Raw genomic sequence first — 72,089 nt, 5'->3', positions numbered from 1 at the left:
CTTTCTGAAAACCACTTTTTAAACAAGATAAGGCCAGTTTGAGTAGTTGTTGCATCCCTAACCTAGTTCCCCTTGTCATATAGGCCATCACTAATTTTAAGCCTAGGGTTTAAGGAAATTAACTTTTTAACTTGTGCAGGCTGTACAATAGATTCTGGGAGTAATTCTAATAAATCATCGTGGACATTCCTATCCATATAATTAATTTTCCCAGAGAATGGTTTCTTAGGAGGCATTTCAACAGTATTGAGAGAATTGGAATGCCACAGAGGTTATAATATGATTACTTACTTGACTTGCTAAACTTGTTCTTCTCTGAACTTCTAAAATTTCTCTCAAACGACAAAAGAATAGTTTCATGTCTTTACCGGACTTAACACAACACAATCAATCAGGCTCTTGTGCTCAAAAAATTTGCAATCTCTGTTTGCATGGGACTGGAATTAATGAAAATCTCTGTGTTATTCTCTGTTTCTCCCACACACAAAGATTTCACTTATCATAAATGTGCTGAACAGAAAAACAAAGTGGCATCGCACTTTCTTTTTTAAACTTGTGTCATTGATCCTTGAAAAATCCTACGATCTGAGAATTACAACTAAGCTGACTCAGCTTTCTTCTTAACACATTGGTAGTCAAGCTAATAAAACACCTCCACCTCTATCTTTCCTTCAAGGCTGGTGCTTCAAACTGGGCCCATGCATGACTATGCACACATGTCATCAACTTGTTAACTCGTTACACATAATTCTCGAGCACCTTTCCACAATGAGGTAGCGATGATCACTGATCTTACTTTAATCGTGTGGTAGACAATTGAAACAACATTTAAGAACATGATGGTGGGTCTATTGCTCGTTAACTTGGTATACCTAATTTTTGCACATCTCTTTATAGCGAGTCAACGAGCGTCATCGATCCAGACTTGATCTTGTGGACAGTAATTTTACTTCAACAGTAGTGGGCCACACTCGCTAACTCACTATACTTAACTTTCGAGCACTTCTTCATAGAGAGTCAACGTCACCCTTTGATCCCAGCTCAATCTCACGGTCAGAAATATTCGTACCTAGTACATGGGAAGTGGGTTCATGATATGGGCCCTACAGATTTCTACCAAGCATTGGTCGAAAGTTCGACCAATGAATGGCAGAAAATGCACTAACAACGCCAACATTTTTTGACCACCATATTCATCAAAGTTTCGACTAACCTACTGGATGGTCCAATTTTTGACCAAAATTTTTCAACCAATGCCATTTAGTTTTCCACCATGCATTGGTCAAAATTTTGACCAATGCCCTACAGATTTCTACCAAGCATTGGTCGAAAGTTCGACCAATGAATGGCAGAAAATGGCATAACCTAGACATTTTTTTACCAATGTATTGGTTGAAATTTTGACCATCTAGTATGTTCGTCAAATTTTTGACCGAAAAATTATCAACCAATTCGTTGGTCGAATTTGGTCGAAGATTGGTCGAAAATTGGGTCAAAATTTTGACCAATAACGGTCAAAAAATGAGCCCAAATGTACTAGTGAACTAGAAATTGACCAGCTTGTTGATGTGTTGCATATAGTTTCACTTATGGTGCATAATTCAAAAAGAAAATACTAATGTTAGGAAATGTGTTATTATAAAACTGAAATGTGATGAATGTGTGTAGATGTGAAAACTGTGAGTGAGGTTGTTATTGTGTAATTTTTGGGTGATTGAATACAAGATTTATATTTCTCCAGGATTTATATTTTTTTGCCACTGTTGATAATCAATTTGTTAAACATTGATAGGACTAGAAATACAACTACTAACAATAGCTAGTTTATGGAGCCTGGTAATTATAATTTATAATTTAAATTGTAATTAATGTATCATAACTATTCTTCCTTTAGGTGGTGAGGCTTAATTTTGTTTGAGACAGTAAACTCCTATTTTCCTTACTTGGAATATGTGTGACAGTGAACAATACCAATATGTGTGGCAGGGAATGACAATTTGTAATGTTGCCTGCTAGCAGGCAGCATAACAATAAAAAGACAAAGTATAAATTACTTTATATGTTACATAAATAACTGTTATATAATGCTTATTTCATTATAAACATATATCATATATCTACATATTAAATCATTCTTATAATTGAATATTAGATCATTAAGAAATATAGGATAGGATATCCAGATATATAAATTAAAACATTCAGATATATAATTCAAATATATAATATATAGACACACACAAGACTAAATAGTAAGTAATTCTTAGTCCCACTAGGAGTAAGATATAGCATTTGGTAAATCGGCATTACTCATAGATATGCTACAGAAGTAATTTATTGTTAGACAATGCTTACCAGCATTGTAAATACTTTCTTTCCTTACTTATCTCTTTGTGTACTCTTCTTCCCATTGATCAGAGTACCAATTCTATTAATATATGTAGTCATTTGATTAGTACAGTATATATGTAACTGATATTCTATGGTCTTTTATTGATTGCCTGATATATGTGCTCTGACTTCTGATCCTTTGGTAAGTACTCAAAAATATTTTCTAATCCCTAGTTCTTCCAAATATGTATCTTATATTCCCCTATTCTTCCATCGAATGCCCATATTCCTCCCTTCTTATTCCTATTGTCTATCTTTATTATTATTGATATCTTTGATGAGCCATATGCTTTCAAATGACCTTTTCTTTGAAAATACGTGTCTGTCCATTTAGTAATTGCAGCCTTCATTCAAAATAATTGTTAGTATTCACTTAGTGAAAAATGTCCCTCTATTCAAAAATTCATTTCCTGTAAAGAGTGAATAGAGAAAGGAATAGTGGGTGACTGATGAACAAACTAATAGGAAGATATATATTTCACATCCCTCCTATATATCTTTATAGGATTACAAGAATATTATATTAATTAATCAATTTACTGATTTATATATAAATTTGTTATATGACATGATTTTGGGTTGCACATATTACAGACATGTCATTGGTTGTCCAATGGGGAGTGTAGATTATCCAAAACATTGAATGCTATCGTTGTTAACTCCATGACAAATTCCTTTGCTTCGAGTCTATCCTACCAAACTCTAGCCCACTTGAAGCATTCAAACATGGTTGTTAAGCCTTGGAGAACCTTCCATAAAATTTTAAATGATGGGCACCTGGAATTTTTTTATTTACAACATTTTGAGCTCCTAGACCTACAACATTTTCTCCTTCACACTCTCCATGCTTTCTTTTCTGCAGATGCAAAAAAATTTGTACTGGTCTTGCAACAACACCACCAAATAAATCTCAAATGCTTCAAATGTATGAGGATCACATGGATGCAATGAGTGCTAAGTGGACTATTTGTAATCACAAGAGATGAGATCTTGTAAACCACTACTCTTGCAATTATTTTAAGATCGGTACTAATTATACATCACATAATTTGACATGACAAAAAATACCACTTAGTTGTTAATGAAGGAACTGAGCAGATCTATGATCAATGGTTCATAAGGCACATAACTTGTTGAAGGTTTTGCAAATGGCATGGCAAGCTAAGAAGGCTTAATCTTGGGAAAAACTTTATGGTCAAGGAAAGTTGGATCATCACGGAATTGAGTAGGCTGACTTTCTAGGAAGTTGCAATACTTCAACCTTGTAAGTGTCACCTTAGTGCAATGAGTACTAAATAAACAATTTAAGTTGATGAGAAATGGTTTCTATGAATTCAAATTGTAAGAATCACCTCAATGCATTGGGTATTAAACAAACAATTCAAGCTGATGAGTATGGGTTTTTATGAACCACAACTCATGAAATATGCATTAAGTCCATACCTGCTATTTACAATGAGTATGGGTTTTTTTTTAAGAACATACCTATTGTTTACAATCAATAAGTTTCTATATCCTCTAAGAAATTTGAAGCAATGAGCCAAAGTCACATGGCTGAAGATGATCATTGTCCCCTCAAAGCACCACCATTTGATAAATTGTTGCATTGAAATATGATCTAGAAAGGGCCTTTTCACATAGTATGTTGGCACTATTTGACAATCATCGATCATGTGGTTATTGCAAAGAGGCTAAGGACCAAACATGGAATCATGGAGATAGTGCATAGATGTAAAAAGAAAATGCAAGAAACATCAAAGAGATTGTTAACCGTTCAATGCCCTTAGTAAAGACAAAGCTTGGCACTTGAAATGCATAGTGCAATGGGATTAGTAAGATATCAATTTTTTTGATAGAATGCCCAAAAAAAAGTTTGGAATGCTGATTGATGGACATGCATATGGGAAAGCATGATATGTAACATTTTATGTCAAAAATGGCTTTGACTCTATTGGCTCAGTGCATGAGATACACCTACAACTTCTCTACACAATCAACTTGCTATGAAATTTTTTAATCTAGATGGTCAAAACATGTACAAAGAACATGAATTGTTTGACTGAAGGCATTCATGACATTGGTGCCAATGGGTCTCTATGAAAGGAAAAGAAATGATACCAATTTATTTAACAAAGTCCTAAGTATCATCATCGTTTCACATTGGATGGACTAGCCTGATCATACGGGCTTGACTAATCCAAACACATGAATTGCTAAGAAATTTATATTCTATTTGTCTATGAGCTTTTGAGACATTGCATTTTTATAGAAAGTCCATAGAGCACCAGATTTAGAATGCACTTGAATGACCTAGGAAACAAACTTGGCCTCGGACAGCAACAACATTGAAAAAAGCTGATTCGAATAAACATGCCCTGCTCCATTTATTGCTTCTATAGTTTGCAAACCTAAAAGCCTGGGCCTGATTAACTTGTCCAAACTCATTGTAAATAGGCGTGAATGCTTTGCCACAAAGTCTACAGAGAGTTTCATGTGATTGAGCATAAATTCCATTTTTTTCTTAATGCTTTCCTCTGGAATTGTGAGAATCAAATGAAAAATGAGAGGCTGCAAAGTTGAAAATTGTCTATCCTAGCCTGTAACACTTTAATAGGAGTTATGGTCACCATGCTCACAACATATTTGTACATTTTTCCTTCCTTGCGAATGCCAATATTTCAAATGAGATCAAGTTACTCTGGGGTTAGAGAACTGCGCCTCAAAACACGAGGATCTATAAACAAAAACATGGTGAGCTCTATTCCATGAAGCCAAAACCCTCCCAAAGTTTTCCACAAGCATTTTCCATAAAGAAAGTATTAGTTCCTAGTTGCTCTAATCAACAAATTATCTCTTAGAAATATAGTCTTGAGAAGCTCAATGTTGGAGCAGAGGACTTCTAGCTTTGCTATTAAGATCCGAGGTAGCCCAAATACAATTTTTCTTAGATCTTCCCTCCAAATGCCAAAATCTCTTAGTAGTTGAATCTTTGGCTCCAACACTTTTTCTGCACTTGTGACCAAAAGTGCAGGCTGAGATTTGATTATGTTTATAATTTGCTCGTCATTGCATGAGTATGGACTAAACGTTGGTCAAAATTTCAACCAACATGGGCAGGAATTTTTTTTTAATAAAAATTTTCCTTCCATATTCCGACCAATCTAAAACATTTTAATAGATGGTCAAAAATTTTGGTCTAAAAATGGGGTCAAATGTACTAGTGGCCTGGTCATGATTTAAGACATACATTTGGTCCTATCCAATACTAAAATTGAGAAATAAGAAATCTATTCTATGGGGACTATGATCCATAATCTGTATGTTGCTTCTAGATTTGTTTGCATGAGTGTTTTGAAGCAACATAGCACTGAAGTAGCATAACACTCATGCAATCAAATCTAGAAGCAGCATACAAAGTATCTCATAGATTGTGGAAATCTACTCACACTAACTCTGAGTATAACCTAGCATTTAGCAAATTCTCAGTGTAGAAAACTAAGGAATATGAGAGCTCATGGGATGGGATTTCTTGTTGCTGTAGAGAATCAAATCAAATGACAGCCAAAAGCGTCAAAACAGCATCCCCAAAACTTTCTTCAGACAAATTAAAAATCAGTAATCACCTTACACTAACAAGCAGGTTCATGATTACAATCAAACTAGGCCAGTAAAAATGCCAAAAGAAACTAATAGTAATAAATGGGATTTTTAAAATTAAATTTTCCCAACTAGAGGAAGATAAACATAAAATTTATTTTAGAGTGCAAAATATATCTAGAAGCAACACATAGTAATCTTAACACCAGGTCTTACAATATAATCATAAATGAAAGTTGGCCACAAATAAAACAACAGAATCAATGCCTTCATTTAGCAAATACCAATAGAATTGTTTTAGAATGAAATAATACACAACATAAAATATCCAACAAGGAAAAACAAACCATGGCAGAGCTTGCTGGTAAAATATTACATAACCCTAACAAAGAAGAATGTGTTTTAAAATGTAATGAACCAAAACCAATCTCTCTCTATAGATGTTTCTTAAATATATTCACAGTAATAATATAGTAGATCTAAAAATCCCACTACAATTGTTCTATTAGGCATGTATGCACGCCTTAATCTAGTAGATAAAAACATAGTTGATTTCAAATGAAATAAAATAATTAAATACATCCTAAAATGATTAGTCTGTTTACATTTTTTTTCAAAGTCAATTAAAGATGGCAAGTGATTTACATCAAGATTTGGCATAACTTGTGTATGTAGTTAAACAATGCCAATGAGAGAATAGACAAATCCAGAACTAATTTTATTATTTAAAATGGAATGAACATGTAATGAGAGGATATGGGCAAAAGAAATTTTTTTTTTTGGATAAACTAAAGCAAATATCTCTGCAGCTCCTGCTTCAATCTATTCACAATGAACATAAAGTAGATCTAAAAAACCTCTGCAACTATGATGTTGGGCATACATGCAAAATGTGGTTGTACATGAACTACCATATAGAATGTCATCTACCCACTAGAATCTCCCAGCTCATTCCAAAGGCACCTTTAAGCTCATTTAAATATTTTAGTGTCAACTATTTTGCCACTAGTCTCCAAAAAAAATTATCATATATACAGTTATGATATATAGCTCATAATGAATATACAGTCTCCAAAACTATTTTTCCACTAGAAACTTAAGATATATAGTTCATAATGAATGTTTCTTTTGTCTTTTTGCAATTTTATTAATTTAGAATCATTAAGCTTCAACTATCATATTTCAGCAAAGAATAAATTTCAGTAAGAATGTCAAAACAGATAACTAAAAACATTACCTAAGGAAGGGACTAATAAGTTGCAGTAGAAGAATATTTTGTGTTGATACCATGCTTAGATATGTGTTGATTATTAAGAATATCTATATGTAGGATCTATACAGTCCTTTGGTTTGGCTTCATTTTCCTTTTTATCAACTATCAACTCAATTTCTACTCAATTACCTAATAAGGATTTGAACATTGACATATTGTTGTTTCAGTTATAAACAATGTATATTGAATAAGAGTATTCTAGAAGATTGTATTTTTAGTCCTTGGTTCTTTTATGAATGTTGCTAGGACTAATTATTGGGTATCTATTCATCTATTAATTGAGCACTTGTAAATGTGTGCTCTTGTAAAGAATTAATTCACAAGCAAGTCTTCAAAAAGTATTAATTATTATATATAATTAGCATTGACCAAGTTACTCTGTTCAATCATAGAATGGGAAGGAAAAATGCTTTGAGAGAACTTTTGTCAGCTAAGGGGTAAATTGATTACAATAGTTTCTTTTCAATATGTTCTTCGAGATTTTGGTGAGTTGGAGAGACCATCTATTAAAGACACCACACGGAAGGGAGATAATACCCTGAAGTGCATTCGAATTTGAATTGTGTAAGTTCAAACAATCTTTGGAAAGGGGATTGTCATGTCTCCTTTTCCCCCAAAATTTGGGATCAATCCCTAAGCCAACTTTTTATTTCTTGCAGGCTTAGTGAATGTACCATTAGCAACTATAAGTGTTTAAATTGGATGCTCAAATTATGGGGATCGTGGGTGGAATTTGGTGAGTTGGAAGCACCATCTATTAAAGACACCACATGGAAAGGAGAGTTCAAACAATCTTTGGAAAGGGGGATTGTCATGTCTCCTTTTCCCCCAAAATTCAAGATCAATCCCTAAGCCATCTTTTTATTTCTTGTGAGCTTAGTGAACGTACCATTAGGAGCTGTAAGTGTTTAAATTGGATGCTCAAATTATGGGAATCATGGGTGTTATGTAACAAACTAGTCACATTAAAAAGTATAGTAATGACAAAGAAGTGTGTGCAAGTGTATTTTGGAGAGAAGGAAGAACTTGAACACTAGAATTTATTCATAAAATTAATTAAAAAAACATTCATTATGTAATCAAGAAATGGATTGAAAGAAGAGATTTTATTTGTCCGTTATTTTACTTGAATAGATTGGAGGCACTATTTGTCTATTACTATGGGTTGGAATATGGAAACCCCTTGATTTCTATAGCTGGTTAGTGGATGAAAGTCCTTGAACTAGTCATGAGAAATTCCACATAGGTATTGGAATTGAGCTTCACAGATTTATGGTTTGGGTGACTCTTACAGCACTTCATTGTCACTCAAAGGTATTTCTTTTAGTGCCTAAGGTTTGTAATTCTAAGGCGACCTTCTATAGCACCATTTTATGTAGATCCATCTTAATATTGCTGGTACTATTCCCCAAAAATTTAATAGTTCATTTTGCTAGAATTTATAAATTAACAAAATTAATTAAGATAGAACACAATAATGATGACAAATTTCTCACCTAATGAAACATTATAAACAACTGATATCTAACAACAAAAGTACTTAAACAATTAACTAAATAATGCAACTACATATGAAGTAACTACAACTATATCCACTAATAACTACAACTATATCCCATTGAGTTCAAAGTTCTGCAGTCCATAGACCAAGAGGCAAAGAAAGAGCTCACACCATTGAAACTAAGAAAGAAAGAAGGAAATTTGATATCAACAAGAAAGTGGTTGAGACAAGACTATATAAGCTTCTAGCCAGGTATTGGGACAAGGAGGTCATCAGAGATCTCACACATCATGTTCTAACATTCCATGCTCTATAAATAATATATCCCTTTACTCTAAATGCTAGATAATATTTCTCTATAGGAGTAAACACCTGGGACCATTGCTAGTATCAAACCTAGCAATATAAGCCATAGATAGGTGGTGTTATGGACAATCCCATAAAGGAATTAGAAGAGTTTGAAACTAAAGAGGAATAGACAACAAAAGGTGGTCTGACTCGTGACTTGGCACACCTATGGGAGGCACCTATATACTCACATTTGAAAGGAGGCTCTCTAGTGAGAGGTCACCAAGAGCATAATCTGAGACAGGTCAATAGTGAATGAGGAAGTTGATAAGGTTACTCACACATAACTTCATCAATCTTTGTGACCTTCCAGAGAAAAAGGGCCATGAGCAACAAAGGCAACAAACATTGGAGTGATATGAAGAACAAAATCAGGAGGAAGAACATGACATTACAAGAAGAAGCACCTCTAGGAATTAATGATACTGCTACTAAACAAGGACAAAATATGTATACCAACAGGTTAAGAAGTCACAATAGGCTCAATAAAAGTATCTCTTTTGTTAAAGAGAACAAAGTGAGCAATTCTAATGACTAGAAGAATTACCAAGTGGAAAACCCAAGTCTGTTGAGGAGTGTAAGTCAAAGTGTTAGTCATAGTCATAGCCGAATGAGAGGACTCTCATTGATAATGAAGGTGAACAAATAAAAAGTGAATGTGTAGAACTTACCAGACATCTATCACTCTTAAACAAAGTGTATGGAGATCTCAACGACTAAGTAGGTAGCCCAGTGGTACAATCCATATCAAACAAAGAGAACCTAGTTTGAGATGATGGTTGAAAGCAACATATGCAGAATGAACAGTAATTTGTATTTGAGAAACTGATGATTAGGGGCACTGTGCCAAAGAATACAAGGAGGAGATATTCTAGGAATGGAGAGGAAGGTATCTAAGGTGTGAGGGGCATTGAGGGTGGAGGTGTGGACCCAAACATGGAAATAAATGCTAGTGAAGCATTGGGATATTAGAGGCTGAATAGCCCCACTAGGTTGAGAATACATATCTCCACGAGGAGACACATTAATTTGTGGAGGTGTCTCCACTTATAAACTTAATGCCTTCATAGTATAGTTGTGACCTTCCACTAATTTGAACAATCAACTTTGAATATTTTTATTGTATCATATTTGCAATTTGGTCAGTTTAGTTAGTATTAATTATTATTATTATTATTATTATTATATGTATATCTAATTTCTAGTATTATTATTAATATTAACTTTTTCAATACTATATATATATATATATATAATAAAGAAATATTCTTTATCATAGCTCATACATATCTACATATTATATTTGTCTGATGAAGCTACAAATCACCAACAAAAAGAGATGGAAATGCTCTCTTTCAGCATGCTTGGATATCATATGAAATTTGAGAAGCTATGGAGATTATTTTCAAGGCTTTGAGGATGCAAACCCTCTATGCTATCATTCTTGGTGCCATTGAAAGATATGGTTTTGAGATCTGTTCTTAAGCTTCAAGGTAAAATCTGAAGATCATGTGAGTTCATTATTTTAATTTCTATTTCTAGTTGCTAGACAAATTGGGTTTGGAGTGAAAGGGGCTATGACTAAAGAAATCATTTGGATAGATTAATCTATTGTTAGAACAGTTGATAGTCAATAAAAAATGCTGAAGATTGCTTTAGTTTAAATCTAAGTTGCTGGTTTGGATTCTGGTATGGACGTGGGTTCATAATTTGGGTTTGAAATTTGTCCAAATATTTGTTAGGCTAGGTTTGGATTCATCCATACCAAAACATATTTTTTTTGAAAATATATATGTGTATGTATGCAACAACAAATAAGTCCATACACCACTTTGCTAATAGTAAAGCAACCTAGGAAAAAACACCACCATATCTATGTTTCAATATAATAAGATATTAATTACATCGTCTAGCCATACATGCAACATCATACACTTGCATGGGACATATTTCAATATCAAGGGACAGTTTCAGAATGAAAGGAATCATCAAAAGATAAGTGCAATTACCTGAAATTTTTTTATAGAGGATTTCTAAGCAAGCTAGATCAAAAGTCGAGAGTCAGATTTTAAGCCCTGGATTCAAAGAATATATCATAGTTTTTTAAAGAAATTTCTCAATTTTTTCAATTTGGACTTCACCAATTGTCAATTTGGATTTCTTCTATAACCAAGTTTTCATATTCACTCACAAATGCATAAGTGACATATAAACTGTAGTTTTTGGCCTTTTTAGTGATCACTTTTAGGGTTTGGAGGATCGAATAAACCAAATTAGGCAAAAAAACACTTTAAAAGGGTAAAAATAAATTGTTTGGAGACCAAATTCAGCTCAGGTTCAACTGCTGGGTAGAAAATTCTTCAACATTCGCTCTAAATTCTTCCCAGATTCCTCTGACAGAATTTGCAATCAATCTGTGGCTTTCTAGGAGAATTTGGGAGAATTTGACAAGGACCAGACTTTGGAAAAAATTGAACCAAACTTTGAGTGTTGCTAGGAAGAATCTGGTAACTTAGCTTTAAATACTTAGAAATTGTTGGAGGCTTTAATATTGAGGGCTTTGAGGGCATTTCTCCTCCTGGCTAACATGTTTTTCGTTGTTGTATCTATACAGTCAAGAAGATTTAGAAGGAAGTCTGATATTTATGTGATAGAGTTCATTTTCACCTTTATCTATAATACTGGTTTATGCTATTGGCTTCAATTCCTATATGATGTTGCTTAAGCAAGAAGAAGCTCAATTTGCATTGAAGATTGTCTTGTGTTGAGTGACCATTCATTAACCAGCTGGACATTTGAAGACTTGCAAGGAAAGAACTTTCAGGTGGATGCCAAAAATCTGTAGATTCCAAAACATGGATGACGTACAGGTCTGTACATTATTTCAGTAAAAAGAGAGACATCCAGTTAGGAAGGAGAGAGCTGGAGTTCCAAGTTAAGATGCCATAGTCAAGGGAGCTATTTGGGTTGAAAACGTGGATTCCTGAACACCTCCAAGCCTACCTACAACTCACTTTGCTTCCTGCATTTATTCCAATACTCTTGGTATGCGAACTGTAATTACCAATCTAAAAATTGTGTTCTTCCAACCTCTACCAGGTCTGCAAATGACATTGTTAGTATTGTTACATGACTACTAAGAATTTAAAATATTTGATCTTTATGAGTTGTATTGTTCAGTGGAGGCAACCTTGGCCTGTGTGCCTGTGTGCTTAAATTGAAACTATTTATTGAAATTTTCAACATTGAAAATTGGACCACCATTGTTATGTTCTTTGAGAAGAAAAAAAGATTCAGTAAGCCTTTGCAAGGGGTTTGAATACATCAGAGTGAGGGCTGCGAGAAAACTGATTGTGAAATGTCTCATGAGTTCGAGGCTAATAATAATAATAATACTATAGGGTAGATTCAAGCAGGTGTATCTTGCCATCCTGAAGGGATAATCCAAAAAATGAAGTCTTCTGAAGAATTACTAGAAGATCTTCATTACTTAGATGAGCATCTTGGTTGTTGTGGATCCATCTTTAAAAATAAATCTGAAACATATGAAAAAGCCTTCAATGGTGACCAAATCATGAAAGCTAGCTAGAATGAAGAAAGGAGAAAAGACACGATGATAGATGTACTTGGGAAAAAAGGTGCCTATTCTAGGAGAAAAGTTGGGACACTTCTCTATCAAAAGATGATCTTCTTAGCTTATTGGAAGAAGTGGCAGTGTTTGCAATAGGTGAAATAGTCCACCTCTCAGTGGATACAAGTAGCACTTTCTCCTATAGTGAACTCTTTGGTGGAACATAGATTGTAGAGACACCCAGGTAAGGTGGGAAGACTACTTGTTTCGAATTGCTTGAGCAAAATTATAATAATTACATTGTATTGGTTGAAAGCATGACAATGACAAGTAAAGCCGAGGACTCGTCCTCATCTTTTTCACTACCTTGAGGACATAACTAGAAATGAATTTGATGAAGATAAGGAGGGCTTTCGAGGAGGGTTTTGTATCCATGACCAATGGAAGGTGCAATGGAGAAAATGGAGACAGAGATCTCATTCACCACCATGAGCGTCGCTACGGATGTAGGAAAACCCATGTTGTTTGAACTCCTTGCAGTGAGATTACACATCAGTAAAAAAAAATAATAAACCCTCAATTTAAAACTACTAATAAACACATGAACCCACATATTGACTTTGCAAGTATGGATCGAAACTCACAATTTTTTCTATAACAAGTTGTTTAGATCGGATAAGCCCGCACTTACCTAGATAGTAGAAAACACATCTGTAGCAACAATCTCCATTCCCTCAATGCCCGCTGCGACCAAAACCAACAAAATGCAAATGAACCTGTGCACACTCAAATGTTTTTGTTTTTTCATCTAAGCCACATGTTGGTCAAAATTTCAACCAACACGGGGCTTAGATGTAAAAAGAAAGAAATTTTTTCCTTCTACATTCTGACCAATCTAAAAAAATTTAGTTGATGGTCGAAATTTTTGATAGAAAAATGAGGTCAAATATAGTAGTGCCTATAATAGCCTCTCTCACTTTTTGGAGATCTTACTCTATTTTGATTTTGTGATGCCAACTCAGGTGATGCTAAAACTTGTAGTCTTGGCCAGTACAAAGTTTCCAACTACCAAATCTCGCTCACATTTCGTTGTGGGATCAAACTATCTATTATGTTAACTCCAGGTGGCCAAGTAAACCCTATCCCCAAGCTCATTCCATCCCATTGAGTGCTTGAACATTCTCAGGCATGCCAAACTAAAATGTCCCTAAGGGTCACTAAATGCCATAGGGCAATGATCTTTGATGAAGCATAACTCAGACCTCATGTGAGCTATGGATGTGATTCTAGTTCTTATAGGACTGTGTTGTGGAGACCTACAATAACCTCTTTCACTTTTTGGAAATCTTACTTCATTTTGATTTTGCGATGTCATCTTGGGTGATGCTAAAACTTGTAGTCTTGGCGAGTATAAAGTTGCCAAATACCAAATCTTGCTCACCTTTTTTCATGGGATTGAACTATCTATTCCATTAGCTCTAGTTGGTTAGGTAAACCCTTTCCCCAACATTGTCCCATCCTATTGACTGCTTGAACATTTTTGAGCATGCTGAACTGAAACGTCCCAAAGGGTCACTAAATGCCATAGGGCAGTGATCTTTGATGTGGGATGTCTCGAAGTTCGTGTGAGGTATAGATGTAATTCTAGTTCCTATATGACCGTGTTGTGGATACCTACAATAAATTCTCTCACTTTTTGGAGATCTTACTCCATTTTGATTTTACAACACCATCTTGAGTGATGCTAAAACTTGTAGTGTTGGCCAGTACAAAGTTGCCAACTGCCAAATCTCGACCACCTTTCGTCATGGGATCAAACTATCTATTCTATTAACTCTGGATGGCTAGGTAAACCCTATCCCCAACCTTGCCCCATCTCGTTGAGTGCTTGAACATTCTCGGGCATGTCAAACCAAAATGTCCCTAAGGGTCACTAAATGTCATAGGGTAGAGATTTTTGATGGGGCATATCTTGGAGCTCGTGCGAGTAATGGATGCAATTCTAGTTCCTATAGGACCACGTAGTGGAGACCTACAATAACCTTTCTTTCTTTTTGGAGATCTTACTCTGTTTTAATTTTTTGACACCATCTCAAGTGATGCTGAAACTTGTAGTGTTGGCTAGTACAAAGTTGCCAATTGCCAAATCTCACTCACCTTTTGTCATGAGATCAAACTATCTATTTTGTTAGCTTTGGGTGGCTAGGTAAACCCTATCCCCAACCTCGTCCTATCTTGTTGAGCACTTGAATATTCTTGGGCATGCCGAATTGAAATGTCCCTAAGGGTCACTAAATGCCATAGGGTAGTGATCTTTGATGGGGCATTTCTCAAAGCTCGTGTGAGGTATGGATGGGATTCTAGTTCTTATAGGACTGTGTTTTAAAGACCTATAATAACCTCTCTCTCTTTTTGGAGATCTTACTCTATTTTGATTTTGCGACGCCATCTTGGGTGATGTTGAAACTTGTAGTGTTGGCTAGTACAAAGTTGCCAACTACCAAATTTCACTCACCTTTCTTCATGGGATGAAACTGTCTATTCTGTTAGCTCAGGGTGGCTGGGTAAACCCTATCCCCAACCTTGTCCCATCTCATTAAGCACTCAAACATTCTCGGGCACGCCAAAATGAAACGTCCCTAAGGGTCACTAAATGCCATAGGGAAGCGATCTTTGATGGGGCATATCTTCGAGCTCGTGTGAGGTATGGATGCAATTCTAGTTCCTATATGACTGTGTTGTGGAGACCTACAATAACCTCTCTCACTATTTGGAGATCTTACTCCATTTTGATTTTGTAATGCCATCTCAAGTGATGTTGAAACTTGTAGCGTTTGCCAGTACAAAGTTACCAACTACCAAATCTCTCTCACCTTTTATCATGGGATTGAACTATTTGTTCTATTAGCTATGGGTTGCTAGGTAAACACTAGCCCCAACCTCGTCCCATCCTATTGAGCACTCGAACATTCTTGAGTATGCCAAACCGAAATGTCCCTAAGAAAGACTATGGAAAGTGTTACATTCCAAGTAATGATTGGTTGGTATGTACATCATAGACTAAGGGAGATGATATTAATAAAGGGTTTCAGATAAAAGGCTACTATAATTGTCAAAACAATGTTAATGATAATCAATGTAAAAGGTAAAGGCATTACAAAGGAATGAGATTAAAGGAAAATATTCAAGGCAACAATAGTGAGTGTGATGAACAACTGTTTTAACCTTTGTAGTATTGTAACTATCAATATCTCTAAAAAAACTCTTAAATCTTTATGAAAATGCTAATTTCCATTTAAACTATGACATGGTGTTAAACTTAATAATCATGTTCATTTCTAGGGCTTTGTGGTAGGGTTAAATAAAGTGGAATAATTTCCTATGTAAATGGAATAAGTAAAATAATGTCAAGTGGCAAAGTATGATCATGACAATCTTTAAAATCATTCTGAATTTTCTTTCAACTAAGCAGAACAATAGTGCTTGATCCAAACAAGTGAAAAAGTACATGTGAGAAGCATATGTAGTAGTTATGCGCAAATGGAATAGAGGTGTCCAATTGAGATCAATGATTGATTAAAGTATAATGAAAAACCTCTTAAAAGCTAGTTTACTACTATATCACATAGATTATAGTCATATGGTAAAAAGCATGGAGAACCTTTATGGTAGAGGTATATAAGAACTAATTTAATGGATCATATGATAGTGAATTTAAAAAATAATAAGACATAGTGAGACAACAATCTTAATAAATCTAGTAATCATTTGTAATAAAATAGAAGAAATTTAGTACTATTTATAGTAGGAGTAATAAATTAAAATGTTTCAAGATCTTTTAACAAAACACCTAGTTTTGTACACGCAAGATGACTCACAATCAAATACTACAATGAGTTGTAAAGTTGTGAGTTAGTTCATAAAGGGATAACGACGAAGGAAAAATTATAGTTATAAAGCTATGAAGAGGAGCTCCAAATGCCATTTAGGTGGTGGTAGGTTGGTAGTTTGAGGAAACTTATTATCTACTCCTATATTTTCAATGTTGAACTCTATTAGAATAAATTTACAAGTTTCACCTAGCATGAACTGAGAATTCAACAAAGGCTTTCAAATATTTTTGCATACATGTCAGTGCACTAGTGATATATGGTGATTTTGAGGCTACACTATATCAATATATTTATTATATTGTTATGATGAATGGTGATCTAATTAATAAGAACCTAACAAATCGAGAGGTCCAAAGTTGTGCCATTTTCATAGCATTAAGGAGAAGACATTGAAATAGTGGGGTTTTCCCTTTGGAGAATGTGACAGTTATAACATTATGGAAATAGTAGTGTTAAAGAAGATGAAAATAGGCACTCCAAAATTCATAGCCTAAATGAGCAAAAGGATTCCAAAATATTTCAAAACAATGAAGTTCATGGTTGTCTTGTCGGTGATGTGAAACCTGATTTGTGTAGTACACAAAGTGTCAAATTGAAGAAGTTAAAGAACAAAAAGGTTTAGGAAAGTAGTTTTGGTGCAGAGCACCTAACTCTTTTTCATTTATATGTTGTAATTAGGTCTAGGGGTAGATCTAATGATCTCCCTATGACCCATCCATCTTGTAGAGGACACAAGACCCCTTGGTATGACTATAAACCTTGGGCATCATTTGGTCCTAATGGCTGATTTTTCTTTCATTTTATGTTTTTGGGGTGTTTCTAGAGGTTTGGGAACCTAATAAGGTTCTATAAGTCAATTAAATCCAATTTACAACACTTTCTTGCAAGTTTTTCAATATTTCTTGCTATAGCGCAAAAATTGCAAAAAGTTGTTAAGTAACTTTTGTAATTTTGCTAAGAAACTTTTTGTTTGAGCAACCCAATGGTAAAAACTATCAAGTTGTTGGAAAAATTAGTTGAAAATGGCCTATATATGCTCAAGACATTTGAAGATGGATCAGTGGAGAAGATCCAATTGTTATATTGCTTTCAAATCAACAAAAACTGTTGTGTTTCAGTACATTTTCCTGATTTTGCAAGTACAGTACAAAACCTAAGGCCTGGAAGATGAACTTTATGTACCAAAAAGTTGATACTATCTATCTTGGCAATTTTTGCTTTGGTTTGAAGTCTTTACCTATTCTCTTGCAAAAGTTATTGAATTTATTAGTCTGTTGGTCTGAGAAACCCTTGATTTCAGGGTTTGGGCACTTAAATGACCCTAACTTGTTAATCCACTAGTTGAATTGCTTCTCCATTGGCATGGAGCAAGTTAAGGGTGAATACTATAGGATTTTTTCAGCTTTGGAATAGGAGTTGAAGTTTTTGATTTTTGGGAGCGAGCCCTAGGTCAAATATCCTCATGTATTTAACCCAATTTTGAAGAAATTAGACTAATCAGAGTGATGGAGAGAGTTTGAAGACTTGATGATCAAATAGGGTGCCCTTTTTTAAGGTAGTAGAACATCCTAGGAGTGGAGATTTGATCCTATGCACCCATTCTTAACCACTTTCCTTGAAAACCAAGCCTAAACTAGTTAATTAGTTCTATGTACTTGGTTATGGTTATGATATGCTAGAGTAGAATTGATCTCTACAACTTTGGAGTCTATGAGAACTTGGAAAAGGGTACTTGAAACTATAATTTTTTCCCTAGGTATTTTGGAGAGTTTTAAAGTTATTGGAAAATATCAGTGTTTGGAGACCTAATAAAATTCTAGGTCTATTCTTGCAAATTGGATTGTGGGTTGTTGGGAGTGCAACTAGTGGTTGATTTGGCTTAATTGGGTTGAAACTAAGTGCATCCAAGCCTTTTTTGGAATTTGTAAGGTCTATAACCGTAAAATCCCCATTTTTCCCTATTTAAGGGAGTTTGTCCTTATTGCTCAATTTTGGTTCAAGTTGATTTGTGTCTTACTTGTGGGTGGTAAGATTTAAAACCTTTCTTAGTGATTCCTAGGAGGGGTAGATACTTATAAAGAAGAACAAGCCATAAGTTCAAACCTTGAAACATTTTTTATGTGTTGATTGGGGATTGGCCTTGTATTGTGCTTCCATTGTTGTGCACTCTACATCAAATTTTTCATAGATGAACATGGGACATGCATCCCATTATCTTAAAACACTGGCATAATACACTTTTAAGGATATTAATGCCATCAAAGTAGAGCCTTAAGCCAAGAGACATGGATTGAATAAGGTCAAGCAATAAATATATGAAAGTTCTATGAAATAACTAAAAAACATTAGATACTTTTAACCTCTATATTCACCATGCATTAGTTATAGTTTGTGACCAAGTTTTGAAAGGTTTTGTAAATTTCTTCAAAGATACCTTTCTACTACCAGTTTTGGAGTTGTTTATCATGAAAGGGTTGTAAGTCTTGTCTCCACCGTGTAAATTCCATGGTCTTCTAGATTTCAAGGCTACAGATCATAATGTATTATATTATGCAAGAAAGGGCCCTAAAAGTGAGTGCAAATAATTCTTTGACGAACCCCTAGGCAAGCTAGGCAATGCCTGGCTAGGGATTGTCAGCAAAGAAAGAGCTCTCAAGAGAAAATCTTGAAGAATGAATACTTTCCCTTCTGAGGGATTGAAGAGGGGTATGAGGAGGTTCTAACTTATGGAGGAGGAGTCTCGATGAAGTGTGAAAGGTGTCTTAAAAGTGCGGACAACAGGCAACCAAGAAAACCCTACCAAGCCCTCAATTTTTGCTATTTTTGTTGTACGGCCTATATGCATCCTAAGCCCCTAAAAATCCTTGAGCATGGGTCCTATGTATCAATTTTTATTAAGGCTAGAGGTGTTGAAACTCTAAGAAAAAGGAGCTATTGGCCATAGAAATCTAGGTGGAGGCCTAATTAGGGGTTCTCCTTGTAGCCTTTTTATGAAGAAATCTTGAAATCAAATACAAACCCATTGTTGTTATCCATTCAAGCTCAATACAAGTGTTCCAATAACACTTTAGGACATCATGGAAAAAAAAATTGGACTGGAGAGTGCTATGGTACCCTAGTAGACCTATAAAACCTTTGGAGGGATATTGTTCCTAGAAGAGTATGGGAGTGATGTTGCAAGTTTGGATTAGTTAACCTGGTGAGGAGGTTGGGCAAGGTCAAGGGATGTTCTAAGTAGCAAGAGATCCTATAGACCAAATATAATATACAAGGTTTCATAGGGATAGGGGTACTTGGGGTACTTAAGGTACAAGTATGGGTATGGGTACAGGTACAACTATTTCTTATAATAGGGGACATGGGTACTTGGGTATATCTAACATTATTTTTTATTATACTTTTATATTTATATAAAACCTGAATTTATGAGTCATGACAATAATTTTTCAAATAAAAAATAGTGATAAAGTTTGCAAATGTAATGTATTGTTTTCAGTTTCATATTTGTTATATGTTTGTAATAATAATTTATGATAAATGTTTAGATGCATAACATAGAAGGTAGGTTTAAACATGAACAAGAAGATCATAAATCATATGACAATGACATATTGCAAATGATAAATTTCTAGCTTTAATACTGATAAAGTTTATTGTTGATCAATATTGATCAATGTTTCAAACTAATTAAGTATTGAATTAAGCTTGATAAACAAATAAAAAAGAAGGAAAACTTTAAACATGAACAAGATCATAAATCATATGATGATGACATATTGGGAATGATAAACTTATGCTCAAAAAGTGATAAATTTTATTGCTAATCAATATCTTATCAAAGTTTCGAATTGATTAGGTATTGAATTAAGCTTGATAAACAATGAGCTAATACACAAACAAAAAACCAAAAAAAAAAAATCTGAAATCTCAATCAAGGTTGTTAGCTATGATGCTCTCCACTGAGTACCTAATACTTGGGATGTACGTGTACCTAGTACTTGGGTACATGGGTACGAGTACCAGGGGTGTCATACATGAAGGAACATATAATATATTATGATAACCAATAATTTCATACATGAACAAACATATAATATAAAATGATAACCAATAATTCATACATTAACAAACACATAATATATTATGATAGCCAATAATCTCATACATGAACAAACATATCATCTATTAACCAATAATGTCATAAGTCTAATAATGTCATGCATCAAATAAATATCATACATCAAATATAAAATGTCATATATACATCAAATGTATATCAAATATGTCCACTGACATAAAATCCAACATATATGTCTGTTGATGCCTATACATGTATGTCTATCAACTATATCTTCTCCTTCCCATGAGGGGAAGGAAACAAATCTCCAGAGGTCTTTAGTCGTCATGTGGAGGGAGATGATGGTGATGATGGGGTCTTCCTCACACCCTCACTTGTCCTCTTGTTGAGGCTCTTCTCTAACTCAAGCTGATACAAACAAAGTAGATATGAATCAATAATTATTATACATTGAAATCAAATACATGTACATACAAAATTAATTATTTTCTTACCGCCATCATATAGTTTCTCTACAAGTCCACTTCGAAGGCTTGTGAATGATCGAGTGTGACAAGACCCCACAACAATTCAATCAATATAATCACTTATAAATAACATTAGAAATTTTGATACTAACTATTATAAAAAACAACTAAAACAAAGAAAATTCTTTCATACCTTAGTCAATGGTTGTGAACTATCCATAGCTATAGCCACTCCACGATCGATGAACTACCGAAGATTAGGAGGAGTCTCAGATGTCAAGAGCTACATGTCATACAATACACATTACATGTAACATGAAATGTGAAAAAAATATAATCAAATGAATTAAATTAACATGAAACAAATGTACCTCTACGAAGCTCATATCATGTCTAGGCTCAGACTCTGTAGTGAATATCGATGGTCTTGTAGAGAACTAATGCACATGCATAAATTTTTTTATCAATCCTTCATATGATTACTTAATAAATATATATATTAATTTAAATGATTAAATTGATACATACCTCTATACTCATCAATCAGACGAAAAATTGGGTCTAGGGATTGCTACTAGGGCCGCCAACACTCTAACCCTGAATTTTGAACAATGTTAATACATGCTAATTAATTATTCATTCACTATACATATGAAATGTGATCAAATTAGTTTATTATAATTATAATTTACATGTGTGTCAATTCCAAATGTCTCATTCAGGAACTAATCAATCATTAGCCTATCATCTGCACCATCTTCAGCATGACTACCAAATGTGCATAAGGATCTGCATGATGTGCACATGTGACCACAACATGTAGAAGGCTCCTTCTCAACTAATGGACTCATGAAATGAATGAGGATCTATTTCAAAGCACTAATAGTCCCTAGAGTGATGGCCTCTACATGTTCCTTCACAATTGAAGGAATAGTTACATGCTCACCCTATGGCTTGACCTCAGGTGCCCTACCTACATTAGGATCATGGCGTGCCCCCGACCTCTCAAATGATGACCACCCACCTCTACCCTGAGAGTCTAATTTATCAAAATAATTAAGGATCTCCCCAAGGACAAACTCACAATACAGTTTCCTTAAGAAATACATTGGGACCTCATGATTATTGCAAGGAGGGGCATCAAAAACCATCCACCATCTATCCCAAGAATTATTTCTAATACCATCATGTATGCACCAATGCATGGGGAACTATTTAGTTGTATCTCTAATAGTATCTTATTCACCAAGATTTCTAAATAATGCACAAATCCTCCCTTTTGGTATATCTTTTTTTTAAACATATTGATATGATAATTTATTTGCATAATATTTTTTTTATGCATCCCTCTTAACCTGCCAAATATCTAACTAACCACTAATAGAAGTTATGTGGGTCTTAATGGACTTGAGGGAGGATGCCAATTGAGCTCTCATTAGATTGGTTTTTCCACAAGCTTTCAACCTACCAATGAATGCTTCTAATTCAATTTTTCCTCTTTCTAATTAATTTATTGGGTTTTCTTGTGTGCCAGAAGGAGGTCTTCCAATTGGTGTAGGTTGCAGAATTTGTTGTTCTTGTTGTGGAGGGTTTTGGTCTGGATCTTGTTGAAGGTTTTGGTTTTGATCTTCTTGGAGATTTGCCAGTTCATTATTCACATTTCCTAGTAAGAAATCAATTGAAATCTAAATAAATAAACAAATGTAAAGAAAAATTGAAAAAAAAACCCTACAAAAAATACAAAAAACATATAAAACAATGCAAAAAGATGGTCAAACAACATATGGCGTGCTCATGATCTCAAACTTCAATGGTGAGGAAGCATATTGACAAGGCAGGTGGTGAAAACCTTCAATTTGTTGAAATCATGTATGCGTTATGAGAAGGGGAAGTTGGAAAATGAAGTTAAAATGAATGGGCTACGAATTTGCATCCCATTTATAATAATTGGGATTTTTTAAAAGTGCATACATGGTATGGCTTAGAATACCCAAGCCATAGTGTGTGCATGCTATAGTGGGTACACACTATTGAAAGTTAGAAAAAAAAAAAATGGTGTCACCTTTTTGGCACCACAACTTGGTGGACTTACCCCTAAAGCTTATTTCCCCTATTCCTACTATGAGATGCTTCATAGTGAACTTTGTTCATTTATTTTCATTGATTTTTTAAGAGACATTTTAGTTTTTTTTGTTTATATGTGTGTGTATTTAGTTCCTTCTCTTTCTGGTTAAAAGCATATTGATCTTCTATTTATTGCATATCTTACACAAGGAAGCTTTACCTCTAAAATCTAGAGATGGGTTTGGTGTAATTGTGCCTCCCATTTGATTATTGTTCCACAAGAATTTTTGTTAAATTTTGTTTGGACTTTTAGGGTCATTTCAATATTTGAAATTAAGGTAACAAAACATTCACCAACATGACTACAATTTCCCACATGTTAACAATAAGGGAATTTAGAAAAGTCTCCATCATAACTTTCTAGAAAACATTAATAGTTCCATCAAAAGACGAGCTCTTGTAAGAGAATCACCTTCTACTTGAGCCATGGGCCATCACTTTCAAACTCTCATAAACAATTCCTTCTTGATAATCCTATATGGGAACCTATCTCTATTACCACTTGTTCAAAGTGGATTTACTTTAGGAGGTAGCAGGAAGGGGGGTAGTGAATTAGAGTAAATAAGAAATTTAAATTTGAAACTCAAAACAAAATTTAATTATAATGAGATGAGTGAGACAAACTAACAGATCAATTTTTTTATCAAACACATAATGATTTCAAATACTTTGATTAGAAATCATAGATAATGACAAGATGAAACAAGTATAAGAACTATAAATGTGTCAAAATACACTAGATAAAAAAGATTTTGTAAAGGAAAAGTGAACATCAATTTGGAAAGTTGTAATAATGAAGAGATTTAAGATAGACAAATGTCACATGATACATGTGTTTTCTAAGTGGGAAACCTTCAAAACCAAACTAGTTTTTTCATAGGGAGAAAATCCACTCCAAACATATTCTATCTTTATCTATTCTCAAGAGTATCAACTCATTACAATAACTTTAGCAACACCAACTACAAGGAGAACCAACTCCTATCTCATATAGGAAGTGAACAATGTGAATTATTGATAACTTTACAACCACATATAGTAATAACAATCATAAGATGAATAAGCCTTTGTAATAGAGAGATATTCAATGACTTCAATACAAATGTAACTTCTTATATAGATACATAGACACACACAACTTGCATTTCCTCACACGCCTATATCCCTATATAAGAAGATATTCAACTCAAAGATTTGATCCTTCAAAATTGTTTATACAAGTTTTTTTTCCATTTTGTCATCATTCATTTTTTTAATTGCTCACATTTATTTTCCAACTATTTGTCAAACTGCATGTATGTATCTTCACCATTTACCATCAAGTAGGATAAATAAACCAAACTTAGGGTTTTCACTTGTTGAAGAAGTTTTGAATCCTTCTTTTCCTTTTTAAACAAATATGATTATTCTATTATAGATGGAAGTTGTGTTGGGGTTTAGAAAAGAAGCATGCATACTTTAAACTAAATACTTATTTATCCACATTTTAACAAATGTAATCTCATTAACAATAACTTTTCTTTTAGATCCACATTTCAAATTTTGATAGAAAATTGTAACTAATTTCAAAAACTCTATTTTAATATTTCTTTTAATGATAGAAAATGAAATGGTATTTCATATTCCTATGACCAAAAGTAAACTTCTTGGAGTACATAAAATGGTTACCAAATCAAATAGATCTCCCAGCATAATCTACATTCTCACTAAAGTCATATGGGTGTATTCAAAACTTAGACCAACCCAAACAAAGAAGCTACATAGACCATAAAAGAACATGTTCGTGGAAAAAGTTCAATCCTTAGGGTTTGAGAAACAACACAATGTCTCTATCCATTGGTTTTTTCCCTTTCTTTCATTTTCATAAACAACATTACAACTTACTTTGAAGGTTTCCAAAGGAAAGAAAAACCATGTAGAGACATGAAGATCAAGTAACTATGTACTATTCTGTGACAATTTAACATTTATAATAATATACACATGAGAGAAATTACAAAAATACCATAAAACTTTTTTCAAAAATTGGAATAAATTGAGTTGTGTGCCTTCTAGAAATGGGTATGATTACACTTTCCTTCCTCCTCCTTTTATGAGTGTTTTATTCCTTTAATATGAAATTTTTAACCCTTGAAGGTTGACCTATAGCAGTTTCATGGTTACCATTTTCATAATGGTGAAAAATCAATGTGGCATTTTTTCTTTTCTCCTCCCTGGGTTAGGCTACAGTTATGATTCCAACTTTTTGACCAACTTTGACACTAAAATGCATATTTTTAAAATAAATTTCATTTTTTAGATGTGTTTTACTAAAAACCCATAAATTTAATTTGAAGATGATGTAAACTAGTGATTTTTAGTATTTTCTTTCTATTTTCTAACAACATTTTTAAGTTTTTTTTTTTTTTAAATCATTTGAAGTCCATTTTAACCATCTCCTTTGAGAAGTGGTTTATATGAAGTTGGCACTTTCAAAGAGTGATGAGTCGTTTGATCAAGATAAAAAAAAAAATTAAAATGATAATGAGAAAAAAAATTCAAGGATAGAATAGTAACATCAATATCTATACATTTTAGTTGGTTTCGTTCAATTTCATTAAAAAATATAGATTTTATTTAGTAGTAAAGTGACCCTAATGATAATTTAGACATAGCTTGTTTTTTATCAATATAATTTGATTTGTATTTATCAAAATAAAAAAATTCTTGATTTTATAGAAAGGTGACATACATACCTTTGATGGACATATTTTTGAAATTTTTTATTTTCTCATTATCCATTTTTTCTGAAGCTTCAAATTGAGATTTATAAAATGACTAGACAACCTACATTAAATAAAACTAAATATAAAATGTCATGATAAACACAATATATACTAAATATATAGTCATTGGAAAGCTTATTCAAAGTACAACAATTTTCTATATTTAGTTTCATAATATAGACTTGTTTAGCCCTTCTTTAAGCCCTCAAAAGGGAAAAAATTGATAGAAATTTTAGTAAGTTTAAAAATTCCAATTTTGGGATTTTTGAATGAAAGGGCGAGAGGCTTCAAATGAAGGGGAATTGTTTGAAGCCCCCTAAAGTGTTATTTGGGTGGCCCTAGGGGGGTTCAAATGAAGGCCCCTTTGGGGGCTTCGTATGAAGCCTCTCATGGCAGTTGGCACAAGGATCTTCGAATGAAGCCTAGGGCTTTGAACAAAGCTTCGTGGGACATGACTTTGAAAAAATCCTTCAAGGGCGTTCATTCAAAGCATAGGCTTCATTCAAAGCCCCTAGAAGATGATTTTCCCACTTTTCATTTGATTTTTTTGTAATGAAAAGTGGGAACCATTCTTATGGCTTTACCCCTCTCTATGAAACCAAAGAGAAGTGTGATAACCATCTCCTCCACTAGCAATTAATGTACATCCTCTAATTCGATGTTTTTAACCATGGCCCTCATTGGTAGAAGCCTTACTCACTTGTAGCCTTTTCATAACCCTAAAATATATATGTTCACATTGAGCATACAAGAAATGAATCCTTAAGGAGGCTTAAACCCCTATCGATAAGAAAGAGGCTATATTTGAGAAAATCTAAACTAAACACAAAATGATGGTTTTGCATGAGAATATTTGGGCATGAGTCCTCCTAAGTAGAAAACCCTTGCTACAAAATATTTTTCCTCTAAAGCCAAAAAAAACTAGTTCTAAAAGGGAATTTTACATTGATCTTGACCAAGACAATTCAACCAAGGAAATAGAACTAGATGATATTTTAATTGGTTCTTAAGGAGGATAAAAATAATGTGGATAGTTCTAGTGAACAAAAGTCCTCTATAATTAAAAGTGAAAAAGGCCAACGAGAAGATGGTTGAGGAGAATGTGGTCCTTGAGACAAACTAGGAGTATGCTCCTTAAGATGGTGAGAATACTAACAACTCTAAGCTTGATGGTTACAATTCTAGGGAATAAGTGATGAAATATTTTAAAAGGAAAGGTCTCTTGAAATAGGGGAAAACTTGGGTGAAATTTGCATTGATTCACCTGTAAGGTTAAGCTAAAAATCGCATGAATAATCAAGTTAGCTAGGAAGGAGGTCATATTAATATGTACACTATTAAAGGGTATTTGGATGCCGTTCACAATAGGATTTGTGCATTGGAGGAGGTTGTCCCTTTGACATTCTCTATTGATGGTTTGAACAAGGTGTTGTCCTCTCTTTGTAATTTGTTTGACAACCTAATGTATAACTCGATGGTCAGAAGTAGCATTAAGAAAGGTGGGGTGGAATCTGATGAAGGGAGACTCTAATTGGTGTAATATAATGAGAGCTAAGTACCTTGGTAATATTAATTTCTCTCACTATACCTGAATAAATGATCTTCCTATGGGCTCTAATATCTGGGGTAACATTTTTAGAAATAGAACCCTTTTTAGGGAGGGTGTAAGGTGGCTTGTGGGGAATGGTAACCAGACCAATTTTTGGGAGGTGGGGTGGAATATAATGAAGTGAGACTCTAATTAGTGTAATATAATGAGAGCTAAGTCCCTTGGTAATCTTAATTTCTCTCACTGTACCTAGAGAAATGATCTTCCTACGAACTCTAATATCTAGGGTAACATCATGAGAAATAGAACCCTTTTGAGGGAGGGTGTAAGGTGGCTTGTGGGGAATGGTAACTAGATCAATTTCTAGGAGGATCCATGGCTTATAGATAAACCTTTTTCAAGAACTAATTTTGGATCCCTTCAATATAACATCCAAGATATGGGGTAGAATGGTTGCGGATTATATTGGCCTAGGAAGAAAATGGAAGAAGATGAGGTTGCAATGGAATGACTTGATAGGAAGGGCCCTTAGTGATGAGCTAAATTCTTTTCTGGAAGAGTACAGGATCTTGTGAAGAGATAGGACTGATGAGTTCATATGGAGGGTCACCTCAGTTGGGGAATTCTTAGTTAAATCTACCTACAGGCTAATGTTTGATAAATCACTCGAACCTAATGACTGGGGAAATGTTTGGTTTAACCATTTAATCCCAAAAATCAACATTTTTTGGTGAACCACTATCCATGGGAAAATTCTCACTGTTAACAACTTGAGGAAGACAGGGTTCCAATTACCTAACAGGTGTTGTATGTGTAAGAGGGAGGAAGAGAGCATCAACCACGTATTCCTACACTGCAGATTTGCTTCTAAAGTGTGGAGGAAAATCCTCTAGAAGTTTGTGGTGAATTGGGTGTTCAATGTAGAGGTGGGGCATTTAGTGAACTAGTAGCGCCCCTTCACGCACCCACTGCTTATCAACTTGTGGAAGATTATCCCCCCTAGGTCTGTTGGGGTATTTGGAAGGAGCGAAATAATAGGGTGTTCAGGAATGAGGAGGAAGGTGATGGTCGTTGTTGATATAGTCTCCAAATTGATAGTTGATAACATTAGATGCTGTAATTGGAGAAAACCAGTGTTCCCCCTTCTACCGTGGAGGTTAGAATTGTGAAGTGTTGGTCATTGATGGATGGGATTATGGAGATTGACAACTCTAATCTTATGGCTAGAAAGAGAACTTGATGGAAACCCTCGCCAACTAAGTGGGTTAAACTTAATTTCAATGGTGTGACTAGAAAGGAGGGATCAGAGGGGGGAGGGATTGTTAGGGACTACAAGGGGATGATGTTGCTAGCGTATGCTGGTCTGTTAGGGAAAGTTTCAAATAATGTTGCAGAAGTGATGGCTCTGTACTAGGGTTTAAAGTTTGTCTTGAGTGTGGGGTGGCAGGATGTACAAGTTGAAGATGATTCTAAAGTCATTACTGAGATAGTTAAAGGCAATATGCAGGAGGGATGGTCTATCAGAAGTATTATTAATGATATCAAGTACCTATTAGCCACCCTCAATAGATTTTATTTGAATCAATTTTTTTGGGAGGGAAATAGAGTGGCTAATGGCATGGTGGCGATTGGCTTAAAACTAGAAGGGCTAAGAGGTTGGAGGAATTTGAATGCTTTGCCAAATTTGGTGAGGGAGTCAGTGAATAAGGAAATAAATAATGATGAATCATAGCTAGTTACTTTTTTATAATATTGTTGAGCTAGTAGGGTCAAAATGTACTTGATGCTTATGTGGTAAAGAGAAAAGGCTTGAGTACAAGAAATACTTATAACTTATAGCCCAAAAATTGGAAGGTTGAAATCAAGGATTTTTTATTCATTTCCCTTTATGGATCATTGTATGTCGTGCATAAAGAGATTTATATTTTATAGATTTGTGGCATGTTGGGAATGATGGGAACGATTGGGGGAAAGATCGTGGTGGCCAACTCATCATCTTTCTCACCAATTTGGTAGGTTCCATTATTACTATTAAATGTAATTATACTCTCTATTTATGGGTTTATTTTCTAAGAGTGAAGTATTTTTTTACAACCTGGGTTTTGAATAGAGAGAGAGGAGAGGAAAAAATGACAGAGATGGGAGGTAACCTATTATGCATTGAACCGGCTTTGATCGATGACAGTGTGAGGAAGCCCTTGGTCTAGTACATTATGAGAGAGGGTGGTTTTGTCCCATTCATGGAGACCCTCAACGGTCATGAAGAAAATTTCTCTATGCAGTTTGTTAACTCATGGGAGAATCGCAAGGTGACCATTAATGGTATCTCATGTCATGTTTTGGAGGAGGTGATTGCTATGGCAATAGGCATGGCAATGAGGGGAAGAAAATAGAAGAAGGTGACACAAGTGACTAATGAAACCAGTCTACAATTTTTCTTCAAGCATGGTGAGGAACTGGTTCGACACAGAGGGGGTTTCATAAGGGAGAAGTTTCCTGACCCATGGAACGAGGTTTTTCTAATTCTGATGACATATCTTACCCTCGAAGGAAGGTATGGATTTTTCTACTACTACCATTTCCCTCTTCTTAAGCATTTTAGACACCATGATTTTATTTCAATTCCCTTCTTCCTACTGCATGATCTTGAAGATTCTGTTGTGGATGTGAAAGATAAAATGTGTAGGGGGATTAATTTTACCATTCTGCACCAAGGTCTAATTTTTAGGCTATACCAATTTCAACTTTCCTTGTTCCCCCCTAGGATTGTGTAAGTTGATATTCCTATTCACTCGACCCCCAGGCCCCCAATGGTCCCCCTTAGGATTATTGGTCCTAGAGCCCCCCCCCTCAACCCTTTCCCAGTGGGTCCTCAATTAATCCCTCCCCTAGGGGGAAAAAGGGAAGGGGTAAGGAGAAAATGCAAATGGAGTCAGAGGATGAGGAAAGAGGGGGAAGGAGGAGGTCAAGGAGGTTGGCTAATTCTTAGGCTAAGAGGAAGTTAAGGGAGGGAGCGGAGGGGGAATTAGATTTTGAGGATTCAAGTTACCACAAAAAAAGAATGAAGGAGAAAACTATTAACTTTGGTAAGGGAGGTTTAAAGGGGGTGGAACAAGAGATTTCTAATTCTTCCAGGTCAATCTCAGACAATGGCAAGGAGAATAAGGAGGTGCTGCATGTCTCGAAGACGATGGTGCCTAGGTCTGTGGACCTTACTAAAGATTAATTCCCTAAAATGGTGGACAGGATGCATTCCCCATTATGATCTCCTCCCCTGTTAAGGTAGATTCTAAAAAGGCCACTAACCCCCTTATTATGTAGGATATGCAGGCTGGCAGGGACGGACATCTGGGTGTCTCAGACATTTGGGTGTCTTGGATAAGGCTGGTAATGTGTTGTAGGAGAGAATTCAAGCATTTGAGGAAAGAATGGGATTGTTAACCAAGTTTACGGTTAAAGTCACTCATGCAATGGCTAACACTCTGTTTCTATTGAAGGATGCTGAAGGGGACTTGCCCAGAGAGGACTCCAAGTTGCTTTATGAGTTCCCAACGGAAGATTGGGTGAATGTCCTCTTGGGGAAGAAGGAGGTCAAAAAATATTAAGGGCTCCCTGCTTCTTCTTTTCTACATGTAGTTAATCTGCTGGTTTATAGACTTTTTTTGGTTTTAAGGCTATCACGCCTTTTTTTTTGTTAAATGACTTCTATCGGCTAATAGGCATTTTGTTTAAAGCCTATAGATATCTTTATAATTTTAGTATATACTTCTATTGCTTGTTAATAGGCATTTTTCTTAAAGCCTATAGTTATTATAGCATAAAACTTTTGTTTTTATTTTAAAAAGCATTAGGGGTTAGTTTTGTTCTGATGGTTATCTGCTGGTAGTCATCCAGCTAATTTATAATGTGCTAGCCCCCTTGTTTTGGTTGCTTTTATTTCAAAAACATATTAAGAAAATGGTAGGAATGATCTCTATGATTTTGACAATGCAATGAGAGAGTATGAGACCTAGATGAAGGATCTTTACTGCCTTGCCAAGATTTTGGAGGCATTGAAAAAATTAAATGATTAGTCATTTGGTGTTCTTCTTTTTGGGCATTTTTTGGTTTAAAACTTTTAAAATTTGATTATATTAAAAATTATTTTTTATTTTGGTTTTGGGATATTATAACACAAGGTATTTATAGTCTAATGAGAATTAATACAATTGGCCAAAATAGAAAATACCAAGAAAGGGGGAGTGAATTAGTATTTCACAAACTTTAGCTCAAAACTAAATATCTTTAACTTTATAACATGCATAAGAAAGTAAACTAACTATGTTGAACAATAAACTTAACCATGCAATCAGAGAACTCATAACAACGTATTTTTTTAACTAGGAAAACCTTGGGCAAGGGAAAACCTTAGTGAGGATGGTACCCACAAAATGATCCACTAATCAAAAGTATCTTGTGAAACATGCAATATACAATGTAGTTCTTTAATACAAAGAGATAGATACAAAAGCCTCTTTACATTGTTGTTGATATCTTCAATATTGGATCTTGCCTTTGCTGCTCATCACAAAATTCACATTCCTCTTATCATACATTAGAATTTGCATCACAAAATATTATATCAATATTGCATCACTTCACATAATCATTCACATAGCTTTGCATTTGCAATATTTCCTTTATACCTTGCTAATTACGAATAACTTCCCAGTCAGCCTTCATGCCTCTATATATTTTACCAAAATACAAAATTAAATTTTGCCCACTTATGGTTAACATCTAGGATTTTGTCCCTAATTTATTAAGTAATTATTTCATTAAAAAAATTCCCTTTACCCAAAATATTCATTTCTTCATCATGCCACGTTCTATCTATATAGTGTTGAAACTAGTAAACTCATCATTACTATGTTAGTACATTTTGTACTATCCTGCACACTCACATATTTCATCATCATAATCCCAGGTATATGTACATAACTTTTCACATGTCCATAATGTGTCTGTAAAGCTTGCCAATCAAAACTCTATATGTTATGTCTAATAAACTACTCAACACTTTTACACAATTTTCTAAGTACAACTGTCATATCTTTTTCTTCATGTTCTACCCACTTCATAGGACTGATATGTTTCCATAAATAACAACATCAAAATTTCTAACCTACCTAAATTTCCAACAATATGCTTTAAAAAATTGAATGACGTTAATATTGTTAGTATTTAGTTTAATAGCTAAGTGGTTATCTGATTATGTCTCATATAGATGGAATCTGCTTTTAGTTTATTTTTTCATATTTTGAACTAGCTTGTTATTTCTTCAACCATGTTGGCTTGTTGCTATTCTTAGTATTTTTTGTGCTATAGTTTTGTAATGTGACTTTTTTTTTAGGATTAGGGCTCTCTCCCTACCTACTTAATAATAATAAAATATTAGCATTATAAGTGTTCCCACCTTTATTCATAACCTTTATCATTATAAAGCATATAATCTTATAGCTTTTATAAGTCCAAATATGATATTATTGCATGTCATCTCATATAGCACATAGGTCAATGCAATCCTTGTGATCAGGGAAAATGTGGTGGAAGTCAACAAAATGATCATGATAAGATATTCAAAATAGCTAAAGATTTCAACTTACTCTCAAACCATCCTCAAGTATTTTTATTATACTTAAAAATATTTTCTTATTGCAAAATGATTTGAGCAATATCTTGAGAAAAAAATATATTTGGTTTAAAGTTTATGTACAATCAATTAGGTGGCTAGTAAATTTTTAGGTACTATTATGCCATAATATGTGTATTATAGCCCCCAAAGTAGTACCATGGTAGTCATGGCTATTAAAATAGAACTAGTGAAGAAGACAATGATAAAAAATATATACATGTTTATGTTCTATTCTAACCTCAAGGGGATAAATATGCGAAATCTATTTGGAAATATATTATGCACATCAATATTTTATCTCAAAGTTGGAGCCTTTCTACCTCAAATTAGTTTCTTTTTGTATGATGATAATTTGATAGCTCTAGACAATGACCAAATATAATTAAATTTTCCTAAAGTTTGTGCCCAAGCTTTTCTATGAGATAAGCAATCCAATAATTATTTTTTAAATGATTTTAATTGAACTTATTATTATCATATAAGTTTTTCTATTTGATTAAAGTACATAATAAAGAGTTCTAATTCAATACATGAATAGAAAATATCAATAAAATTAGTTGGGAGGGGGGTGGAGGGATAATAAGTTATTCAAATTTAATCAAAATATAACACAATAAAGCTAATCCAAACCTATCACTTACATAATGTTTTATTAATTTATTAAATATAATTTTTGTGTAGTTTTTGTTTTATTTTTATTTTTTTTAAACTACTTTGGAAATAGAGATTATCCCTTTGTGATTTTGAGTAGGTTTTATTTTACTCTCCTTGAGTCTATTGATTCACATCCATGGTAAATTAGCTTCTTTTTTTGAGTTATCTTCTCTCTTTTACAAATTAAAAATTTTCCCCTTTATTTTATAATCTATGGAAGTGGAAAATCAAGAATTTCAAGATTGGGTGTTCGATTTCTTCTTAAGCATTATGTTGTTGGCCTCCTTTTTGAGTTATTTTCTCTCTTGTACAATTTTTTTATTTTTTCTCTATACATTGTTGTGGTAGTTAATGAAGAAATTGGTGGAAGTGGAAAATCAAGAATATCAAGATGTGGTGTTGTATTACTTCCTAAGTATCGTCTTGTTGGCCCTAGGAGATGAGTGTGATGGAATCTAAACTCAATTTTTAAAATAAAAAAAAAATCTTTCTCTCTAATGATTTTGAATGATAGGTTTGTGTCCTGTAGTGCCCCAGGTGGAGTTTTGACAAAAATGTGCCTCTCTAATTATGAGTATTTTTGCATTCATTTGGCTTACAATACTGAAATCCTAGGATATTCATGTTAAAAAAAAGTCATATGAGGAGCTAATGATAGAAAAACTTAATAATAAGATTAGAAGTAGAAAATCCAAAGGATGGAATAATATAGATAAATAAGGCCAATGAAGATGTTATATTGATTTGATATTATAATTTTTTTGGTGTAAAATCTCTATACCTCAAATGTAAAAGAAAAATTAAAAAGGTGCCTATAGTTATTTTTAGTTTTTATGAATTAGAGCAAGGAAATTTTGATTAAATATTGTGTTTAGTATGTGAGAAATCACATATGTGGCTAAAAGTAGTAGCCATGTGTATATGTGACCATGAATGGAGATGGGTTGAGGTTCATGTAATGTTTATGTTCTATTTGTCTTTTGTTTTAATTAGTTCTATAAGAATTATTAGCTTCAATTGGTAATGGAGTTTGATTATTTTTAAATGGATGAGTGATTTTTTTGAAGCTATCATTTTTTAATTAAGACATTTATTACACAAATTTGTTGAATTGACTAACTCATATATGAAAAAGACAAAAAATAAATTCCTAATTGACCTTCCACAAGTGTTCAAGTATGTACCTATTGTAGACTAAGATGTGATTGCTAGATATTTACTATTGTAGACCACCATGGAAACCCTCATTGGATACTCCTCTATTGCATCACCATGAGTTAACATCAAAGTTGAAATCTAAAGGATAGAAACAATAAGGATGCAACTTTTTGGAGAGAATTGGATCAACTCTTAGAACATTGCCTTGTTAGTTCCTGCCTTGGTAGAGAAGTATTACCAATGGGTCTATTTTAAACTATGATTAAATTGGGTTGCCCAGACCAATCAAAATTCAAATTTCTCAAGATTTAATTTATACTTGCTAATGATAAATAGTAATATGCTCAAAGGTTAAACAATTAAAAGTTTCTTTACTTGCAGTTGGTCTAAATTAATAGCTTTAAATTTTTGGTAGAGATTTGGAATTTTCATAGACCAGAGAAGGCATTAATATCAAAACTTACCTAATGATAATATTTAATTAAAATATTAATTTAAAATATTTTCAAAATGTGTTGTAGTATACCAATAAAACTTTATATCTTCTTTATGGAAGAGAACACACATATCTCAATGCACTACTTACAGATTGCAGATATCTCAAGACTGAGGTATTTCCCAACTCTTTTAGCTTTATGATAGTTGATGCATGCCTCATGCGTTGATGTGCCTCATCTATACTACTCCACATCTCCAATTTGCGTCTTAGACATTTTTAAGTACCCTAATTTCTATATCGACATGGACACTCTCCACTATGGTGCAATTAACTCTAAATTTATTTTGAATAAGTTCTTCTTCTATAGAGCTCAAACATCTAATAGAGCATTTTTTTTGTTTATATTAGTTGTAGCATTCACAAATGGTCGTGCAAGTAAAGAAGCCTAAGAAAAGTGTGAGTGACATAACGGAGATTTCTCCACAAATTTTTGGAGGGATTTGATGCAAAATAGAGAAACATAAACAAGTTATGCTAGCTAGAGAACATTATTAAAGAGATGAATTCCAATGCTAGAATGAGCTTTAGAAATTGCTTCCAAAAACCCCTAGATTTGAGTTTCCCTGTCACTAAACTATACCAAAGACTAACTTGAAGCAAGGATTAAAGTATTGAGAACATCCAATCAAAATTCAGCTTTTCTTAACATTAATTTTTGTATTTGCTAGTGCATTCATTGAAGTTGCAATCTTTTGTAAGATGGACATTAACTCAAAATGTTTTGACACACTATTATTAACTGCAAAAAGAACTCCCATCCTTCAATGCATTGATCTGAAATATATGATGCCAACCTTTGTCATGTATTTTGGTTAATGTACTACTAGAGATGGTGTCTACAACTGGAGCAGGATATATGGGTCTTGGGTATTTTGCTTTTTTTTTAGTTTCATGGTCATGGGACTCTGAAAAGAAAAAATCATCTTTCGGCTATATGGGTCTTTTCTTTTCTAACAATTAGACTATGATGAAAGAATTCAAGGCAATTTTTGTCTAAATATTCTAATTTTGTAATTCAGATTGATGGAACAATTTTTTTGTACCAACTAAATCTGGAATAATAGTTTATTACATTGACTACAATTTAAAAGAATTGTGAAATTTCCATGATCTATATCATTGGATTTATGCATTTCTAGTTTGCTTGACTATCTTTGCAAAAAAAATATGATGTAGATTTATAGTAACGATAAGTAACCCAATTTTATTGTAGCTAAGCATAAAACATTCGAAACCAACGCCCACCACTAAACCCACAATGAGTACTTTAGTAACTGGGAGGATTTCTCTCTAAAAATCTTGACATTTTGTTTTCATTCATACCCTCTTTTTGGGCCAAAATTGTAGGTTTTGAGATTTCAGTAGACAAAAAAATATTGGAAGAAATTGTTGTTTGAATACTTTATGTACACAAGAGCAAGTGAGTATATTTACCTACAATTAATATCATATAAATTTAAGTATCCTTATTCTCTTTGTCAAATTCATCCTGCAATTATTTGTTAGAAACTATGTTGCATCTCAACTCTTGCGCCAAGGGCTCTCTCCTTAAACATTAGTTAAACATGAGCTATGGTATCCAATCAAATTTAATATTTTTGAATATTTGTATTTAATACTAGATACTTTCAGAGAAAGATGCAAGTTTTGACCATAAAATTCTTCAATTATAAATTTCAATGATTTGATTGGATTATGATTGGTGCCAACCAAATGTCAGGCAAATATTGTGAAGGCCGAGATAAGAGAAGGCACATTAAGCTACATCTCTAGCAGTATGCTATAGGATGGTGAAGAAGTAATTGTATAATTTTTTTTGTTTGTATCTAACTGTCAATATAAGAAATTCCTCCATTATTATGCACAGGGTGGGCAAAAAAGAGTCTAGGGTGACCTAGCTTATGTATTACTAGCATCATTGTAGGCACAACTGACATTTAGGGGGGAAAAAAATTAGGCATGTAGGTGAGATGTATATATACAAGACAACATAACTGTTTATTATCAATTTAATTCATACAAAGTTAGTTAGTGGAGGCTTCTACCATTAATTAGTGATCAAACTAAGTTTTAACACCCAATCATTATTAACTTCTTTTAAAATTAAATTTTTATTTTTTAGTTTCATCAGAAAAGTTATTGATTTAACAGATATATCATTCTAAATTATTTTTTTTGGATTCTACCATTCTTTGAATTTATGATTATAGGATAGAAGTTGTGTTTAGCAAAAAGAATTCATGCACTTCCCTCTAGAAGCTAATATGTTACAGATGGGATTGGAATTTATGCCTGCACATTTAACAATATCATATTGAATGCGATGTCAAGAAAATGCTTATCTTCCATTGATAATTGCATTATCATTTTTCATCATTGTCTTTTAAATTTTTTAAGGGGTTTGCATTATTTATCTGAGAAAAAATTCTTATTAGTGCATTTATATTTAACATGTACACCCTTTAAGTGTAGCATTACTAATTTGAACACTTTTATAAGATGCAAGGACAAAACTTCAATGTAACTCATACGTGCCAGATGAACCCTTTCTATAGTTTTCTATTTTATAAATTATCAAACAAGGAATAATAGGTGTGTGGTATGCCTACATTCTTTGGATTCATATGTGTATTATTCAATTGGCATACTGGTGACACTAATGCAGTTTGAAGTTATAAATTTTGTTAGTGCTTATGCGAAATGTTTTAACCTGCACGGTATCAGAAATACTCATTATTATCTGCAACATTAAGGATGTTAAATGTAGGAGGGCCAGGCCAAAGAGGGCATCTGATATTAACTTACATGATCTGTTTGGGATTCCAGAGGAGGGAGTAGGTGTGGAAGTCTGCGGTGGGGTCGAACCAGAGGTAGAATTGCTGCTCGCGGTTCCCTTTGCCCTGAGAGAACACATTGGTGTGCATTATGTACGGATCTCCGGACAGGTTTCCCAAGAATTCAAAGTCTATCTCATCGTGCTTATCACCTTGTGAGGAGAGCTGCGGCAGCAAATGAACGTTTTATTAGGCCATGCTCAAATTCCCACAACAATACAAATACAGAGCACTCCGAATATGAGGAATATAGAATGAGTTGGAGGGAGAGAGACTTACATAGTATGCGGTCACAGTGCCGGCGGAGTCACCAGGAACGAGCTTGATTTGCATATCAATTTTGCCAAAGAGATATTCGTTCTTGGATTGGAACCCTGAACCTGTTTCCATACAGCAGAGGCAGAGGAGGAGATAAGCACCAGTTCGACAAGTGTAAAGAACACACACGTATAGATATAAAAGGTAAGCAAACGAGATAAATAAAAGTATACCAGAGGACTGATCGAGAGTGAGCTGCAAGTGTTGGCCGTTGTCGAGTACCTTAGCACGGTCGTTTCCCCATGTGATGTCAAAGTCGCTGTAGAAATCAGCAGAAACAAGGTGGGAGGAGAGAAGAAGGGTTAGGAGGAGGAAAGATGGAAACAGATCCATTGGAAGCTTGCAGGAACAAGAGTAGCAGTTGTAATAGTGTGATTCAAGTGCCGAATGGTGATGGCTGATGAGGAGAGTGAATGATATTTATGTATACATGAGTGAGTGTCGTCAGGTAGGGAATGGAAAGTCGCCAGAAATTTCACACTTAGCACAGAGTTGTTGAAGTAGTGATGAGTTGGAGCGCGCTTTGAATTTATATTAAAGGGTTGTTGGGTTTTGTTGCCAGCAGAGGACCGTGTTTCTTGTCATACGGCAGTCTTAGCTGTGTTTATTTTAAAACAGTTGTCGTCAAAATAGTTGTCTTGGATGTTGACCAGCAGACGCAATCAGATGAAGCGTGCAGGTAACCCAAAACGTTATTACATCATATTTGTAAACAATGGGTCGGGTTCCCGCGTGGGATTTCCACGTTGTCATCGTGTCCGTACTAATCCAATCCAAATTTTACAGGATCAGCTGAAAGTGGGGAAAAACAGGCAACAAACCGTCAAGTTCTAACGAAACCCAACGTCATTAAAACACCCTTACGTCTTGGGATGAGCATGACACCGCTACATGGTACAAATCGCAATGCCATGCTTTAGCATGTAATTAGTCCTACGGTGCAACCTATTTGCACCCGTATGCCCCATGCTCCATTCCATTCCCATGACATGCCCCTGTATAATCAGTGAGGATTGTTCAGTGTTAGTTATATGCGGTGGGTCATCTGTTTTCACCACTCCTTCCATGTAGGTTATTGAAGGACCCACGGAATATGCATTGACGAGGCAATCGCTCCTTTTAACATTCCTTTCATATCTCTGGGTATCCACGTAGTATCCTTAAACAGTTCGAGCTAATAAAGGATGCCCTCCTTTAATAAAATTTCAAGACGAATGTTCTTTCCACTTCACCTACGTGCCTATCAAGACTTCTATTATTTATGTTATGGTCAATGTCCATATGTAGCTCTAGTAGTGGAGTTCAATTTTTAGATTGAAACAACTAATTAGTAGAATCTATCATGAAGCATTTCAAATTTTGTTTCTATGACCTCCATCTCGATACGCCTTGAATTCGTACATCATTTAAAACACTACCATTTTCAACGCAAAGACATCTGTACAAGCTTTATTTTTAGATATAATCTCAATGTCAATTATGACATATTGTTTTACATGTCCTCGATGATGATCATTTTCCTATCGCACAAGGTTTTCATTTCACAAGATTGCAAACAAGAAGCCATTCGTTGGGTGGACATTATCATATTAGATTGTATTATATATCAATGTTGCACCATTAACATACATAAGGTTACATCGACGTCAGGGAGTTGCAACTTTCACATTCGTTTGCATCGATCTGATACTTCAAGAGTTATACATTAATTGTGCAATAATATATCTATACAAATGTGTGTATGAGAGACCCAAAAGTGCATGCAACTTAGAAATATTTAAACATAGAGGAAAATCATTAAGATTCATATAGATTATAGGAAATTGTTTCCATGTCATGTTAATTTGGCTCATTATTTGAAATAAACACTCCAAGAGAACCTACAAAATGAAGGAAAATTAAGTGACATGCAGCTTATGCAATGGAAGCAAGAGCAACTCGCAATCTCACTATCAATGATCATATATATATAGGAAAGCTTAATTTCCACAAAGCCTAATAATATGACATGAAAAAGAGAATCTTGAAAGAATCCCATAAAGGCATCTTTCAAGCACATAATTATGATGATGGCACTACAAGAAAGTCTTTACATACCAAACATTGGTGGCTTACTTTACTTAAATATTCCAATAAGTGTACCCTCAAATGTGACATTTGTCGAATAACAACAATTCAATTGTAAAGACCGAAATGTCATCTCGAATAGTATCACCATTTGAAAAAATGGCCTTTAATTTCATACAACCAATTAATCCTCTTACTCAAAACACATATACTCAATCCATTAGCTAATATTAGATATTCAACCAAGTGGGTAGAAGTGAAACTGACAAATAATTGCACCAAATGAACATTAGTGATGTTTAATAAATATGGGATCAACATTGCAATTTTTTAAAATGTCCATTAAATGTTACTAGTGTCCAACAACTATACTTCTTAATAATGATACATCCTACAGTAGTCTTATTATACAACATTTTTTTTTAATAAAGTAATATGAGATTTGTTTAGTTTATAGATTGGACGAAACAACAACAATACAATATATATAGTTACACATATAAAAGTGGAAATTATCAGAGTGTTGAGTAGAAAAGAATCTCTAAAGGAAGGATTAAAATAGGTAAAAAGGTAAAAAAATTAAAATGAAATACTAAAGATTCAATGTTGGACATGCGGTGAAAACCATTTCTGACAAAATTTTCCTTGAATGCACCCTTATTGTGAGAAATATGGTAAGAACCATCATAAGAATGATAGTATGTGCAATCCCCAATAATACCAAAGCTTCCACTCCAAAAATGAAGATTTATGCAGTTGTAGATATAAGTATTATAGGCATTAGTCGTGACTTTGTTTCTATCAGAATTAGGAAATACTAAGAGGGGGGCGAATCAATATTCCACACAAATTTTGATAGGCCAACACTAGGGCAAATAATGGAGAAAGATTTAACATAGATTAGAATGATTTTCAGCTTTGTCTATATGTGTCAATCTGGGGCATCGTCTTGTGAAAGGTGTCTAGGCAATATGTCATCAAGGGATGCTAGTTGCGAGATGATGGATTATGAATGCAACTACAATAGATGAAAGTCAATCTATGGAAAACTAAATAAATCCCAGCGACATGAATTGTCACTTCTTGGTGATATGAACATCAAAAACATAAACAAACATGAAAACAATAATAATAACAACTATAACAATTCATAAATCTAATGAAAATTAATCTAGAAGAAATTAAGGAACATCATGCATGAATAAATAACATAACACAATAATTTTCTAAATGCAAATATGATTTGACTTTCTATTTTGTCTTCTGATAAAAATATGATAGGAAGCTCTTAATAATCTGTGTATTAACAATGACAATTTCATGTACTAGTCCAAGATTAGAGATTCACAATATGAATTAGTTTGGTTGATTGAACACAAACTTGATAACTCATTTACATCATTAATTAGATTGCAAAAGTACTAATTCAAACTAATTATTGAATTGAAAGGAAACCTTATTGTATTAAAAATCAAACACACCAATCTTGAGCTACAGAAATCATCAGAATTCTGAGTAGTAGGCCCTTCCTCCTCAACCTACTAGTGATGAAGTCAAAAAATTTCTCTCTTAAGCACTCTCAATCATGCAAAGTTTTATATTATTGATCAAACCTTTTACATACAAATTCTTCACTCAAGCTAATATATATAGCTTGGAGATGATAACCACCTCTATCTAACATGGTATAAAATAGAATGGTTTTTTTTTACCCACAACCAAAAAACTACAATAAAAAACCCCACATAAACCTTGACCATACATCATAGGCCAAAATGTTTATTGTTATAACAATAGATAAATATAAGGAAAAACTAGTCAATGAGTTTCTCCTTTCATAGAAAGCAACAAGTTTGTTATGAAGGTGATCAAATAAGAATATAATAATCCACACCCGACCACAATATTCCTCTCCCAATGAAAACAAAGAGATGTAAGCTAGAAATTGAATGGTTATGCAATACATATCAAATGAAGGCATTGAAAAAATTCATGTTAGTTTCTCCTCCACATGGTACATTGGTATACTCATGATTTGAAAGAAGTCATGATACTAATTGAAGATCTGGTTGCAAATATACTCCTTGAAATTCTTTTTGATGTGGAAATGGTGGAAATAACCCACCAGTCATGTATAATAGCTTATGCCCCAAATGTGATAGGAAATTCTAGTGAAGTAAGCAACAAGAAGATCTATTCCACAAATCAACATGTTGCAATAATAAAGATTAGTAAAAAGCAATCAATAATGATTTTTCTATATTTTAATCCCAAACTAAATTAAATAGTACTTATATATATATATATAACCATATTCAACATAAAATTGTAAAATGGGATGAAATGTGATGAAAATGGAATGAGGAAGTGAGTATGAAACTAAATGAAATGGATTAAAATATGGCATCAAATAGGCTGTAAATGGCTCTCATCACTTTTGCCCAACTATGGGTATCTTTATTAAAACATGCAAATGTTAATAAGTTGAAAAGTATACATAATAGTAACACAATGCAACTCATAACACCATTATTTGCTAACTAGGGAAACCTTAACCAAGTGAAAACCCTAGTGAAGATGGTACCCACTAATCAAAAGTATATTGTGAAAGATATTGACCTTATTAGGATTCTATTACATCAATATAGTTTCTTTGTCCTTGATAGAGGACTAGACATTATTAGAAGCCTCTACCCTATTAGGAATTGGTATAACAATTACAAAATTGGAAAGATGAGCCCACTGCTCAAACATGAATCTAAAATTCAACATATTATGTACACTAAAGGTATAGATATCAAAAACTCTTGACATTGTTGATATCTTCAATATCTAATTTGTCTGTTATAGCTCTTTGTACACAACCTCACATGTATTGTCCTTTCTCTGCTCTAACATAAAGTTTGCATCATATAAAAAGTACATCTCCATGTCAAAAGACATCTCACAACTTCGCAAATACAAATATTTCCTTTTTAGATTTATGTTGTGTCTTCTCAGCCTTCGAGTCTTTAAACATGTCCCAAAACATAAAATTGACTTTTTCTAAGTTAGGGTTAATATCTAGGCTATCGTCCCTATTCAGTTAAGCAATTATTTTGGAAAATGAAAATAATTCCTTAACACAAATTACCATTTCCTTGCCTTTTCTATGTCATGCCTGAACACAATTGTAAATGGTAAATCACCAATAGTTTTATCCATACAATTCATTATGCCATTCAATCTAAGATATAGGATCATCATACCATGTTTTATATCCCCTCAAGTATGAACGTGCAAATATTCTCTTTGTGAAATTTTCCAATAAAAAAGGTGTCTTCGCTGACAGTTATTCTTCATAATACTTAGATAATTTACTGAGTTATCTCCTCCAAAAAATAATTCCAGAATCTTTTCACCAAATATAGCATATATTTTTCCATAAATTAAAACCTCAAAGTCTTTATATATTCACCTCTTAGCCAAATTGCCAACAATATCCCCCTTTGGCATTGATGGTACATATGGAAAATTTGGCTAAGTCCCAAAATTACAAAATAATAAAATGTGAAGTCCTTCACATGGCCACACAAAATTTTCAAAATTTGGACCATTTATATTTATATACCATCTTTTACTTAACACACACTAACCCTTACATTATACATAATATCTCCTTTTACAATGTACACTACTCCTTACAATATGCACTATACAATTTTTGATACAAACACTCCCCCTTTGGCATTAGTGACAAAGATGAGTCAAGAACTATATAGAAGTCAAAAACTTTGATTTTACATTCAATTTTACTATGTTGATGAGTTGGTTAGCAATGTAATGGAGTCATAAAAACTCCTCTTCAAATTGAATAGACCTTTTATTTCATGCACCTTTTACTAAATTGGGTATAGTGATAAACGTGCATAAGCCATAAGATGTCAATTCAATGGCTTGAAAATCTAAATAAGTGAAATACTCATAAGATACCTTAGCCTTCATATAATCATCAAGATGCTTCTTCATCAGGTCTATCTTCAATGATGAATATTCTCTTAATAAAGAAATCTTTGGAATATATTTTCCTTGCTTGCCTCCAATATCTTGGATTCATTGTGTATTTTACTAATAATTTGCTCCATGTCAATGATTTGACCATCTGAATTTCTTAACTTATTGGCCACACTTTTCAATTCATTTTCTTTCACTTTGGTTTGTGTGGTGAAGGTTTGAATATAATCATGTGACAAGACACATTTCTCATATAACTCTTTTCCTTCATATACACATCTTCTCAATTCTTTGAAGCAGGTGTCTAAGTTTTCCAAATCATCCTAGACATTATTACATATTTTTTTGAAAATATTAACATCATGTTCATCTTGGGCCTTCAAAGTAGAAACTTCTGCTAATGTCTTGAAGTGATTGTCAAATTCTTCCAATATTATGTTTGCCTTTTTCTGTGGACCACTCTCACTGATCTATATATTTATCAAACTTTGCATCTTATTTGTCATTTCCTTAGGAGTCTCTTGAGTTCTTTTGATGACTTTTCTCTTCTCAATAATTTTGCTAGTGGAAAATGCTAATAATTGACTAAAAAAAACAATTTCTAGATCTTATGTGGTTGCCAATGGTGTACTGCTAATTATTCTTGGAAATAGTGGTTCTAATGGAGACTTAGATGAACTCAGAGTCTCTTTCCTTGGTTTCTTGGCTAGTGTAAAAAATTGGTCTTGAAAATTTTGATTGTCATCCTTCTCTGATTATTGCATAGGATAAGTTGTCAAGCTAGTATCTATAGTGTCTAATGAAAACAATTGGTCAATTGTATATTGTCTTTGATGTTACACAAAATGTCATATCTTTACTAGTTAGTGTCTTTCGAGATCACTCAAGCGATGAAGATAGTTTTCAGTATTTTTTGATCATTCTAGAGTTTACCAAGTTTAGAAGACAGTGTTTATTGAGTTCACTTAGGCACTAAAGAGAAGTTTGTAGAAGTTCAGTGTTAACTAAGCTGACTCAGTTAACAAAGGAAAGTTGGCATGGAACCAGTGTTAACCAAGCTCACTCGGTTACCAAAGGAAGTTTACAAAGTTGTAGTGTTAATCGAGTTCACTTGGTCAGCACAAGAAAATCATTTTTGAGTTAATGGTTATCGAGTTGTGTTAGCTAGCAAAGGATTTTCTTTTTTTGGCATATTGAGTTTAATGAATTTCTTTTTGTTCTAGCTAACTGAAGAGATGAATATTAATTATTTTAAGTTGTTTTCAAGTTGACTTGACAATGTTTATGATATAAGTATAAGGTCAAGTTGAGGATTGAAGATTTGAGAATGTAGGGAAGATAAAAGGATGTTTAAAGGAACAAAATTGGAAGGATAAGAAAAATATCCTTGTTGAGATGCAAAGATTAATCTGATCAGGAAGGATTGGGTTTTCAGGTCAAAATTGAGATTTTAATTAGAAAAGACACTTGCATTAGCAATCAAGTCAAGTCATTATTACTCTCTAACCATTGTAGTAGTTCAAATATCTTAACAAAGCTAGCCTAACAACTATTTTGTAAATCCTCTAACAAGGTGGCATTTCTAGATTGAAGTGTGTAAAGACCTCTAACAAGGCTTCTCTTAATAGGGTGATTAAATCCTTCAATAGGGTCACACCTAACAGTGTATTTTGTAACCTTTAATAGGGTTGGCTCCTAATAGGGCTCACTTCAGAAGAGTGAAAAATAGTAACTAGTTGCAATTAGTGGTTTTCCCAAATTGGGTTTTCATGTTAAATTTTGGTGTCTCTTGTGTTCATGCTATTTCTTTTACGTGTATGCAACTAAATTAATTAAGGTTAGTCACACTTACTATCTTAAGATGTACATGTTCAGTATTTACAGAGTAACAATCGATATTTCAGTACTTGTTGAGTGATAGTAAATTATTAGTATAAATCGAGTGCTTCTATGTTAACCAAGCAACAACAATAATTCAGTTTCAATAGAGTTTTGGTTTTGATTTGTATTGACATCTAAGGGATCTAGGATTTATTTTTGTTGTAATTGATTTACCCCTCCCCTCTCAGTTACTGCTCTTATATTTTCAATAATTGGTATCAGAGCATTTGGTCCTTGCAGAGAAGGATTCAAGGACATAAGCTAAGATCAAGATGTCTTATAGAAGAGAGATTCCCAAGTTGAACCAAGATAACTTTGAGGCATGATAGGAATTTATGAAGCTACATCAGTGACTTTGGACTGAAATATTTGAACACCAAGTATAAGGCACCTACTAGAACTTTGACTATGGAAGAAAACGTTGAAAATAAGAATCATAACATAATGATGATTTACATTGTATCGACTCTTAATTATGTTGAATTTGAAGAATTTAAAGATTGTGCTACTACTCATGAAATGTGGGTCAAGGTGAAATGTATCTATGGAGGAGGTGACAATGTGAAGAGAGCTAAGGTAGAAATCTTAAGAGGCTAGTTTGATCAGATGAAGATGAGAGGGGATGAAAAAATTACAAAATATAATGAAAGAATCAAAGCAAGTGTTAGTGCAATTAGAGCCTTTGGAGGGAAAATTGATGATGTCACAATGGTCAGCAAGGTACTCAAAACTCTTTTTCCTATCTATGCAATTAGAGTTTCAACTATTCAAGAAATGAGATGTGATCCCAAGAATGACATAACTTTGGATGTACTGGTGGGAAGGTTGACAACCTTTGAGTTAGATAACTATGACAACTATGTTTTTAACTCCAAAAGCATTGAATCTGCATTTCAAGCTAAGCTTTCACTCAAAAAGAAAGGTGGAAAATCTAGAGGAAAAAAATATGAAAGTGGAGAAGAAGATAGTTCTAATAGCAATCTTGAAGTCATTGAAGCCCTACTTTCAAAGATATATCCCAAAGGCAAAGGAAAGTACAAAGGTAAAATGCCCATAATATGTTTTTCTTGTGAAGAAGTTGGCAACATTGTTGCAAGGTGTCCAAACAAAGAAGGTAAAGAATTAAACTAAAAGAGCAGAAAATAGAAAGGAAAGAAGGATTTTAAAAGCTACAATGACTACAAGGATAAAGATAAGAAGTTTTGTTTCATGGCTAAAGATTCAGAAAGTAGTCATGATGATGAAATGGTTTATATTGCTATAAAAGATGATGAAGATGATGAAGATGATAAGATGCCACTTATTTCTCATGTTAGTAAAAATGACACATGCATTATTGATAGTGGTTGTTCTCACCATATGACTCATGATAAAACAAAGTTTGAACACATGGAACACTATGATGGTAGGAGTGTTAGATTTGAAATAATCAACCTTGTTATATAAAATGAAAAGATTGTATTGCACTAACCAATGAACTTAGATGTGACAATGCCTACTAGGTTGAACGACTAAAGAATAATCTAATAAGTGTATATAATTGAACAAAATTGGATTCAATATAGAATTCATGAATGGAAAGGCCAAGCTATTGGATGGAAAAAGAAATTTAGTTGGGTCTGGCAATCAAACAAAAGGTAATCTATTCTACCTAGATCTAAGTGAAAGATCATGTTTCATAGATCAAGCAAAAGAAAGTTGGTTATGGCATAAAAGATTATGTTATGTGAATTTTGATAGCCTAATCAAAACGAGTGAAAAAAAAAAGCAAGAGGGTGCAAAAATTGTCAAATTGGAAAGATGGGAAAGACAAGTTTCAAAAGCAAGAACTATCATTCTAAAGAAGTCTTGGAGTTGGTTCTACAAACCTTTGTGGACCTATTGGCATAGAAAGATATAGTGGAGATAAGTATTTCATTTTATTTATTGATGATTATTCTAGGATGATAATAGTAATGTATTTGAAAGATAAGTCTAAATCTTTTCAAAAGTTCAAGTGGTAACTAGCTAGAGTTGAGAAAGAAATAGGAAAGAAACTAAAATGTTTAAGGTCAAATAGAAGAGGTGAAATCAAAAAATAAATTATTAGCCCATAGTACACCTCAACAAAATGGTATAGCAGAAAGAAGGAACATATATATCATGGATTGTGCAAGAACCCTAATGATAGAGAAGAATGTTGCAATCAAATACTTGAAGGAAATAATCAGTAAAATATTTCATACCTTAAATAGAGTACACATGAAGAAAGACTCAATTCAGATTCCTTATGAACTATAATGGCTATAAACGCAATGTAAGTTACTTCAAAGTATTTGGTAGCAAATGCTATATCTTGAAGGAGACTAGGAAAGGTAAATTTTGAAGTCAAGAGTGATGAAAGCATATTCCTAGGATAGTCCAATAGAAGCAAAGTGTACAAATTTTTGAATCTAACTACTCATAAGGTCATAGAAAGTGCACATGTGAAGATTGATGAGTTTGGAGAAAGTAGTGAAGAAGAGAGCAGTAATGAACCTAAAATTGTCAAAAGTTTTTTTACTTTGAAAGAGCATCAAAAGGATCCATGGGGATATTAACAACATTATATATCAAAAAAGGGTTCATAATAGTCACAATAGCATGAGCCACAAGAGTAGATGTGATAGTTTGAGTGGGATGTGTAGATCGTATGTGAAATTCCAATACAAAGTCCAAATCCATAGGGAACACTATGAGATAGTGTCATTACACATATTTCCACTAGTAATAAGGGGAATAAAGATAGGAGCCATGGGTAAAAAAATCTAAACACATAATACCAATAGATTGTTTTTGACAAAAAGAAACCCCTTCATAATCTTGACCCAACCTCTAAAATAACTCCCCTACCTTAAATGAAATCTCAATAAGAAGTGGTTTAGGATAGTCTAAATACACTGAATAAAAATACAAGATTGCAAAAAAAATGCTCACAAAGAATAAAAATGTAAGATTGCAAGCTAACTAAGAATAAAAATTCAAGATTTCAAGCTATGAAATTAAGTCAAATTTAATATACCATGCAATAAAAATGAAGTCTAAGATAATAATAAGTATGCAACAACTACGCTATGAAATTAAACTAGTAAGATGTTAATGCTTGAATGCTAGTGTGCTATGTTTTGAAGTTCTCAAGTGCTCAACATATTAAAATGTAAATTATCTTTGATTAGCCTACAAGTAAAGGAGAGACTTCTTTTTATAGGGAATGAAAAGAAATGAGTGGTTGGGTGGTGCAAGGTAAAGCCCTAATCTTGATTTTGTTTTGTAGATGGTCTAAAAAACCATTGGGGTAATAAGGATGAGTTATAAATTCCCAAGTTGTGTTTAGGTGGTTTTATTTAATAGGTTTTGGATTAGGAGTCTAATTTTGACAATTAGGCCTTGATAAGGAGAAAATTGCAAAAAATGCTCTAAGTGAAAAAATGTGGTAAAATGAAATAAAATGGGGTGAAGACTATGTAAAGGTGGTCCTTAGATGTTCTAAGGTCATCCTATAATTTTTGGTAATATTCTATCAAAATTTGAGGAGCTAGGAGCAAAATTGCAAAAGTTGTCAAAAATTTGCATTAACAACTTTGTAATTTTTGCAAAATTGCTTGACAACTTTTAGGCAATTTTTGAAAAACCAACAAATTGGGAAGCTACGGTTTGAGTTTTAGGCTAGACTAGAGCATGAAGTCTACTTAAGACTTGTACAACTCATTTCCAAGGGTTGGATAGTTGAGTGTATGGACAAGACCTATAGCAGGACAGTTTTGTGAATTTGAAGTGTAGTTTTGAAGTTTGAATAGAGTTTTTGGATTGAACAATAAACTATTTTTTATGTAATAGTACCTTGTGTTCATGTTTTGAATTTGTGTGTTATTTTTTTGGTTTAAAGTGAGCTTTTGATAGGGTTTAGAAAATTATTTGTTTCCAATGATCTTGTTGTCCAGTTTTGTGTTGCAAGCATGAAATGGGCTATTGCTTGAGTGTCCTTGAACAAAACATCATGGCTCTTGGATACCAAGAAATAGCCTCTTTACATAGTGTAAATAAGGTTTGTGGAGGTTTTGGAAGGTCAAATTCTATTTTTACAAGTGAGCCCTACGCAAGTAGACAAGCTTGACAAGGTGCAAGGAAATGCTTGTAAATGGGTTTTGTGATGAACATATGATTGGCATGGGTCAATCTTGAGTTGGAAATGTAGACATAGTATATGAATGGAGAATGATGGGGACACAACCCAACACAGAATGGACACAACAGAAAAGGGGAAATTTTATTTACTATGTAAATATGCTATTATATGCAGTACCGAGAAAATGGACTTCAAAACATGCCCTATAGGCTTACAATAGTATAAATCAGGAGATAATTTCTTCTCCCAGTTCCTTCTCTCAAACTCCACTCCGAACTACCTTTTACAATGCCAGAAATGTCCTTAAATAGACCCCAAAGGGTTAAGGATTAGGAATACATTCTAGAAAGTGCTAGTTGGCATCCACCGACCCAATAGAAGGTTCTAGAAGCCGCGTTAGAAGTCGGCGAAAAACTAGAAGAATCCAAAAATGGTAACCGATCTTTCGGGAGGCATAACTTTTGAACCGTAACTTTGATTGATGAATCGTTTACATTTATAAAAAGCTCTTGAAGCGCTCTATAGCCCTATGGACCAGCTTTTCTCATCCCCCATTTTTGTCCCTATTTGAGGTCATTTAATGCCCCTAACCTAACTTTGAAGCATTCTTAGGAGGTCTCCAGAAACCAAAAAATTGCAATAACTTTCAAACCATGGTGACTTTTGACCTGATTCTTTTTTTGGAATGCTCTAAATTACAATAACAATCATCTAACCAATTTAAACCTCCTAGTTCACCAAAATGATGGCTCAATTACATACTCTTATTTTTTAGGCATTTTTACATATCCTACGGTGCTCAAATACTCTAACCTAGACCACTAATAGTGGAACTACGAGAGTTGGAACCTTTATTTAACCCAAATGGGTATCCAGAAATGAAAACACATGAAACAAAAACTAAGTTTAAGTACATTTTTTTTGGTGACACGAGATTACCCTTATACCTGTGGATGCTCCTGCATCAGACACCCAGGGTAGATTGAAAAGTGACCCTGTCACTTTATGGATGGTAGAGGAAATCCCAAATGGGAAACCTCAGCTGCTGATATCTAGGTTGAGTCCTCGATCGGTCGACCTTTCCACTTAACCAAATACTCTTCATACTACCTATTTCTGGTACTCCTACCCACACGATGATCTAGAATGTCTTCTATCTCCTCCTTGTTAGAAGTAGGAATCGGACATGGCTCTAACATCAGCTCCTCATCTGCACCATCATCATGATACTCTGTTAAGTCTGCAATGCTGAAGATAGGAGAAATGTGAATTCCATCTGGTAACTCCACCTCATATGCATTTCCTGAGTCATGTTTCTTTAGAATTTTGTAAGGGCCAAATTTCTTCATCTTCAACTTGTTGTAAGTACCTACTGAAAATCTCTCCTTTCTTAAGTGTACCATGTCTAGATCCCCTACTTGGAACTCCTTATGTCTTCTCCTTTCATCAGCCTTAGCTTTATACTCTTGATTCATCTTGGTAATGTGTGCCTGGACCTCCTCATGTAGGCGCTTGATATGTTCAACAAACTCTTCTACTTCAGCACTTATCCTCTCTCCTTGCTCTATCTTCCTCAATTCTGGTGCAGTCCTTGGGCTACTTCCATATACAATTTGGAATGGTGATCTACCAGTACTCCTATTTACAAAGTTATTGTAAGAAAATTTTTCCTGTGATAGAATCAAATCCCATCCCTTGGGCTTATCCCCAACTAAACATCTCAGCAAATTGCCCAGACTTCTGTTTACCACTTCTGTTTGACCGTCAGTCAGTGGGTGATGTGTGGAACTAAATTTCAAGTCCATTCTCAACTTCTTCCACAATGTCCTCCAGAAATACCCCACAAATTTACTATCTCTATTAGAAACTATACTCCTTGGGAGACCATGTCGTCTCACTACCTCTCTGAAAAACAAGTTTGCAATATGGACAACATCATGAGTTTTGTGGAAAGGAATGAAATGTGCCATTTTGGAGAACCTATCAACCACCACAAATATTGAGCCATTACTCCTTTGTGTCCTCGGCAATCGAAGAACAAAATCCATACTTATGTCCTCCCATGGCTTTGATGGAATAGGCAATGGATGATATAGTCCAGTATTGTGACTAAATCCCTTAGCCACTTGACAAACCTGACAACTTTGTACAAACTTCTTCACATCTTGTGATATCTGAGGCCAAAAATAATGTTCTCTAAGAATGGCAATGTTCTTATCTCGACCAAAATGTGCTGCCATCCCTCCACTATGCTTCTCCTTAATTAGATTTTCCCTCATGGAACTCCTTGGAATGCATAATTAACTGCCCTTGAACAACATACCATCCTGAATCAAATAGTCTAGCCACTTGGTTCTGTCTACAGCAACAGGCTCTTTACAAGCTTTCCATGCTTCAAAAAAATTAGGATCCTCAGGGTACATATTCTTGAGTTTATCAAACCCAACTACTTCAACCTGCATTATTGTAAGCAATAATTACCTTCTGCTTAATGCATCTGCAACCCTGTTAGATTTTCCACTTCTATGCTTCAACACAAATGTATAGCTCTGCAAGAACTCTACCCACTTCATATGCCTCTGGTTCAATTTACCTTGGCTATTTAGGTACTGCAATGCCTGGTGATCAGTATATAAAACAAATTCATTTGGCAATAAATAATGTCTCCATTTCTTTAAGGCCTAAACTATTGCATAGAATTCTTGATCATAAACAAAATACTTCTTCTTCGCATTATTCAATTTTTCACTAAAATATGCAATAGGCTTACCTTCTTGGCTCAATACAACTCCAATAGCACTGCCACTAGCATCACAATCCACCTGGAACACCTTTCTAAAATTTGGAAGTGCCAAGACAGGTTGTTCTATCACCTTCTTCTTCAACAATTCAAAACTTCTCGTAGCTATTGCAGTCCATTTGAACTCTTTTCTATCCCCTCTTATTGTGTCAGTCAGGGGTGCACATATGCCACTAAAATTCTTAATGAACTTTCTATAAAAACTAACCAGACCATGAAATGATCTTACCTCAGTAGCAGATCTTGGGGTAGGCCATTCCAAGATGGCTTTTACCTTCTCTAGATCCATTTTAAGACCTTTAGGTGATATAACAAACCCCAAGTAGACTAACTCCCTTTTGCAAAGATACACTTCTTCAGATTAATTAACAGTTTCTCTTCCCTCAACCTTTCAAGGACACTACAAATATGCAATAAATGCTCTTCCAAAGTCTTGCTGAAAATTAAAATATCATCCATATAGACAATAACATTTTTTCCTAAAAACTTCTTAAGTACCTCATTCATAAGTTGCATGAAGGTGCTTGGGGCATTCGTCAATCCAAAGGGCATGACTAACCACTCATAAAGACCCTCCTTGGTCTTGAAGGCAATTTTCCACTCATCTCCTTCTCGTATCTGTATCTGATGATAGCCACTTTTGAGATCTATCTTTGTGAAGTACTGAGCTCCACTCAAGCAATCCATAAGATCATCCATTCTTGCCAAAGGAAACCAATACTTGATGGTTATCCTATTTATAGCTCGAGAGTCTGTACACATTCTCCACTCTCCATCCTTCTTTGGTGCTAGTATTGCAGGTACTGCACATGGACTTAGGCTCTCCCGAATTAATCCCTTCTTCAATAGCTCCTGAACCTGTCTATTTAGCTCCTCTGTTTCAGTAGGAATCATCCTATGAGCAGCCTTGTTAGGAAAACTAGCTCCTAGGATTAAATCTATCTGATGACTAATTTTCCTTACTGGTGGCAATCCTTCTGGAACATTATCGGAGATGATATCTCCAAACTCACCTAGTAAATCTGAAACTTCAAGTGGTATTTCACTACTACCTTCTTTATCTTTGCTAGGAATCAAAGCATAACACATACACTGATGTTTCATGCCATCTAAAAACTTCCTTCCATCAACAAGACAACTCCTAGCACTACTACATACCTTTTCACCTTCCTTCTTCATGGGCTTCAATTTGTGGTGAACTCCATCCTTTGTTAGAGAGTATGTGTTTGCATGACCATCATGTACTGCATGCCTATCAAACTGCCATGGTCTACCCAACAATAGATGGAAAACATCCATTAGAATAATATCACAGAGAACTTCATCATGGTAAGTCCCAATTTTGAACTTCACTAAACATTGTTCACTTACCAAGACCTTATGATCATCCTTCACCTAAGCGATCCGATAGGGCTGGGGGTGTTTCCCCCTTTTGAGCTTCATCTTAGAGACCATCTCCTCTGATACCAAGTTATCAGTGCTACCACCATCAATGATCACATCACAATATTTTTCCTCACACTTGCACCTGGTACAAAATAAACTCCTCCTTTGTCTTGGTTCAATCTCACTACTTAGTAGGACCCTTTCATTTACTAAAGTCTCTCCTCTTTCTGCATCCTCTAAATGTGATGATTGTGCATCCTCATCCACATGAGCAACCCTAGCTTGGCCTTCAGTTCTCCTATCTATCCTTCCTTGACATTGAGGGCATTCAAAGGCACGATGACCTTCTTCATTGCAATGGAAACAGGTACCATGGAAGCCTCCTCTTCCTTGTCCACATCCTCTACCTCTTCCTCCCCGATTTTCAAAGTCTTGATCATGGGAGCGGTTGAAACCCTCGTTCCTCTAGTTCTTGCTAGTATCCACATCTTCATTTTTCTTTTAGGTCTCATTTCAACCTCCAGATGACCTACCACTGCCCCTTCCTCCTTGACCATGCCCTCTTTGTCTCCCTTCAAACCTTTTATTTAGCTTTTCTTCAACTCATAGTGCAAACTGGTATGCTTCTTCAACACTGGTCATTCTTACTAGACTTAATTCCTCTTGGATGCTAGGTCGCAACCCACTGATATAACGAGAATCTTCTCCTTATTTTCTTCTGCATGCCCAGCTCTAATCAAAAGTCAATAAAACTCCTCCGTATATTCCTGGACTAATCTTCCTGCTTGCTTTAACCCATGCATCTTTTTAAACAGATCAAGCTCATAGTCAACAAGAATGAACTGCTTCTTCAATTTGTCCACCATGCGATCCCACCTTGTGATCTTATCCTTTCCTCTTCTATTTATTTCCAATTGAACCTCTTACCACCAGATCTTGGCATGGCTTTTCAGTTTCACTTTTGCAAACTTAACCCTATCCGGATCCTTGATATCCTCATATTCAAAGTACTCTTCCAGTTCATTGATCCAGTCGATCAACTCATCTGGTTTTAGATTTCCTGAAAATACACCCACATCAATTGTAGGTCTTTTCCCAAACTTAACAATGGCCCTAAAAAGCCTTTCCTCTTCCTGATTCAAAACTTCCTCATCAACTTCCCCTTCTAGTCCAAATTCTTCTTCATTGTCATCCTCACTTTCGTCACCTACAGAAACATTTGCTCCCCTACGAAGCTCCTCTTGCAATGCTTGGACTTGCCTTTGGAGGGCTCTAACCTCCTCAGGATTAATAGCTCTAGCCCTTCCACCATGCTCTCTTTGTGGAGGCATCTTCTTAATTCAAACCCACAACCACATAGTCGTGGTGCAAACTGCCTCACAGTCGGTGCTCTATCTACACACTTAGGAAAAACCCGGTCTGATACCACTTAATGGAGACACAACCCAGCACAGAATGGACACAATAGGAAAGGGGAAATTTTATTTACTATGTAAATATGCTATTACATGCAGTACTGAGAAAATGGACTTCAAAACATGCCCTATAGGCTTACAATAGTATAAATCAAGAGATAATTTCTTCTCCCAGTTCCTTCTCTCAAACTCCACTCCTAACTACCTTTTACAATGCCAAAAATGTCCTTAAATAGACCCCAAAGGGTTAAGAATTAGGAATACATTCTAGAAAGTTCTAGTTAATAGAAGGTTCTAGAAGCCGCATTAGAAGTCAGCAAAAAATAGAAGAATCCAGAAATGGTAACCAATCTTCTAGGAGGCATAAATTTTGAACCGTAGCTCTGATTGACAAACCGTTTACATTTTTGAAAAGCTCTCAAAGCAATCTATAGCCCTATGGACCAGCTTCACTCATCCCCCATTTTTTGTCCCTATTCAAGGTCATTTAATGCCCCTAACTTGACTTTGAAGCAATCTTAGGAGGTCTCTAGAAATTGAAAAATTGTAACAACTTTCAAATCGTGGTGACTTTTGACCTAATTCTTTTTCTAGAATGCTCTAAATTACAATTACAATCATCTAACCAATTTACACCTTCTAGTTCACCAAAATGATGGCTCAATTACATACTCCTATTTTTTAGGCATTTTCATGTATCCTGCGATGCTCAAATACTCTAACCTAGAACATTGATAGTGGAACTCCAAGAGTTGGAACCTTTATTTGACCCAAATGAGTATCCAAAAATGAAAACACATGAAATAGAAACTAAGTCTAAGTACATTTTTTTGGGTGACATAGGATTACCCTTATACCTCTGGATGCTCTTGCATCAGAGAAAAAATAAGAGGATTTTGGAATGGATTTTAACACATGTGGAGGAGAAAACATAAAGCCCTTAAAACCCTTAAAGGAGTATTTTATGAATCTATACTATACAGACAATACTGAAGCCCAAGACCTACAAAATCATCAAGGTTGGGACATTGGGAAAAAAATATAGGATACACCAAGGGGACTTATTAATGGTTTTTGAGTGTTATACCACTTTCCTTGTTTCTAGGAGGGCTAATAGGGGTTCTTAGGGCTACAAGGGTTATCTAGGTAAATTGGTGATTTGAGTGTGGGAAACTTAAAAGAATGGTGTAGAATGATGGGGAATGGTTTAAGAATCTTAGTAGGAAGGCTCAACACTTTTTTTTGTGTCACTTGGTGCATTTAGGGTAGTTTTCACAATCTAGGTCAAAGAATGCATATTTGTTGAATTGGGGAAATGGCTTCGAAATTTGAATTGTTGAGAGAGCTTCTTGGAGAAAGGGGATTGTAGAGGGATCCTCTAGGTTAGGGTTAGGATAGAAATCCATTAGTAGGCTAGGATTATCCTAGGAAGACAAATAAATCTCTTAATTGAAGAATCTCCCCATCAAAGTGGTATCGGAGCCATAAGATTAGGCTTGTGGTGGCATGTTGTATTCCATTGAGTCAAGCGGATCTTCCAAGATGGTTAATAGTGTAGATTGGCAAAGGAAGTAGATGAGAAAAAGAAGCTCTTAGAAGAGAAGACCAAGGTTCTAGAGGAGGCCCTAGAAGAGATTAAGGATAAGTTGAAAGAGATAGAGGATGCAACCCAAGCTAAGGAAGATAAAGACTTTGGAAAGGGTAAAGAAAAGGTGAGTTTGGAGGATGAGATCCTTGAACCTAATCCTCCACTTGATGTGCAGGAACCATTCCTTAAAGCCCTCAAGGAATTTGGAGGGAGGAGTCTAGAGAATGTTTCCTTATTCCATGGAAAGATGGATGTAGAGGTAGTCTTGAAATGGCTTGAGAGAATTGAGAACTACTTTGAGTGTGAACAGACAACAAAGACCCAAAAGGTGAGATTTGTAGAGTCTAGATTGAAAGATTGGGCTTTGGCATGGTGAAAGTTTGTGCAAGAGAGGAGAGAGAGTGAAAGGAAGAATCCTATAGCTAATTGGAAAGCTATGGTGGAAAAGATCAAAGAAACATACCTACCAGAGGATTATAAGATTTAGATCCATAAACAAAGATAAAATCTCAAGTGGAAAGATCTTGATGTGGCTACCTATACTACGGAGTTTCAAAAGTTGGTACTTAGATCAAGGGTGTGAGAAACAAGGAGAATTAAGGTGGCTAGATACCTAAATGGCCTTAAATGGTCCATCCAAGATGAGTTGAGCTTGTTTATCCCCATCACTCTTCAAAGTTGTTTTCAAATCGGTAGGAAAGTGGAAGAAAAAATGAGGAAGAAAGGGAACTTAAGTTCCAAGAATAGGGGTAGAGGTAAAAACTTCAAAGATGGTTCAAGGGAAGGCTCTCGTGGCAGGGGTAATAAGTAGAGAAGCTATGGAGACTCTAAGTGGTATGAGAAGGCCAGTGAGACTAGTCACAGGGGAGGCTCTAGCAGAGGTAGAGGGTTCAATAATGGTGGCAAAGGAAAATATGGAAACAATAGTAAAGGTTCACACTTCAGCAACATGAAGTGCTATAACTATGGTAAGTTGGGATACCCATCTTACAGATGTCTAGCGAAGGCATCATTTTCTTATGGGGAAAAGAAAATCACGTATGTCCAAGAAGAGGATAATTAGAAGTTAGCAAAAGTGGACCTTGATGTTGAGAAGGGTGAAAACCTCATATTGAGGAGAGTATTGGTTGAGGAACTAGTTAAAGATGAGCTAGAGTAGAGGAGAGCATTGTTTAGAACAACATGCAAAATATTGGGCAAAGTATGCAAGGTGATCATAGACTCAGGGTCTACTAATAATGTCTTGTCAAAGGAGGCAGTACAAAATCTTGGTTTGACCAAGATTCCACATGTGTGTCCTTATAGGGTGACTTGGTTGAATAAGGGGCAAAACATCCTAGTAAATGAACAAGTGTGGGTAGACATCACCATTAGCACGTATCAAGATAAAATATTTGGTGATGTGCTTCCCATGGATGCTTTCCAACTACTGTTGGGAAGACCTTGGAAGTATGATAGGGAGGTAAGGCATCTTGTGAAGGAGAGCAAGTATTCCTTCAAGAAGGATGGAGTCACTTATAGGATCCAGTCTATAGTAGAAGAACACAAGGTGGAGAAGTCTACTACTAAAGTATTACTCATGAGCGGGAAAGAATTCCTTAAGGACTTGAAGGATGGTGAAGGAGTATGATATCCCATTATGTTAAAACCTAAGGAGGAGAAGAAATCTTCATCTACACCTATACCTGCAGAAGTGTAAGAGCCATTGGTTTAGTTTAAGGATATCATCTGTGATGGAGCACCACCAACCCTGTGACCTAAGAGAGCCATAAGTTGTCAAATTGACTTCATACCAGGAGCATCACTACAAAAAAAAGTTGCATACTAGATGGCTCCAAAGCAAAACAAGGAGATTGCAAGGAAATTTTAAGAGTTTCTTGATCAAGAGCTAATTAGGAAGAGCATTAGTTCATGTGTCATACAAGTAGTCTTAGCACCCAAAAAGTGAGGTAAGTGGAGAATGTGTACTGATTATAATGTAATTAATAGAATCATAATTAAATATAGGTTTCCTATTCCTAGGATAGAAGACTTGATGGACTATCTAGGTGGAGCTTGGTACTTTCCAAAATTGATCTCAAAAGTGGATACTATCAGATTAGGATGAAAGAAGGTGATGAATGGAAGTTTGAATTTAAGACTATTGAGGGTCTATATGAGTGCTTAGTAATGCCATTTGGCCTTACTAATGCACCAAGTACCTTCATGAGTGTCATGAATGATTAGAGATAAGAAAAGATTAAATGCACTCTAACCAAGATTAGAAAGAGGATAAAGGTGTAGACAAGGATTAGTGATTATGACAAATGATGGATTTAATTAAATTTAATCTAAATGGATTTACAAGAATGTTTGTCAATTGGGGGGATTTATATAAATAAAATTTGTTTAAATAAAGGAGATGGAGAAACTATATATATTAAAATAAATTTAATATATCAAAATGATAGTTTTAAATAAAATTTAAATAAAAAAGTGAAGGGAATTTATTTGATTAAATAAATAGAAGAATATAATAATTTATTGTTAATTATTATTTAAATCAACTATAATGTTAAGGGAAAAAATTAATAATAAATTAACATTATAGTGAAAAGGATAATTTTAGGTGTCTACACTAAGAAGGTGGAAAAAGGGGAGATTCCTTAGGAATAGAAAGGCGAAGATACCTTAGAAGATGAGGAAATAAGGGAAAATGAACAAGTACTAGATGATACTGCGAGCAATGATTCCCAACCTATGCCAAAAGATCAAGCTTCTATCAAAGAATCTACTCCACAAGAAGTGGAAGTTATTCCACCCCCTCTTGAGATGGAGGAAGATTTAGAAACGGATGTCATAGAATGAGAGACATGAGTCCCCAAATGGCCACATATTTGATCAATCACAATAGTGGAAGTTTCTTAGCAAGAACATGGTGTATGACAAAAGAGGTATAGACATACACATTGAGGAACGAAGAAGAACTAAGTGAGGAAAGGGTCCATCCATGAGTGAAAAACAAGAGTCCTACCTAGAAGTATCATCTAAGTGCACCAAATCTACATGCTTATCCAAGGTTATTTAGCTAGGACAACATACATGTACAATCATGGAAGATGTGGACATGACTCTAGTGGGACAATCCTTCTATATACATGTTGCCATGATAGAGAAAAAAACCAATGTCTTAGTGGCCTTCTCTCATTCAACAGGGAGGAAAAAAACTTTTAGTGGCTCAACCACTAATTTCTTGTCTCTATAGAACTTGGTACCATCACTTTATATATTAGAGACTATTATGAGAAGCTCCTTTTCAATGATCATTTCCAAACCATAAGCATGCAAAAAAATATTCTCCCAACCCTCAATAAAAGCCTATATAACCAATGCATTTGCACCATGAAGAGATTTTGTATACGGGGTTAAACCACTAACAAACAAAGTACTCCGCATTGCTTCTAGATTCCGCCATTTTTCATAGATAATGGGCTCCAATATATTCCTAGCTCCTCCCATTACTAAAAATAGAAATGTCTGTGATACCAAACTAGTCAGAAATAACCACCAACAACTAAAGAAACTCCTTTTCTACAATAAATGTCTATTCTTGGCACCATGCTTCCAAAAGTAATGAGGTGAAGTGTGATATTTAAGAAACATTTGTCCATGTCTTGACATCACTTATAAGAAGTCATCTCATATCCATGGGAATTTGTTCCAATGACTCCCACTTCAAAAAATGATTAGACATTACAATCAAGTTGGCAAGATAATTTTTCTCTTTGTTACCCTTATGGTACTCATGAGATATGAAAAAATCATGAAACTCATTCAATATAGACAAGAAATTCATAGTTATATTTGCAATCTAGTCTAACTTGGAGGGGTAAAAGCCTTTAAGCAATTAATTATGTTTAATAAATCACTTTCTATCTATACCTTGGTAAGATACTTTTCCTTGGCTATGCTTAACCCTAGGTAGATAACTCTAAACTCATGCATACGAAGTTATAATGGTGGATGTTTGATATATTATTGATCCAAATTATATGTCTTGAAATAGATAATAGAAAAATAGTTGTAAAACTAATAGGTAGATAGTTACATAATTGTAAGAACTTATTATTCTAAACTAAAAAAGATGACAAAAAAATATCTAATATGCCAAAATAAACGTCCCTCATTTTATCATCAATCATGATGGAGTGAATTATTATGACAAATTATGAGTTTATCTCTAAGCACATACCAAAGGTAGATTGTCTCAATTAGTTTAATAAGCTAGAGAATATTTTATAATCCATATTTGATTGGTCATTACAAGTAGCATGTTTAGAGGACTTTAGAAATGTAGAGTTCTACGTTTTAGGTAGAGGTTTCATTTTGATGAATTAATAGAGAATAGGACCATTAATAACACGCACTTAATTTTAATGTAATCCACACAAAATAGCAATCATTAATGAAAATGTTATAAAGTCGATTACTATTTTATTTTTTTTGAATTGTGTATTTTTTTCATTCTAAAGATACAATTTTGTATCTACCCACACAATATCGACACACTTATTGTTTGAACACTATATGACAAAATATTTTTTATATTTATTAAATAAGTAAAAAATTAGATTATAATTATATGTTAAATTTTAATTTGTTTGATAAATAGAAAAAACTAAAGAATTGATTAGTAGGATTTATTTCACAAGAAGACAAGTCAAATTGTTTGAACTTGTGTTTTGTTGGTTGTATAAAGAATTCGGTAAGAGGAAAGACCCAAGCCCCTTCTCTTTCCCTTCCGAAAGGGAGTGTGCGCTTCAAAATAGACCTTTGACCGACCCCGTCGCAACTTGTTATCAATTGACGTGGCAAGTCTCAATCCTGCCGAGGGCGGCATTCACACTGTTAATTGACCATAAATGTTTCAGTCGACAAGGCAGAGCATATAATTTGTTAATATTCTTTCAAAAATTCATTTCCATCAATTTTTTTTGTTTGATATTGCAATAAATAGATTAAGATTTGATGTACAATGATCACTTGAAATTAAATAAAGCGTATCCATTTGTTTGAGAACGACCTTCTGACGATATAGTTGTGATTGCTGCTTAAAATTGTATCGTCGGGGAAGAACTTACCTTTTTATTTTATTGAAAATTATTGGATAATATGTTAGTTGTATTTATACTTACATACAACTGTATCAATGTAAATTTTAAACAACAAAGATATTGATTAAAACAGATAATGAATAAATGAGAGACATATTGTTTATCTTAGTTTACTACAACTTGAGGCTGGTCTACATTCAAGTAGGAAATCACTTAGTATTAATTAAGTCTACAATACAATACAGTACATGACTGCAGGCATCCATTTATAAATTAATAAACAGCCTTCAAGTGAAAAGCCATGAGAAGCCGAAGTTGTGTCACCATTAGACTACACATTCCCAACAATCAAGCAGTTAACAAAGCTGCTCGTTTATGAGCATTTTGGGCTTGGATGCCAATAGCTAACTTAGGCTTGGCCCAATAATAGTTGCATAATTAAATATTATATCATTGAGTGACGTAAAAACAGAATACATAATGATTATATATTATTATATTATATATCAATTTCATACAATATTAATACATAAATTATATTATATTATTAATTTGGTCAATGTAAAAAGATAAAAATGACAATTTATGTTTAAATAAGTAGTTGTATATATATATATATATATATAAACAATCAACTATTCATTATAATTTTGATCAAAAATTCATTTTATTAGTTAGTAAATTGGTCTTCCTTTGATTTCTTGACTACAAAAACTTTACTATTTTATTTATTATAATGGTTCTATTTTCATTAGTAATAGCAACAACATTACCAAGGTCACCAAAAATTGTTGTTTTTTAACTTATAGTGACAATCATAAGCTCTAACATCTTGATAAGTAGGAGATATTTTGTTATAGCAAGTAAAATTGTGTTATTGCTATCAGAATTCAACTATCTAGATTTTAGTCAAACTCATTGACCGATTTTTCATGAGTAGTGGTTCATACAAACCCATCTCTCACGAGGATGAGTTGAACACTTAGCACACATTAGACCTAGGTGATGCTCATAAAGGTGAAGCACCCAAACCTCACCCATCACAGTACTACTCTAGCTCAAGGGTGTTTGACTATTGAATTTCCTCCATGGTTAAACCCATTGTGCTTGCAAACCCATTTGTAAAACATTCACAAAGTGTTATACATTATGAACCATTCATTGGAGAGCCCCTTAATCTCATCAATTGATTAGAAGGAAACATTTAGCTCAAATCCTTAAACCTAATTATCCCCACTTATAAATTGATGAGCTTAAGGGGCTTTTCCTAAATTTTGAGGATGACACTAGAAGGAATTATTTGTACAATGTACCAAACTTGGTGGCCTACTTTATTTAAATGTCCTAATATGCTTACCCTCAAATGTGACATTTGTCAAATAGCTAGCAATTTAATTGTAAAGAATGAAATGTCATTTTGACTAGTATTACCATTTGAAAATTTGGCCTTTAATTTCATATTACCAATTATTCCTTGTACTCAAAATACATATACATATTCCATTAAGTAATATTAAAAATTCAACCCAGTGGGTAGAAGTGGAACTAACCAATAATTGCACCACATGAAAATTGGTGACATTTATCAAATATGAGATCAACATTGCAATATTTATAGATGCCTAGTAAATGTTACTAGTGACTAGTGAACAACAAAAATACTTTTTGATCTAGCTTGAAATTAAAGAACTTTAGGGAACATTCATTTTCAATCATATAAAGAATACACCATAATACACCATAGAAAATGGAGCAAGAAAATCTTCAAAATAGATGTTGATTGATGTATCCTCAATAGTTTATAATAAAGATACATCATGCACTAGGCTTATTGTACAACATATAAATTTTAATAAAGTAAAACTAGATCTATTTAGTTTATGGGTAGGATGGAACAGCACCAATACAATAAATACTTACCAATATAGCTAAGCAACAAGGTTTTCAACAATAGGGGAAATGAGGAAATGATTAAATTTATAACCACAACCTCACCATAACTAACTTACTCCAAAGATTTCAAAAGGACAATACAAAAATATCATTTTCATGGAATGTCATGCATCATATTTAAAAGTGGATTTCTTAAACATTGAGTCATCTCTATCTTCATCTAAATTAAAATAAAGAATGAAAACTCCTTTTCTAGACAACTATGGATAGAAAAGAATTCTTATTTTTAGATGAATTAAAGTAAAGAATGAATAAAGTATGAGAAAAATGGAAATCTTTAAGTTTACCTAAAACATGTGTGATTTCTATTGCTAGGAAATGTAGAAGTTTGGCACTATATATGATATTTCCACAAGTTATCAGACCTACAAATGGGTACCAACTACTCAAAATATGAAATGTAATTCAACACCTCTTTTATAGGCATCAAATTTGTAATAGAGGAGACACACAAGAGGCATTTAGTACTTAGTCTAATTAGAAGAATTCTTCAAGATTTTTTAGAGTAGAACTATGAAGGATTTTTTTAGAGAAGTACGGTAGAGCCATCCATAGGATCTACATAGTATTATGTTATCTTAGAAGCGGGTGAAAAATTTGAGTTGGAAAAGTAAAAAATCAAGCCCTTTGTTCTATATCAAGGTTCTTAATTTGATATCACAACATGTCTTCATCTTATTAATTATCCTTATTTTAGTCTTCAAGAGTTGTGGCTCATTAACTTAATTACTATCTAATATGAATAGAACATTACATAACTTTCATAGAGGGTCACCTTGTCATTTTTTTTCTACAAGATTTTTCTTTGACAACAAGAGTCACTATTATAAATCTTGACCTCACTGCACTGGCATTAATTCTTAAAAATTAATGTTTTAATTGATTGCTCAATATGTTTCCTTTGACACTATGGAGTTGAATTTTATAACATAGACATGAGAAAGAAACTATGAATCTCTTCTAGATCATAAAGGTAGATATATTGATTACATCATCATGAATGTTAGATTGTATTTATCCTTGTGCTCCCTAAAACAAATAAGATAATAGAGGGGGGAAGTCCATTAGAATATTTGATTTTTACAATAATCATAAAAAATATCTAGTTAAGGAGTATCCAACCATATTTATTGGAAGGAAATAACACATTATTTGTTATACATATTAGGTTTTTTGAGAATCATATTGAAAACTACCACTATTATAGTAGTGAACCAAGTTAGCTGAAAAGTGCCTTAGTGATTAACAAAAAATCCTTTAATACTATAGCATCAAAAAAATTTAAGAAATTTCCTTTATTATATCATATGTAGACCTATCTCACACCAACTAAATTTGTGACTTTTTTATCAACTAGTCAAACTGATGAATGCAAATAGATTAGTGAGTACTGTGAACAAGGTAAATTGGTGAACACACTAAATCAGTGATAACACAGCTAGTTGAACTAGTGAACATAACTAAACCAAAAAGAGATACAATCAGGAAGATAACAACTACAAAGAGTCCTTACCAATATTCCAAGACCACAACCAAAATCTCTCAAAGATGAATGATCATTGCATCATTCTCACCAAACTAGAAAATAGGGATAGAATGAAAATGAAACTTTTTGTTGACACAAGATTTCCAAGAACCCAAGATGCTCTTGCATTACTTGAGCTCACTAAATTTACACAAATTCTTATAAGTTGTCATAGTAATTAATTTCTTTCTATGTTTTCTATGATACTATGGAGTTGATTATGACAACATAGACATGAGACATAAGATATGAATCTAGATTGTAAAGGTAGGTATATTGATTATATCATCATGAATGTTAGATTATATTTATCTTGGTACTCCCTAAAATAAATAAGGTAATAGAGGGGAAATTTTCATTAGAATATTTGATTTCCACCATAATTTGAAAAAAGATCTAGTTAAGGAGTATCCAACCATATATATTGGAAGGAAATAACTAATAATTATTTTTATGTATTCAATTTTTTGAGAATCTTTTTGAAAACTACCTTTATAACAATAATCAAATGGGTTATCTAAAAAGTGCCTTAGTGATTAACAACAAATCCTTTAACAATATATCATCAAACAAATTTAAGAAATTTCCTTTATTATTTCACATGTAGACCGGTATCTCACACCAACTAAAATTGTGACTTCTTTATAAACTAGTCAAACTAGTGAATGCAAATAGACTAGTGAACACTTTGAACTAGTCAAATTGGTAAACACATTGAATTGGTGACAACATAACCAGTTGAACCAGTGAACATAATTGAAAAAAAAGGAGGTGCAATCAGGAAAATAACAACTACAAAGAGTCATTAACAATATTCTAAGACCGCAACCAAAAGATCTCAAAGATGAATGATTGTTGTGTAATTTTCACCAAACTGGAAAATAGGAACATAATGAAAATGAATTTTTTTGTTGATGCAAGATTTCCAAGAACCCAAGATGCTCTTAAATCACTTGACCTCACTAAATTTACATGACTTCTTATAAAGCATCATAATAATTAATTTCTTGGTATGTTTTCTAAGATACTATGGAGTTGATTATTACAACATATACATGAGACATAAGATATGAATCTAGATTGTAAAGGTAGGTGATTATATCATCATGAATGTTAGATTATATTTATCCTTGTACTCCCTAAAACAAATAAGGTCATATAGGGAAAAGTTCACTAGAATGTTTGATTTCTATGATAATCATAAAAAAATTTAGTTAAGGAGTATCCAACCATATATTATAGGGAAATAACTCATAATTACATTTGGGTATTATATTTGTTGAGGATTATATTAAAAAGTTCCCTAGTAGCAATAATCAATTGAGTTATCTAAAAAGTGCCTTAGCGATTACAAACAAATCCTTTAATAATATCTCATTATATAAATATTAAAATTTTCCTTTATTATATTGAATGTAGACTTTTCTCACGCCAATTGAATTTGTGTCCCCCATTTCAACCATGTGTGATTGCAAAGGTGATCAGTCGTGATGTTCACAATACTTCCAATGATGCCTCCCTTATTTTCATGAAGATAATTGCTTTCTATTTCTTGTACTCCCATAAAGATTAATTGATTGTGTATTGGCATGGTTGTATTCATTATCATATGCATCTATTACTTTATTTGAGCACTTGGCTAGTGTCTTTATAAAATGTATTAATCATGATTGGACACCAGATGTCTATGATCTTGGCCTTGTGAAATGAAAATAATAAAAATGAGAGTTGGGTGCAGATTAGAAGTCATGCAAGTTATAATTTATTTACAATAACAAACTCCATGATATGTTTAAATGGAGGTTTTAATACCAATTTGTAAGGTCCAAGTGTATTACATAACTCATCATTTATTTTCATGATATATACAATCAAGGTTGCCATTTATTTGTGGAGTCTCTTGTACATTGGATTCAATGTATTTATACCTTTTCCCCTTTTTCTACAAGTTAATTTCATTATCAAAATTTTAAAACATGATTGATGCATATTTCTATATAACATGCACATTAAATTCAAATTAGATCTGAAAACATTATATGAAGTGGAAATAAATGATGAGCACACTTTAATGTGTCTACAATCCATTATTTGATGGCATTCATTATTTGCAAGAAAATGGTGTGCATCTAGAGATTGGTCCTATCTAACATAATTTGCACATCCCATTTTAGCTATATAGTTTAATTAATAGATTATACATTAATTCTAGAATAGTGCAAACATTTAGTGACAACAATTTGATATGTTAAGTGTCCTAGAAAGTATAACTAAGATGATGATGGCAAACAATTATACACTCTATTTCCGTAAGTGTATGAGGAGCTTTGACACTTTTTCATGTTGGAGAGAGTATCATGAAAGAAACTGTTTTAGCCACTGGAGGAAACATTTCATTATCCTAGATTAGCATACACTATCTCAAATTGGGCTCTAGTGGCGAGGTTGCATTGGTGACTCATTGTGATATTTACAATGCTACTAATTTAACATCTCCCTTGTTTTTTTTAGAACTAATTTCTTGGTAATATGAATTGCCATCAAATTTGATTGATCATGCACTTGCAAAATTGTATTCGTTATCATGTGCATCTATTGCTTATTTTGAACATTTGGCCAATTTCTTTATAAAATATATTAGTTATAATTGAAACTAAGATATATGACATTTGACTTGATGAAATGAAAACATTACAAATCGAAACGAATTATAAAAAACATGTCATATTTTCAGATATTGTTTACTAACACATGAATTATACTTTACGTAAAGATAATTTCAACTCCAAACAATTTGTATGGATGCTTTGATACTGTCCAATCTTTACCTCATCATTTATTCTGATAGACTAAATCACAGTTGAATTCTAAAGTACAAGAACGAAGAGGATGTAACTATGGAGAGAATTGAACCCGTATCGTATTGGATCAACTCTTAGAATATCGCCTTAATATTTATTTATCCCCAATTAAGCTTATGAATAGGTCTGAAGTTTTCCAAAACGGTTTAACAAGTACTCTCTTGATATTGCGAAGTAGTTGGATCAGTCAATCATGCTACTGAGTTATACGGGGAAACCTCTTACTGTCCGAACAGTAATCGTATATCATATATGAATGGTATTAATGTATATATATATAGGCAGTAGAGTAAGCGTCATCAGGTAGGGAATGGAAAGTGGCCAGAAATTTCACAGAGTTGTTGTAAGAAGATGAGTTGGAGCGCGCTTTGCATTTAGATATTAAATAGTGGTTGGGTTTTGTTGCACGCGGAGTTGCAGCCAGCAGAAGAGCGTGTTGCTTGTCATACGGCAGACTTAGCTGTGTTCATTTTAAAACAGTTATTGTCAAAATAATTGTCTTGGATGTTGACCTTAAGACGTAATCAGATGAAGCGTCCAGGTAACCACAGACGTCATTTCATCATGTTTCAAAATATGTGGGTGGGTACACCCATGGGATTTCCAAGTTGTCATAATCCAAACCACATTTTACATAATCAGCTAATAGTGAGGAAAAACACACAACAAACCGTCAAATTCTACTCTGACCCAATGTCATTCAAACACCCTTTTTTTTTTGTTATGATGATGGCCACCCTTAAACATCTTACACTGACCCAATGTCATTCAAACACCCTTTTTTCTTGTTATGATTATGGCAACCCTTAAACATCTTACACTAAGGGAAAAATTAAGCTTGGAGAAATAAGTCAATTTTGACTATTTAACACTTTTAGCCTATGAAGGCATCTGATGATGATTGAGCCTAGGTTGATGAGCATCCCATTGTTATATAGTACACATCACAATGCAATGCTCTAGTGAGTCATTAGTCCTCAAGAAAATAATGGAGGTACTGCATAGGGAGCATTGTAGACATGACAATGCATTATCTTAAATTTGATGGGAAAATATTAGCAAGCAAATAGTCATTATAAAAATTAGTGGAGATATTACAAAGGAAGTATTGTAAACATCACAATATATCATCTTAGAACATGATGGGAATACATTGGCAAGTAATTAGTGTTCATGAAAATAAGGGAGATGATACATATAGATTGCTTTTGCAATCACACTATGAAAGAAGGTGTCACTAATTCACTTGGTGTGAGATAAGCCATTATGTTATGTAGAAAGGAATTTTTCTTAAAGTGGGTTTGTACGATATTTTTCAAGACTCTATGTGTCTCATTAATGCACTTTTCAAAGAACTTGTCCCATTGGCATCAACTCAGACTAGCCACTTTGTTGTCATTTGCGTATGTTGAAAATCCCACAACATCTATTATAACTATACAAGAGCCACAGAACTATGGAATGGTCATGCATCTCAAAGTCTGTGTGTGTGTTTGTGGCTACACACACACATAGAATGCATGTAACTTACAAATATTTAACATAGAGGAATATCATTGAGATTCATAAAAGCTAATAAAATTGTTATATGTTTTGTTAACTTGGCTCATTATTCGAAATAAACTCTCCAAGAAAACCTACAAAAATAAAGGAAAATTATGCGACATGCATCTTGTGCAATGGAAGCAAGAGAAACTCTCAATCTTACTATCAATGATCATATTCAACATCAAGAGATATAGGAAAAATTAATTTCCACAAAGCCTAATAATGGGACATGAAAAAGAGAATCATGAAAGCTCATAAAGGCATCTTTTGAGCACATAATTTTGATGATGGCACTACAATAAATCTTTTGCATACCAAACATTGGTTGTCTACTTTATTTAAATATTCCAATAAGTGTGCCCTCAAATGTGACATCTGTCAAATAACCAACAATTCAATTGTAAAGGATGAAATGTCATCTCAACTAGTATCACAATTTTAAAAGTTGGCCTTTAATTTCATAGAACCAATTAATCCTCCTACTCCAAATACATATATATATATATATATATATATATATATATATATATATATATATATATATATATATATATATATATATATATATATATATATATATATATATTCCATTAGCTAATATTAAATATTCAACCAAGTGGCTAGAAGTGAAACTAACAAATAATTGCACCACATAATATTGGTGATGTTTATTAAATATGAGATCAACATTGCACGGTCTAAAAATTCCCATTAAATGTTTACTAGTACCAAAAAAATATACTTTTTGAACTAGTTTAAAACTAAAGAACTTTAGGGAACATTCAATTTCAATCATATCAAGAATACACCATAACATCCCAGTGAAAATACAGCAAGAAAATCTTCAAATTAGATGTCGAGTTAGACACCCTTGAAGGTTTGTAATAAAGATACATCATACACTAGGCTTATGATTTTCATAGTTATGTAGTGGTTGTTAAGCCCATGGATGACATGAAGGGACGAGATCCATTACCAAAGGAGGTACACAATCTACTAAATTAGTTTCCTAACATTGTTGTAGGATAGCAATCTGAGTCATTATCGCCAATGAGGAGTATAAGTCATCAAATTTACTTGATACCAAGGACCACACAATTTAGCAAAATTGCCTACAAGTTGACACCTGAACAAAATGCAA

At 33.8% G+C, this 72,089-nt stretch overlaps 1 protein-coding gene and 1 long non-coding RNA gene across 2 annotated transcripts; both read right to left on the bottom strand.

Moving 5' to 3' along the window:
- Positions 1-20,736: 20,736 nt before the first annotated feature.
- On the bottom strand, positions 20,737-21,532 carry LOC149561119 (uncharacterized). Its single transcript, XR_016363404.1, has 4 exons — positions 21,491-21,532; positions 21,313-21,402; positions 21,147-21,184; positions 20,737-21,060 (listed from the first exon to the last, which is right to left on the bottom strand). It is a non-coding gene; the product is annotated as an uncharacterized LOC149561119 (long non-coding RNA).
- Positions 21,533-31,910: 10,378 nt separating this feature from the next.
- On the bottom strand, positions 31,911-39,158 carry LOC149561118 (xyloglucan endotransglucosylase protein 1-like). The gene is made up of 4 exons (XM_089823751.1): positions 38,868-39,158; positions 38,656-38,756; positions 38,348-38,541; positions 31,911-32,114 (listed from the first exon to the last, which is right to left on the bottom strand). Exons 1-4 carry the CDS (start codon positions 39,025-39,027, stop codon positions 32,093-32,095), a joined length of 477 nt encoding a protein of 158 aa, XP_089679877.1. The 5' UTR covers positions 39,028-39,158; the 3' UTR covers positions 31,911-32,092.
- Between the last annotated feature and the right edge of the window lie 32,931 nt (positions 39,159-72,089).

This window comes from Cupressus sempervirens, chromosome 4, assembly GCF_028749045.1.
Source record: "Cupressus sempervirens isolate cs-2001-9-10 chromosome 4, ASM2874904v1, whole genome shotgun sequence".
NCBI classification, from domain to species: domain Eukaryota; kingdom Viridiplantae; phylum Streptophyta; class Pinopsida; order Cupressales; family Cupressaceae; genus Cupressus; species Cupressus sempervirens.
The sequence above is the reverse complement of the archived record's forward strand: the minus strand, read 5'-3'. Positions and strand labels throughout refer to the sequence as shown.

Excerpts from the sequence above, each read along its gene's own strand:
- LOC149561118 (XM_089823751.1), bottom strand. The coding sequence starts at position 39,027 with ATGGATCTGTTTCCATCTTTCCTCCTCCTAACCCTTCTTCTCTCCTCC. Across the intron at positions 38,542-38,655 it reads GCACTGTGACCGCATACTAT|CTCTCCTCACAAGGTGATAA; the intron begins GTAAGTCTCTCT and ends TTGCTGCCGCAG. Across the intron at positions 32,115-38,347 it reads TGGAATCCCAAACAGATCAT|CAAAGGCAAGATCCAATATT; the intron begins GTAAGTTAATAT and ends TGTGATGAGCAG.